Raw genomic sequence first — 68,313 nt, forward strand, 5'->3', positions numbered from 1 at the left:
AATAATAATATATATATATATATTATTTTTTTCACCCAAAAAATCGGAGGCCCCCCCAGTTGGAGGACCGTGGGCTGCAGCCCACCCTAGCCCAACGGTAAGTCCGCCCCTGGTTCCAACGTACTTCCTTCTAGGTTCACTCGAGTGACTCCTCCTTCCTTCATAGCTTTCCTGAAGGACCTGTTGTTGGAAACACAAAACTATTTATAATGTATTCATTTATCAGACACTCTTTATCCAGAGTGACTTACAGTAAACAAGGTAAACACATAATTAACAGTTTAGTGGGATCCACTGGCTCCTTAAGTAAGGGCATTTCTTATTGGTTAGTGTGCGGCATCTCATTCATTAACAGGTGTCCATGTTAAAGCGGTGCCAGCAGTCTAAATGAGATTTGCCCAACAAGGTAAGATGTGTTCCTTAGCAAGAGTCTGTATGTTTACTGTGAATACCGTGATGAATACTGGTTGTTCTAAACATGCTAAATGTACCTACATGAAATAGTGATGCTTTGTACATGTATTCAGTCATTTTGACATAGCAAACGGTATATGGTTTACAACAAGTCAATGACACAATTATCTCTAGCAAAGAAGAGATTACCTATTTGGGTTGTGTTCTTGACAAATACCTGACAGGTGAAAGCATGGCTACAAAGGTGGTCAAAAGAGTAAACCAGAGAACCAAATTTATGGGCAGAGTTTCCTCTTTTGTCAACCCTCAGGCCCTCAGGACCCTCTCAGGGTTAATACACTTTTTGACTATGCTTGCACCTCCTGGTACTCCAACACCTCAGTGTCACTGAAGACTAAGCTTCAAACCTCCCAAAACAAACTGATTCGGCTACTCCTCGGATTGGGGCCCATGACCCACCTTTCTCCCACCCATTTTGCCAGCCTAGGCTGCTCAGGGTGGAAGACAGGGTTAAACAACTAAAAATGGGACTGGCCTTCAAAATTGTAAATGCAAATTTGCCCGATATGCCCCCTATTCCCGCATATCTGAGTAAATACCTCCAAAAGGTTAGCGACACCCACAGTCACAATACCAGAGGGAGCGTTAACAACAATTTGGTACCACCCACCCATAAAACAAACATGGGCAAATTCTCCTTCTACAGCACTGCCACCCAGGATTGGAATAATCTAACTCCATCCCTCAAAAAATGCAGTTCGCTGGGCTCATTTAAAAGAGCCTTAAAAAATCACCTTTCAGGAGGCCAAATGAGGAGGTAGTACCATTTTCCCGTTAGACAGCAGACCCTCCCCCCCCCTGTTCTTGTACATTTGAATACCAAGGCCCTCATTGGAAACAAGTCCGCAAGGACTTTTATGCTGTTTTACATTTTTTGCCTAATAAAATATTCAATCAATATTCAAAAACAACAAACTGCTGCTAATTCTGTTGTAGACGTGCCGAGGCTTGGGTGTGTTACACCAAAATAAGTGTCTGACCAGAGACTTGTGTATTCTTACCAGAATAAACTGTCAACAAAGAGAGAAGTGGTCTGGAACTGCATTAATCCACAACACAACACAGATCAACCGTTACATATACATAGAATGTAGAGAGACAGTGTAGTGTCTCAGTAAACTAGGATCACAGGTAAACAATGAACATAGACTCAGCATAGTATCCAACAAATACATAATAAGTAATCTATACATTAAAACTATATAAACTACAGGATGCCAGGTGAACAAATGAACCTGGCATCTTTCTAAATAACATACTATCTAAATGACCTAATGACCTTTGCATAAGACTTCATGGCAGTGGTGTGTTCTAGGTTTTTTCTGAGGTTTACAATAATCATTCCCTAAACGACATGCTGGTGGTCGTGGAGATTTTTAATGGATGAAATGGTTAGTTAGAGTATCTACGCTTGGGTATGAAGATGTTCTGCAGGTCACACTACGTATACAGTGTAACACGGTAGAACACACTAGTGCTTCATGGTTATCAAGGCTTTAGGGCTTTAAGTGCTACAGGCTAGAAAACTACTTATGAGAGCTGATACCACTTGAAAAGCTGAGATCACAAATATTTAGTTTAGATTATTTATGTTTTTAAATGTTCACCTATAATGCCACGACCCAAAATAGGGACCAGGGTGGAAATAGTTAGAAGGGAACATGATGTTTTGGCTCAAGTCCAGTCAGACATGTTTGGCTAGGGACCCCCCACCCTGAAAAGCACTTGTACTTGTAGGAGTTGAGGCATTACATTTAGTTTGACTCGGTTCCATAGATAAATATAGTGAAAATAGCAGATCTACAAGCACACAACGCCTCGCATTGGGGGGCGTTGTGAACTTGTAGATCGGCTATTTTCAAATGTTTTGCCTCTTTCTGATATTATTTGACAATTTGGCCGATTAATGTTTGACACGTTTTTATAGTATAGTTTGTTGATTACAGCTGTAATGGTAAAAAAGAATACACCACATCAGCCTGAACAGCAATAAAAACATCAAACTGCAGGAGCATCATATTCATATATAGACATTCAGTTCACAGCAGTTAGTAAATAAATAAATCCATGTCTTACCTGGTTCCATGTGTACACTCTCAGAGTTACAGACCTGTAAGGGTCCATTTGGTTCCATGTGTACACTCTCAGAGTTACAGACCTGTAAGGGTCCATTTGGTTCCATGTGTACACTCTCAGAGTTACAGACCTGTAAGGGTCCATTTGGTTATATAAACACTCTTAAAACCATCCACCATGATATAGATTAACATTATTCAAACCAATACCACCATATTGCCAACATTAGTTAAATAGTCCTAGTAAGGTGTAAGTCTGACCATACAGAACCTCTCATTTTTCTCTCACCAAACAAACAAATCAGGCTGTGGTGGTTTTACCATTTTTAAACCTTCCTCTTAAAGGGATTCTAACCCTAACTATTCTTATTTCACTTTATCTACTCAGGCTTTTGTGTTTCACCCAGACAGTTTTAAGTTGCTTGATTCAATATTTAGATATCTGATATTCATTTTATCAACCCCATTGTAACTTTAAACTCAGTTTTAAACACTGAAAACACACATCCTTAGATCTGGTGACTGATATTGTCCTTTTAATGTGTGAGGGTCCATCTTTTTTCGATTACTTTTGATCTTGATGTATTTACAAAAAAATAAAAAAATAATTAAAAAAATTGTCCTTTTATCCCTACATTAGGACAGTATCAGTTATATCCCTACATTAGGACAGTATCAGTTATCCCTACATTAGGACAGTATCAGTTATCCCTACATTAGGACAGTATCAGTTAACCCTACATTAGGACAGTATCAGTTATCCCTACATTAGGACAGTATCAGTTATCCCTACATTAGGACAGTATCAGTTATCCCTACATTAGGACAGTATCAGTTATCCCTACATTAGGACAGTATCAGTTATCCCTACATTAGGACAGTATCAGTTAACCCTACATTAGGACAGTATCAGTTATCCCTACATTAGGACAGTATCAGTTAACCCTACATTAGGACAGTATCGGTTATCCCTACATTAGGAAAGTATCAGTTATCCCTACATTAGGACAGTATCAGTTAACCCTACATTAGGACAGTATCAGTTATCCCTACATTAGGACAGTATCAGTTATCCCTACATTAGGACAGTATCAGTTATCCCTACATTAGGACAGTATCAGTTAACCCTACATTAGGACAGTATCAGTTATCCCTACATTAGGACAGTATCAGTTAACCCTACATTAGGACAGTATCAGTTATCCCTACATTAGGACAGTATCAGTTATCCCTACATTAGGACAGTATCAGTTAACCCTACATTAGGACAGTATCAGTTATCCCTACATTAGGACAGTATCAGTCACCAGAACCAAGCGTGTGTTTTCAATTAGTCTAACATGGTTCATGTTAGATGTTACTCATCTAAGATGATTATTTATTTTTGTATAATTGTTCAACAATGAACTAGTCTTTATATTAAAACTTTTTCAACTGTTTTGGAAGATGAGCCTTGGTGTTTAACTCATGATTAAAATTCAGATTGAAGTTACAATAGGTTTATAAAGGAGGGGTGCTGGCTGATAAAATGAATATAAAATATCTGAATATTGAATCAAACAACATAAACTAAATGTCTGGATTGCAAACAAAAGCCAGAGGAGACATTCAAATGATGAATGGTTTTAACCCATTAAAACCGGTGAAGCATCTGTCATTTTAGATTTTTGCGTCGGCTATTCAAAAATAGCAACAAGCTCAAAGCGCGTCACTTCGTGCTGCACTGCGAGCTTGTATATCTGCTATTTTTTTTAAATGAAAGTGAATTTGAAAGTGAATATTTTTAAAATAAAGTGAATTTGGAGAATCGGCCTCAAGTCTTAATGGGTTTAAGTGAAATACTCCTTTAATATGGGTCTCTATTATCTATATAATATTATTAGATAATATATGTATAATTATAATATGTATATATAAATTACCATCAACAATAAATGCAGTAATATTAATAAGGGTATTCAACAAAAACTCCTCTTACATCACCACAGACTCCTTACATTATTATTATTATTATTATTATTATTATTATTATTATTATTATTATTATTATTAAATCACCACAGACTTACATTATTATAACATTATTTATCCTCATTTTCAGCTCAATGCATAATATATCAGCAGAATCAAGGCTTTTCTGCCCCCTTGTGGTGAAAATGAGCAAACATGTCTATTAAGTCAGCGTTGACAACCATGAGATAACTTCCGGTTTCTCTTCAAAATAAAACTAAATTATGTCAAATTGAACGCTATAAACCATGAGAGAACTTCCGCTTACTGAACCAACTTGATGTTCCATCATAACTCTGTGCATCCGGTCTAGAAAGGATACGGAAACGTGTGAGAGTCTGTGTGTATGAACAAATAACCGGATACAGTAGGCGGGCTGTAGACCGGATGTGAGCCCTGAATAGTAAATAGAAACCAGAATGCCTGTCCGTAACTTACTGTACGGCGACGCACGCCGAAAATAGCCGATCTGTAGAGCTTGTAGATCGGCTATTTTCGACGACAGCGCAGCCGCAGTACCCAGTCACAGAATTCCATAGAGCATCAATTTTCAGTGTAACACACACACTGTTAGATTCTGCTACCTGACTGTGTTTACATCAGCTAGCTAGCTAACAGCTAGCTTCTCAGATGATGTAAAAACTAGTCTGTGTTTGTTGTAAAACTTTCTTTATTTTAATTGACAGTTTGTGTTAAATAACCTTCTATCTTTTAGAACAACAATAAAACACGTAACACGTAATAATAGCATGAAGATAAAATAAAGCTAACAATAGCTACAATAGCTAGTTATCTATACAAGACTTCCGGTTTTATTTTGAAAAGAAAGCGGGAAAGTTTGAGTGACGTCAGAACTGTTAACGTGTAACTTGACACGCAATGATTGGTTTTATTTTGAAAAATGTGTTGTAAAACTGTTCTTTATTTTAATGACTCCAACAGTTAACAACAATAATTTATTATAAGAATAAGTTATTATATAAAGGTAAAATAACGCTTTATAATAAATAAAACCACTTTACTAAATGACATAGAGTTGGTAGATCAACCACCAGAGGGCGCTATTATCCACTTTTTAATGCATTTTGCATCACAATGCATCTCAAAGCACAGAGTGTGGAGGTAATGATGAACCACAGGAGGGCGACACTCAGCCGTTGTCCTTTCTGAGTGAAGAAGAAGAGAAACCAGGAAGTGGGCTTCTGACTAAAACGGTAGCAGATCTATAAGCCCACATGAATGTCTCTGCTCTCAGACACTATAATATTATTTAATACATAATAATATAATATTAATGAATGTCTCTGCTGTCAGACACTATAATATTATTTAATATATAATAATATAATAATATAATATTAATGAATGTCTCTGCTGTCAGACACTATAATATTATTTAATATATAATAATATAATAATATAATATTAATGAATGTCTCTGCTGTCAGACATTATAATATTATTTAATATATAATAATATAATATTAATGAATATCTCTGCTGTCAGACACTATAATATTATTTAATATATAATAATATAATAATATAATATTAATGAATATCTCTGCTGTCAGACACTATAATATTATTTAATATATAATAATATAATAATATAATATTAAAGGTGTAGTAAAATGAAAAATATGTTTTTCACACTTTTAGAGCATATCCGTGGTCATCATATGGGCATACCTAACAATAGATGCCAAAAAAAATGAAAAAAACCCATTTTTGTGTATTTTTATATCTAAAGTCCCTAAAAAGCCAATCTTAATTACTTCCTGTAAACGAAAACGTGCTGCGTGATGACATAACGCAGCCTTCATGAATATAAATGAATCTTGATTACATGCACCTGTTTGATTCCCATAGCTGCACGTTCTTCAAACACAGCTGATTTTAATTACAGAAATACTCCGTTTTGAATCTCATTGAAGATGAGTGTATTACTCATTTTAAACTTCATCTGCACACTAAAATATGTATCTGAAAACATTATAGGTTAGAAATAAGCCAGGTAGTAGCAAACGTGCTTCACTGGCCGTCTCTCTCTCACTTGTAAACAAACACTAGCCGTGTTGCGCACGGCTGAAGTGATTGAGATCCAACGTCCCATAGCCTGAAGGGATGGGACCTTCTGATTGGTTTAGAGTCGGTTGAGCCGACGTTTCAGACTGAACCTTCAAAATAAAATGACCGAAAATGTCACTGCAGTGCGCCTTTAATGAATATCTCTGCTGTCAGACACTATAATATTATTTAATATATAATAATATAATATTAATGAATATCTCTTCACGTCCTAAAACCATGTTCTTCATCACATCAGCCAGCATAGCATGACAAAACACACCATGTCATACATGTGTTTAATAATGTACTTTAGTTGTTCTATCGTTAAATAAAATCATATTTGTCAGTCTGTGATCCTGTGTCCGCATAAAGACACAAACAAGATGGCTGCTACAGCAAAAAACGGAGAGCCCTTTGATTGGCTGGCAGAGTGAGAAACAGCGCCACAGACTCAGTGGCCGAACACGGTATCGCATCCATAGGGAGTAAAGACTAGCACGTGTTGCTGATCCGGTCTGGGTCTCTAGACCGGATACGGAAACAGTGTTTGCATTTAATGTGTGCGGCGCGAACTGCCGGATACGGGAGGCGGGTCTAAGACCGGATCTCACTCACTGGTCAGTTTGGAATGACTGGCAGATGTCCCAGATGTTAATACATGATGAAATCGAAAGTAAATGATAGTTTTCAAAGTGAAAGTAAACTCTGGAGGAACAAGACGACAAGATGGAGGATCTTTGTTCTTCTCAGTAAAGTCATGGATGTGTATTTATTTATACATGTTGATGTGGAGCAGCTGTTACACTGAGACAGGTAGAGTTATATTTATATTTATATTTATATTTATATTTATATAGGTTACAAACAGTCTGAACTAAACTGTAACTTTCAGGAATCCACGCCCTGTTTAAAAAAAAAATATTTATAAGAGGAAAGACCCGGAGAATGAAAGAAAACAGGGTGTGTGGATAATAAGCTGTAGTTTATGTAGTTTATTTTACTTGAGTAAAAGTACAAAGGTATTGGTATAGAAATGTACCAAAAGTAGAAAGTGTGTCGAATTTCCCATTTCACAAGTTTTCAAATGTATAAAAAATATTTTGAAAATAGCAAATCTACAAGCTCACAACGCGACGCATTGTGCTGTAGATCTGCTATTTTCAAATGGCCGAAATGTATATAGGGCTGAAGTGGTTAATGTTTGTTTTCTAATACTAATCAAAATCTTCAAAGTAACTAGTAACTAAAGTTGTCAAATAATTCTAGTGGAGAAAAAGAGTAAAAGTAAAATAATTGCCTCTGAGATGTAGTGCAGTAGAAGTAAAAGCACTGAAAACTGTGAATACTCCAGTAAAGTAAAAAATACCTCAACATTGTACTTAAGTACAGTACTTGAGTAAATGTACTTAGTTACTTTGTGCGTTCACACCGTCGTGTGACGAAGTATGACTCGGGCCATAGATATTAGAAACCTAGATACCTCATTGGCCTCTGCAGTTCATTGGGGCGACTTGTATCGCAATACACACGGCTCTTCCGTCCTGCACGGCTGCACCTGCCACTCAAAGTGACTACTGGCCAATCACAGCGCTCACAGCGCGTTGACTACTGGCCAATCACAGTGCGTCTTTTCCGGGACTTGTCATGCAATGGTTCTCAACCAGTGGTCCGGGAACCACCAGTGGTCCTTGAGGGGGTTCCAGGTGGTACCCAGCTAAATGATGGAGAGTTGATAACCAAATGGACCCTTATATAGATCTTTAAATCTTGAGTATAACATTTCACACTGTCAAGAAGAGTCAAATTGTTAAACATCTACATTACTTACTAAACAAGTACACAATTAGAGAACGTAAATAATTGTTATTTTGACAACATCTAATCGAATGATAACATTCTAAGTTTTGGGTGTGAGAGGCTAAAGCTTATCAAACGGTGGTCCGTGACTCAAATGCTGAATAAATAATGGACCTTGATATGAAAAAGGTTGAAAACCACTGTTCTAATGCATTTACGTCCATTGAAGCAGACGGTCTCTCCACAATTAAAATCATCACAACTCCCTGAATTTTCAACCTATTTTCAAGCGGTAAAGTTTGTCACAAATGCGAGACATGGAGTTATGGATCCAGTAGGCGTAGGCCTATATTTGGTTACATCTAAATTGCATATTTTCATACCAAAATACTTTCAAGTAACAGTAATAGTCACAAAATATTTTTGTCTCCATTCACTGACAGACTACATGAAATATGCTGGCCACATTGCAGAATTGCCTTTATCTAACATCCTTCATGTTAGCTATTCAGGTCAGAACAGAGCTATCAACTTTGAAAGACTGAAATAATTGTTCATTTGAGAATTTTCTCTTCCAAAAACAGCAACTATAAATGAAAAGTCTGTGTTCCATATTTTAATGGCACTGAAAGTATAACATATAACACAAATACTCCAAGACAGCCAAAAGAATATCATTCCAAAGTCACAGAGCAGAATATCATAATGGCAATAAAGATAAAATAATACCAGAAGCATATCATTTTCTAGCCATGGTTCACGTGACGCTTGTATACGGGCTAATCATTTTCCACACGAAGCGACCATGTCTTATTTGAATTTCACAAATAGAGTGTGGAGTTTGCCAAGTTCCAACTAACTAGATGCTGCGCACAGCTGCTGCCTCTTAAAGGGTTAAAAGCTGGGTTACAAAATGACCCGCCCCCACCTGCCTCTGATTGGCCTACCGAACTTCCGCGTGTGTGACGCACACGGCAGCCCTGCAGAAGCAGGAAGCGCGCCCGAGATACAGACGCTTCAGAGCCGAATGAGGCGTCTACCTTTATATGTCTATGACTCGGGCCACCCGTGTTCTCTGCTCTCCTGTGAAACAGCTCCCTCTAGGGTAACAGCTTTCTATGGGTCACAAAGCTTTCAGTAACGTAGGCTCGCTTCATGTGTTTTTGTTCTGTTTTTAGAGTTTTAAAAAATGCTTTGAAGTTGTTGAGCTCCAGAAAACCTTAGAGGACACGTGACACAGACTATAGAAAACCTTAGAGGACACGTGACACAGACTTCAGCACAACTTCTATTCTATGTGCTTAAATGTGCAGCTTTCTTTCTCAGCTGTTCGTTCATTATAGCTGATTATGAGGCTGAACTTCAACCTGGTTTTTGCACTTTCTCCATTACAGTCTGTACATCTACATAAACGTTCATATTTCTGATATTAAGTGCTTACCGTATGGCCACGGATGTTACAATGATTTACGGGTCTTAAAAAGTACCCGTATCTTCCGTATTGTTTAATAAAAAGCATTTTAATCCGATCGGCGGGCATTTTATCCTAGAGTTATAATGTAATCAGAGTGCAATACCCCTCCCAACCGATAGGGTAACGCAGTTGAAAGCATAAGGAACATAGCAGATCCACAAGCTTGCAACGCTGTGTGAAGTGAAGTGACTCACGTTGTGAGCTTGTAGATCTGCTATTTTCTGTCTAATTTGTCTTTTAGGTCTTGAGCTAAAGAGTTTGGTCTAGAGCGTGTCTAATGAGAAATAACTATTGCACCGTCAGTAGTGTAAAGTAACTAACTACATTTACCCAAGTACTGTACAGTTTTGAGGTACTTTTTTACTTTACTGGAGTATTTTCCAATTTCCAGTACTTTTACTTCTACTCCACTACATCTCAGAGGCAAATATTATACTTTTACTCCACTACAATTATTTGAAAACTTTAGTTACTAGTTACTTTGCAGATATAAATGATTATATTATAAAACATACATTAACCACTTCAGCCCTATTTTATACCTAGGCCAGGGGTGATGCAACTTTGATGATGTAGACTAGAGGGCCACTATATTTACACACTCACTCCAGAGGAGCACATTGCATAATATACTGTCGGGCCATTCTATGGCACACAAAAGTAGCAAAAATAGACGATCTACAAGCTCAAAACACGTCGCAGTGCGACACGTTTTGAGCTTGCAGATCTGCTATTTTTTGCTAATTTTGAATTGGAATCCTGAAAATGTAAAATGTTATTTAATTTCAAATGCATTTAGTTATACTTATGTTAACTTTACAAAAGTACACGTGTGTGTGTGTGAGGTACTGAGTGAGAGAAGGAGATATTTATAATTAGCGGGGAGGAACTGGTTAACCATTGATGGGAATGCTTGCCGGGTGGGTCGGTCGGTCGGTCGGACGGACAGACAGACATTTAAAAAATGTGTGGCAGGGGTTCTTCTTTGGCCTACAGGGAGTGTGTGCAAAGTTTCATACTGATTGGTCCAACGTTGCTGGAGATAAGCTGTTTACAGACGGACATACAAACAGGGGCAAAAACATAATCCCCGGCCTTTCGCCGTCCGGCCTGGCTGAGATATTTAATAACTAATATAACTCCAGGTGGAGTTGAGTCATTTTGGGTCATTTTATTTGTATTTACAGTACCTTCTTAGAGTTATTACTAAACTTCTCTTCACTTCACCAACAAACCCCACTATGCCACGCCCATTTCTCTTTACTCCAAGGTTTTTATAAGGTCATGTTTACCTGAATGTATTGACACATCTGACCGCTGTTCTAAACCAATCAAACTCTTGTTTCCTTGTATGGTCAGGTCCTGTATCAAGTCCTGTGAGAGCTATGAAGATCTAGAGCGCCTTCTTAGACTGAACTACAACAACACAGGTAAGACTTACGGAATAAAATCATGACTGGATTCATAGATTCAAGATTTATCTTCTTTCCTGCTCCTTTTCATTCATGGGATATGTAAAAAAAAAAGCGCTGGCTAAGAATGGCTTCCAGAGTTTGCAGTTTTTAGACGACAAACGAGGTCAGGTGACCAGTATGTTTAGAGGAGGGGCTGCCGTGTCAGTGAGGACAAACGAGGTCAGGTCAGGTGACCAGTTTGTTTTGAGGAGGGGCTGCCGTGTCAGTGAGGACAAACGAGGTCAGGTCAGGTGACCAGTATGTTTAGAGGAGGGGCTGCCGTGTCAGTGAGGCCACGTTTAGTTTAGTTGTTGTTTTGTTTTTTAACACAACCCAACGATAGAATGATGTCAGCATTCATGTATTTTCAGATACAATGTTTCATCAAACAAATGCGTAAGCTATCATTGTGAAATCTATGCAAAACAAATATAAAAATAAGGAAAAACCAGAGTCAAATTATATGAGCTTTGATGTGGGTCCATGTTGTGTTGGTATTGTGTGGGGAAAGTTAAAAAGTGTAGGCTATAGTTGAATGAATCTACTATACTCTAATACTAATACGTGTGTGTGTGTGTGTGTGTGTGTGTGTGTGTGTGTGTGCGCGTGTGTGTGTGTGTTCGCCCTAGGAAGGCACATTTCATCCATTTGTCTGCGGACCCCCATCTGAACATATGTTGTACCACATATGTTGTACCAGGGACCCCCATACAAGATTTGTGTTGTTAAAATATTTCAGAAATAATGTTCCTTTGGATTGACATAGTAGACTGAGCCTTTGTTGAACACTTTTTCTTTTCTTACATCTTCTATTTAAATGTGAAGATGAATAAAGCTTGATAAAGGCCAACCATTGTGGTGATCTCAGCGTACGGCCATTTGAAGCTGAATCAGAATCAACGTTTACAGATGTAAAAGGCAGTTGCATTGTGACACATTGTGAGCTTGTAGATCGGCTATTTTCTGCTAAAGTTCTCCCATGAACACAGAGGCTCAAGGGGTTCACGGGGTTAAACTGTTTGTGTCCGAGTCACATCCGAGTACAAGTTAAAATGTCAACACACACCTGTGTTCATATCTGCTCTGTTTGTACGCTGAGTTACAGAAATGTAACACAATCATGATGGAATGTAAGGGTCCATTTGGTTCCATGTGTACACTCTCAGAGTTACAGACCTGTAAGGGTCCATTTGGTTCCATGTGTACACTCTCAGAGTTACAGACCTGTAAGGGTCCATTTGGTTCCATGTGTACACTGTCAGAGTTACAGACCTGTAGACGGATAGACTTAAAAAAAAAACGTTCCTCTTACTCTCGCTTACTCTGTCTGATGGAAGCGTTGTGTATGCATGTGCGTGTGCGTGTGCATGTTGACTAAGGCTGCAACAACGAATCGATTAATCGATTTAACATCGATTAATACATTTGTTGCCAACGAATTAGATCATCGATTATTAATCGGCAACGAATCGCAAGTGTTTTCCGACATTAAATGTAATGTAATATAATTTAAATGCTGCAAATCATAGGGGGAGACGAGTCTGTTCCTCCTTCAGAGTTGCGCATGCGCAGTTGCGCACTAACGACCGCAGCTGACAACAAGCCGGCTAGCATAATGGCGGCGTCCATTAGTGCGGTCGCTGCTTTGGGTCGCTGCAGCAGCGTCTTGCGATCGCACCAAAAAATCTAAAGGCTGGGAGCATTTCACTCTGAACAGAGAAAAGAAAAAAATGACCAGCAAACATTGCAAGGCGGACTTTGCTTGGCACGGGAGCACGAGCTCAATGAATGAGCATCTGAGGAGAAAGCATATAGGAGTTTTGGAGACGGATGAAGACTCGTCTCTGTGTGTTTGCTTGTGGGCTTACCTATAAGACTGAGTTGTCTTGGCTTTTAACATTTAAAATTAACTTTACACTGCGGAAAGCCTGGTTTCTTTTTACCGTTCAGTACTGGTCAGGATTCAGGTCCAGTCAGTCTATTTATTGCTCTATTTGCGCTATTAGAAACATTAATGCTAGGACGTGATAAATTCACTTAGCAGGCAGCTGATCCGGTCTAAGGCAGTTAGTTGTTAGTTAGGTTGGTAGGTAGTTTATTTCGGTCATGATTTAGAAAAACAAACAGTTGAACATACAGAATAATGTCAACAAGATCATTTTGGCCGAAAAGGTTTGGGCTGAAGCCGAAGCTTATTATGCCCACCATATTAATATTTAATAAAATGTATTGACACAAAAGAAAAGGAAACAAAAGAGCAAAAAAAAAACTGAAGAAACCCAAGTGTTAAGGTACAGAGGAGGTCATCAGGACCAACCACTCCCATCTCCTCCAGATGGAGATTGAAGAACAAATGTGCAATAGGAGATTATTCCTACTCTAGGATGAGGCTGGAGCGGCTTTGTCAGTTGTCAGTTCAATAGAACCGAAGGGTCTATTGAACGCATTCACGGGTCTATTGAGAAGGTCGACCCTTCTTAATGGCAAGCTTTTCTTGAAAAGTCCTTCTCGAAAAAGGCTTTGCCAGTAAATCCACCTCCAAATCTGTTTGTTCTCCTTCAGCGATTTTTTTTTTGTGCGTTTGTTTGTGAGTTAATTTAGTGAACTCAATCAACTAAGAGACGACAACAACAAACCATAGAGTAACAAACCCGCAGCAGAAGTTTGAATTAATCAGTTCTCTTGTCTCATTGGTCAACATTTCTTCCCAGCCATGGGATGCAAGCAAGATGTTAACGCAGGGGTCTTCAACAGGGGGTCCGGGACCCCTAGGGGGTCCTCAGAGTTACTACACGGGGTCCGCCAAATTTTTTAGTGATATGATTTATTTTTTCGCATTAACCACTTGAACCCTAGCATCCCTTTTTGGAGGAGAACTTTATCCAAAAATAGCAGATCTACAAGCTCACATTGCAGATCGGCTATTTTTGGCAAAGAGGTATATGTGTAGAGGGAAAAAAGAGCAGACCAAGTAAAAAAAAAAGTTAGTTACAATTAGGCCTGTCCCCGACTAAGGATTTGTTTAGTCGACTCTAATTGGCGACTAATTGCCAATAGTCGACTGGCAGTCGACTAATAAAAAAAAAAAAATATATATATATATATATATATTTTTTTTTTTTGGGCCAAAATACATTTTATTTCAAAGGGCCAAGTCTACACAGTTTGTTTTGTCTCCAGCAGAGTTTCTAGTGTCTCTATCTCTCTCTGGAAGAGGTTGCACATGAACTCTGCAGCCGCACTGAGGCGCTCCAACACAAACAATATCAATACAAAGACGAGGAATAAGAAGAATAAAGTGGAAGTTACGTGTGGTTGCAGGTGTAGACTTGGCCAAAAAACTATTTAAAACATTTTTGGCCCTTAAAAAAAAAAAAAAAAAAAAAAAAAAACTCGACTCGGACCCCCCGCGACTAACCAGTCGACTAGTCGACTTAGTCGAGGTCAGGCCTAGTTACAATATAGAGGGGGTCCCCGCTTCATCTCTCTCTCAGCTAAGGGGTCCTTGGCCTGAAAAGGTTGAAGACCCCTAGTTAACGTCATCAGGTAGACCAGCTAGAAGGCCCTGATACCTGAAAGAATACGCCCAGCAGGGCAAACTCGAAATCTGATTGGTTAAAGAACCTGCCAATCTAAATATCGGCCCCATTTACTTCAACAGCAGGTGGATTCAGTTAAGATTCTGAAGGCCTCACGGTGGAGATCTTTACCCGGAGACAACACAAGAAAAACATCTGATTGGTTAAAAAACTGGCACTATTTATAGACCTGCACAGAATGGAAGCAGCGCGTTGGCGTGTCCAGTCTGACTGAGAGACAGTGCAATGACGGCAGCGAAATAAATACAATATGTTCGTGAAAAATAAATATATATTATGAAATATAGATGTTTTAATCAGTCAAGTGCAGCAGGGCCAGCAGAGAAGGCTTTGCTGGCCCTGACGGCTCGCCTCTGCGTAGAGAGCAGCAGTAACTGACTCTGTGACTGTAGCATTATGACGTTGTGTGACTATTGTATCATCCAATCTATTGTGCTGATGACATCTATCTATCTATCTATCTATCTATCTATCTGTCTATCTATCTATCTATCTATCTATGAATGACTTACTGCACATGAAGTACACAATTAGAATAAATGCCACTGTTGTTGTCGTCACCAGAACCAATAGAAGAAGCAGAAAGGAAGAAGTAAAAATGGGGAAAAATCAATCACGGAAAATCAGAAGGAAACAACAAAAGGTATGTTTATTTACGCACCAAACTAACTGCAGACCAGAGTCCAGGGCGTTTAAATGCAATGTAGACATCCACTATAGACATACTCTAGGTAAAACACATGTGAAAAACTAGAAAAATGTGATCCTCGAGCTCAAATCCCTGCCAGGCTGGGTTGCCTACCCATGCTGTATTGTTTAAGAGTCGCCAGGCTGATTTGATAAAATAGGGTGGAAGTTCTTCCTTGACCTACTTCTACTTGGCATGTGCGTGCAACGTTTCACGCAGTAGGACACTGCATTCAGGATTTGTCATTTTGTGCAAAATGGGCCCCTCGCATATGAAAGCCAATCGGAATAGAATCAGAAAAATAGGACACCCTATCTCTTGACTACAGAGATATGGTGTACCAATGAGTTTTGGACAGAATCTCTAGGAGTGGTAGCACACAGTGTGCTTGTGAAAATCAGAGGTAGCTCTGTAGCCTACTAGCAGCATACAAGGTAGCTCTGTAGCTACTAACAGCATACAGCAGTCAGTCGGTTGCAGCTCGTTCAGAACGCAGCTGCGCGTGTGCTGACAAAGACCAGACGGAGAGCACACATTACACCTATTTTAAAATCCCTCCACTGGCTGCCTGTAAGTTTTAGAATTGATTTTAAAATCCTTTTATTGGTTTTTAAATCATTACATGGAGGTGCTCCGGCCTACCTGTCTGCAAGGATTTCCTGGTATGTTCCCAGCAGAACCCTTAGGTCCTCTGGCACCGGTCTCCTAGATGTTCCGGAGGCTAGCTCAAAAAGGCATGGGGAAGCAGCTTTTTGCTACTATATATATATATATATATATATATATACATATATATTTGTTTTGCTTTGCTTTATTATTATTATTATTGTTTATTATTTTCTTGTTTTCCTAGTCTTATTCTAAATGTTTTCTTTTCCTCTTTTGTTGTTATCCTCCGGGTTTTTTAATCGTTATTTTTAAACCTATTCTGTGAAGCACATTGAACTGCACTTGATGTATGAAATGTGCTACATAAATAACTTTGATTGATTGATTGATTGATACAAGGTAGCTCTGTAGCTACTGGCAGCATACAAGGTAGCTCTGTAGCTACTGGCAGCATACAAGGTAGCTCTGTAGCTACTGGCAGCATACAAGGTAGCTCTGTAGCTACTAGCAGCATACAAGGTAGCTCTGTAGCTACTGGCAGCATACAAGGTAGCTCTGTAGCTACTAGCAGCATACAAGGTAGCTCTGTAGCTACTGGCAGCATACAAGGTAGCTCTGTAGCTACTGGCAGCATACAATGTAGCTCTGTAGCTACTGGCAGCATACATACAAGGTAGCTCTGTAGCTACTAGCAGCATACAATGTAGCTCTGTAGCTACTAGCAGCATACAATGTAGCTCTGTAGCTACTGGCAGCATACATACAAGGTAGCTCTGTAGCCTACTGGCAGCATGCATACAAGGTAGCTCTGTAGCCTACTGCCAGCATGCATACAAGGTAGCACTCTAGCTACTGGCAGAATACATACAAGGTAGCTCTATAGCTACTGGCAGCATACATACAAAGTAGCTCTGTAGCTACTGGCAGCATACATACAAGGTAGCTCTGTATCTACTGGCAGCATACATACAAGGTAGCTCTGTAGCCTACTGGCAGCATACATACAAGGTAGCTCTGTAGCCTACTAGCAGCATGCATACAAGGTAGCTTGTTAGATACTTGCAGCACGAATACATGGTAGCTCTGTAGCCTGCTGGCAGCATACATATAAGGTAGCTCTGTAGCTACTTGCAGCATAAATACAAGGTATCTCTGTAGCCTTCAGGCAGCATACATACAAGGTATCTCTATAGCCTACTGGCAGCATATATACAAGGTAGCTCTGTAGCTACTGGCAGCATACATACAAGGTAGCTCTCTAGCTACTGACAGAATACATACAAGGTAGCTCTATAGCTACTGGAAGCATACATACAAAGTAGCTCTGTAGCTACTAGCAGCATGCATACAAGGTAGCTCTTTAGATACTTGCAGCACACATACATGGTAGCTCTGTAGCCTACTGGCAGCATACATATAAGGTAGCTCTGTAGCTACTTGCAGCATACATACAAGGTAGCTCTGTAGCCTACTAGCAGCATGCATACAAGGTAGCTTGTTAGATACTTGCAGCACGAATACATGGTAGCTCTGTAGCCTACTGGCAGCATACATATAAGGTAGCTCTGTAGCCTTCAGGCAGCATACATACAAGGTATCTCTATAGCCTACTGGCAGCATACATACAAGGTAGCTCTGTAGCTACTGGCAGCATACATACAAGGTAGCTCTCTAGCTACTGGCAGAATACATACAAGGTAGCTCTATAGCTACTGGCAGCATACATACAAAGTAGCGGGTTTTTTAATCGTTATTTTTAAACCTATTCTGTGAAGCACATTGAACTGCACTTGATGTATGAAATGTGCTACATAAATAACTTTGATTGATTGATTGATACAAGGTAGCTCTGTAGCTACTGGCAGCATACAAGGTAGCTCTGTAGCTACTGGCAGCATACAAGGTAGCTCTGTAGCTACTAGCAGCATACAATGTAGCTCTGTAGCTACTGGCAGCATACAAGGTAGCTCTGTAGCTACTAGCAGCATACAATGTAGCTCTGTAGCTACTGGCAGCATACATACAAGGTAGCTCTGTAGCCTACTGGCAGCATGCATACAAGGTAGCTCTGTAGCCTACTGCCAGCATGCATACAAGGTAGCACTCTAGCTACTGGCAGAATACATACAAGGTAGCTCTATAGCTACTGGCAGCATACATACAAAGTAGCTCTGTAGCTACTGGCAGCATACATACAAGGTAGCTCTGTATCTACTGGCAGCATACATACAAGGTAGCTCTGTAGCCTACTGGCAGCATGCATACAAGGTAGCTCTGTAGCCTACTGGCAGCATACATACAAGGTAGCTCTGTAGCCTACTAGCAGCATGCATACAAGGTAGCTTGTTAGATACTTGCAGCACGAATACATGGTAGCTCTGTAGCCTGCTGGCAGCATACATATAAGGTAGCTCTGTAGCTACTTGCAGCATAAATACAAGGTATCTCTGTAGCCTACTGGCAGCATACATACAAGGTATCTCTGTAGCCTTCAGGCAGCATACATACAAGGTATCTCTATAGCCTACTGGCAGCATATATACAAGGTAGCTCTGTAGCTACTGGCAGCATACGTACAAGGTAGCTCTCTAGCTACTGGCAGAATACATACAAGGTAGCTCTATAGCTACTGGCAGCATACATACAAAGTAGCTCTGTAGCTACTAGCAGCATGCATACAAGGTAGCTCTTTAGATACTTGCAGCACACATACATGGTAGCTCTGTAGCCTACTGGCAGCATACATATAAGGTAGCTCTGTAGCTACTTGCAGCATACATACAAGGTAGCTCTGTAGCCTACTAGCAGCATGCATACAAGGTATCTCTGTAGCCTTCAGGCAGCATACATACAAGGTATCTCTATAGCCTACTGGCAGCATACATACAAGGTAGCTCTATAGCCTACTGGCAGCATACATACAAGGTAGCTCTGTAGCTACTGGCAGCATACATACAAGGTAGCTCTCTAGCTACTGGCAGAATACATACAAGGTAGCTCTATAGCTACTGGCAGCATACATACAAAGTAGCTCTGTAGCTACTAGCAGCATGCATACAAGGTAGCTCTTTAGATACTTGCAGCACACATACATGGTAGCTCTGTAGCCTACTGGCAGAATACATATAAGGTATCTCTGTAGCTACTTGCAGCGTACATACAAGGTATCTCTGTAGCCTACTAGCAGCATGCATACAAGGTATCTCTGTAGCCTTCAGGCAGCATACATACAAGGTATCTCTATAGCCTACTGGCAGCATACATACAAGGTAGCTCTATAGCCTACTGGCAGCATACATACAAGGTAGCTCTGTAGCTACTGGCAGCATACATACAAGGTAGCTCTCTAGCTACTGGCAGAATACATACAAGATAGCTCTATAGCTACTGGCAGCATACATACAAAGTAGCTCTGTAGCTACTAGCAGCATGCATACAAGGTAGCTCTTTAGATACTTGCAGCACACATACATGGTAGCTCTGTAGCCTACTGGCAGAATACATATAAGGTATCTCTGTAGCTACTTGCAGCATACATACAAGGTATCTCTGTAGCCTACTGGCAGCATACATACAAGGTATCTCTGTAGCCTTCAGGCAGCATACATACAAGGTATCTCTATAGCCTACTGGCAGCATACATACAAGGTAGCTCTGTAGCTACTGGCAGCATACATACAAGGTAGATCTTTAGCCTACTGGCAGCATTCATACAAGGTAGCTCTGTAGCTACTGGCAGCATGCATACAAGGTAGCTCTGTAGCTACTGGCAGCATGCATACAAGGTAGCTCTGTAGCAACTGGCAGTTGCATACAAGGTGGCTCTGTAGCTACTGGCAGCATGCATACAAGGTAGCTCTGTAGCTACTGGCAGCATGCATACAAGGTAGCTCTGTAGCTACTGGCAGCATGCATACAAGGTAGCTCTGTAGCTACTGGCAGCATGCATACAAGGTAGCTCTGTAGCTACTGGCAGCATGCATACAAGGTAGCTCTGTAGCTACTGGCAGCATACATACAAGGTAGCTCTGTAGCTACTGGCAGCATGCATAAAAGGTATCTCTGTAGCTACTGGCAGCATGAATACAAGGTAGCTCTGTAGCAACTGGCAGTTGAATACAAGGTAGCTCTGTAGCAACTGGCAGTTGCATACAAGGTAGCTCTGTAGCTACTGGGAGCATACATACAAGTTAGCTCTGTAGCTACTGGCAGTAATATATATACAAGGTAGCTCTGTAGCCTACTAGCAGCATACATACAAGATATCTCTGTAGCTACTGGCAGCATACATACAGGGTAGCTCTGTAGCTACTGGCAGAATGCATACAAGGTAGCTCTGTAGCTACTAGCAGCATATATACAAGGTAGCTCTGTAACCTATTGACAGCATACATACAAGGTAGCTCTGTAGCTACTAGCAGAATGCATACAAGGTAGCTCTGTAGCCTACTGGCAGAATGCATACAAGGTAGCTATCTAGCTACTGGCAGAATACATACAAGGTAGCTCTATAGCTACTGGCAGCATACATACAAAGTAGCTCTGTAGCTACTGGCAGCATACATACAAGGTAGCTCTGTATCTAGCCTTCAGGCAGCATACATTCAAGGTAGCTCTGTAGCTACTGGCAGCATACATACAATGTAGCTCTCTAGCTACTGGCAGAATACATACAAGGTAGCTCTATAGCTACTGGCAGCATACATACAAAGTAGCTCTGTAGCTACTGGCAGCATACATACAAGGTAGCTCTGTATCTACTGGCAGCATACATACAAGGTAGCTCTGTAGCCTACTGGCAGCATGCATACAAGGTAGCTCTGTAGCCTACTGGCAGCATACATACAAGGTAGCTCTGTAGCCTACTAGCAGCATGCATACAAGGTAGCTCTTTAGATACTTGTAGCACACATACATGGTAGCTCTGTAGCCTACTGGCAGCATACATATAAGGTAGCTCTGTAGCTACTTGCAGCATACATACAAGGTATCTCTGTAGCCTACTGGCAGCATACATACAAGGTATCTCTGTAGCCTTCAGGCAGCATACATACAAGGTATCTCTATAGCCTACTGGAAGCATTCATACAAGGTAGCTCTGTAGCTACTGGCAGCATGCATACAAGGTAGCTCTGTAGCTACTGGCAGCATGCATACAAGGTAGCTCTGTAGCTACTGGCAGCATGCATACAAGGTAGCTCTGTAGCTACTGGCAGCATGCATACAAGGTAGCTCTGTAGCTACTGGCAGCATGCATACAAGGTAGCTCTGTAGCTACTGGCAGCATACATACAAGGTAGCTCTGTAGCTACTGGCAGCATGCATAAAAGGTATCTCTGTAGCTACTGGCAGCATGAATACAAGGTAGCTCTGTAGCAACTGGCAGTTGAATACAAGGTAGCTCTGTAGCAACTGGCAGTTGCTACAGAGCTACTGGCAGCATACATACAAGGTAGCTCTGTAGCTACTGGCAGCATGCATAAAAGGTATCTCTGTAGCTACTGGGAGCATACATACAAGTTAGCTCTGTAGCTACTGGCAGCATATATACAAGGTAGCTCTGTAGCCTACTAGCAGCATACATACAAGATATCTCTGTAGCTACTGGCAGCATACATACAGGGTAGCTCTGTAGCTACTGGCAGAATGCATACAAGGTACCTCTGTAGCTACTAGCAGCATATATACAAGGTAGCTCTGTAACCTATTGACAGCATACATACAAGGTAGCTCTGTAGCTACTAGCAGCATGCATACAAGGTATCTCTGTAGCCTTCAGGCAGCATACATACAAGGTATCTCTATAGCCTACTGGCAGCATACATACAAGGTAGCTCTATAGCCTACTGGCAGCATACATACAAGGTAGCTCTATAGCTACTGGCAGCATACATACAAGGTAGCTCTCTAGCTACTGGCAGAATACATACAAGGTAGCTCTATAGCTACTGGCAGCATACATACAAAGTAGCTCTGTAGCTACTAGCAGCATGCATACAAGGTAGCTCTTTAGATACTTGCAGCACACATACATGGTAGCTCTGTAGCCTACTGGCAGAATACATATAAGGTATCTCTGTAGCTACTTGCAGCATACATACAAGGTATCTCTGTAGCCTACTGGCAGCATACATACAAGGTATCTCTGTAGCCTTCAGGCAGCATACATACAAGGTATCTCTATAGCCTACTGGCAGCATACATACAAGGTAGCTCTGTAGCTACTGGCAGCATACATACAAGGTAGATCTTTAGCCTACTGGCAGCATTCATACAAGGTAGCTCTGTAGCTACTGGCAGCATGCATACAAGGTAGCTCTGTAGCTACTGGCAGCATGCATACAAGGTAGCTCTGTAGCAACTGGCAGTTGCATACAAGGTGGCTCTGTAGCTACTGGCAGCATGCATACAAGGTAGCTCTGTAGCTACTGGCAGCATGCATACAAGGTAGCTCTGTAGCTACTGGCAGCATGCATACAAGGTAGCTCTGTAGCTACTGGCAGCATGCATACAAGGTAGCTCTGTAGCTACTGGCAGCATGCATACAAGGTAGCTCTGTAGCTACTGGCAGCATACATACAAGGTAGCTCTGTAGCTACTGGCAGCATGCATAAAAGGTATCTCTGTAGCTACTGGCAGCATGAATACAAGGTAGCTCTGTAGCAACTGGCAGTTGAATACAAGGTAGCTCTGTAGCAACTGGCAGTTGCATACAAGGTAGCTCTGTAGCTACTGGGAGCATACATACAAGTTAGCTCTGTAGCTACTGGCAGCATATATACAAGGTAGCTCTGTAGCCTACTAGCAGCATACATACAATATATCTCTGTAGCTACTGGCAGCATACATACAGGGTAGCTCTGTAGCTACTGGCAGAATGCATACAAGGTAGCTCTGTAGCTACTAGCAGCATATATACAAGGTAGCTCTGTAACCTATTGACAGCATACATACAAGGTAGCTCTGTAGCTACTAGCAGAATGCATACAAGGTAGCTCTGTAGCCTACTGGCAGAATGCATACAAGGTAGCTATCTAGCTACTGGCAGAATACATACAAGGTAGCTCTATAGCTACTGGCAGCATACATACAAAGTAGCTCTGTAGCTACTGGCAGCATACATACAAGGTAGCTCTGTATCTAGCCTTCAGGCAGCATACATTCAAGGTATCTCTATAGCCTACTGGCAGCATACATACAAGGTAGCTCTGTAGCTACTGGCAGCATACATACAATGTAGCTCTCTAGCTACTGGCAGAATACATACAAGGTAGCTCTATAGCTACTGGCAGCATACATACAAAGTAGCTCTGTAGCTACTGGCAGCATACATACAAGGTAGCTCTGTATCTACTGGCAGCATACATACAAGGTAGCTCTGTAGCCTACTGGCAGCATGCATACAAGGTAGCTCTGTAGCCTACTGGCAGCATACATACAAGGTAGCTCTGTAGCCTACTAGCAGCATGCATACAAGGTAGCTCTTTAGATACTTGTAGCACACATACATGGTAGCTCTGTAGCTACTTGCAGCATACATACAAGGTATCTCTGTAGCCTACTGGCAGCATACATACAAGGTATCTCTGTAGCCTTCAGGCAGCATACATACAAGGTATCTCTATAGCCTACTGGAAGCATACATACAAGGTAGCTCTGTAGCTACTGGCAGCATACATACAAGGTAGCTCTTTAGCCTACTGGCAGCATTCATACAAGGTAGCTCTGTAGCTACTGGCAGCATGCATACAAGGTAGCTCTGTAGCTACTGGCAGCATGCATACAAGGTAGCTCTGTAGCAACTGGCAGTTGCATACAAGGTGGCTCTGTAGCTACTGGCAGCATGCATACAAGGTAGCTCTGTAGCTACTGGCAGCATGCATACAAGGTAGCTCTGTAGCTACTGGCAGCATGCATACAAGGTGGCTCTGTAGCTACTGGCAGCATGCATACAAGGTAGCTCTGTAGCTACTGGCAGCATGCATACAAGGTAGCTCTGTAGCTACTGGGAGCATACATACAAGTTAGCTCTATAGCTACTGGCAGCATACATACAAAGTAGCTCTGTAGCTACTGGCAGCATACATACAAGGTAGCTCTGTATCTACTGGCAGCATACATACAAGGTAGCTCTGTAGCCTACTGGCAGCATGCATACAAGGTAGCTCTGTAGCCTACTGGCAGCATACATACAAGGTAGCTCTGTAGCCTACTAGCAGCATGCATACAAGGTAGCTCTTTAGATACTTGTAGCACACATACATGGTAGCTCTGTAGCCTACTGGCAGCATACATATAAGGTAGCTCTGTAGCTACTTGCAGCATACATACAAGGTATCTCTGTAGCCTACTGGCAGCATACATACAAGGTATCTCTGTAGCCTTCAGGCAGCATACATACAAGGTATCTCTATAGCCTACTGGAAGCATTCATACAAGGTAGCTCTGTAGCTACTGGCAGCATGCATACAAGGTAGCTCTGTAGCTACTGGCAGCATGCATACAAGGTAGCTCTGTAGCTACTGGCAGCATGCATACAAGGTAGCTCTGTAGCTACTGGCAGCATGCATACAAGGTAGCTCTGTAGCTACTGGCAGCATGCATACAAGGTAGCTCTGTAGCTACTGGCAGCATACATACAAGGTAGCTCTGTAGCTACTGGCAGCATGCATAAAAGGTATCTCTGTAGCTACTGGCAGCATGAATACAAGGTAGCTCTGTAGCAACTGGCAGTTGAATACAAGGTAGCTCTGTAGCAACTGGCAGTTGCATACAAGGTAGCTCTGTATCTACTGGGAGCATACATACAAGTTAGCTCTGTAGCTACTGGCAGCATATATACAAGGTAGCTCTGTAGCCTACTAGCAGCATACATACAAGATATCTCTGTAGCTACTGGCAGCATACATACAGGGTAGCTCTGTAGCTACTGGCAGAATGCATACAAGGTACCTCTGTAGCTACTAGCAGCATATATACAAGGTAGCTCTGTAACCTATTGACAGCATACATACAAGGTAGCTCTGTAGCTACTAGCAGAATGCATACAAGGTAGCTCTGTAGCCTACTGGCAGAATGCATACAAGGTAGCTATCTAGCTACTGGCAGAATACATACAAGGTAGCTCTATAGCTACTGGCAGCATACATACAAAGTAGCTCTGTAGCTACTGGCAGCATACATACAAGGTAGCTCTGTATCTAGCCTTCAGGCAGCATACATACAAGGTATCTCTATAGCCTACTGGCAGCATACATACAAGGTAGCTCTGTAGCTACTGGCAGCATACATACAATGTAGCTCTCTAGCTACTGGCAGAATACATAAAAGGTAGCTCTATAGCTACTGGCAGCATACATACAAAGTAGCTCTGTAGCTACTGGCAGCATACATACAAGGTAGCTCTGTATCTACTGGCAGCATACATACAAGGTAGCTCTGTAGCCTACTGGCAGCATGCATACAAGGTAGCTCTGTAGCCTACTGGCAGCATACATACAAGGTAGCTCTGTAGCCTACTAGCAGCATGCATACAAGGTAGCTCTTTAGATACTTGTAGCACACATACATGGTAGCTCTGTAGCTACTTGCAGCATACATACAAGGTATCTCTGTAGCCTACTGGCAGCATACATACAAGGTATCTCTGTAGCCTTCAGGCAGCATACATACAAGGTATCTCTATAGCCTACTGGAAGCATACATACAAGGTAGCTCTGTAGCTACTGGCAGCATACATACAAGGTAGCTCTTTAGCCTACTGGCAGCATTCATACAAGGTAGCTCTGTAGCTACTGGCAGCATGCATACAAGGTAGCTCTGTAGCTACTGGCAGCATGCATACAAGGTAGCTCTGTAGCAACTGGCAGTTGCATACAAGGTGGCTCTGTAGCTACTGGCAGCATGCATACAAGGTAGCTCTGTAGCTACTGGCAGCATGCATACAAGGTAGCTCTGTAGCTACTGGCAGCATGCATACAAGGTGGCTCTGTAGCTACTGGCAGCATGCATACAAGGTAGCTCTGTAGCTACTGGCAGCATGCATACAAGGTAGCTCTGTAGCTACTGGCAGCATGCATACAAGGTAGCTCTGTAGCTACTGGCAGCATGCATACAAGGTAGCTCTGTAGCTACTGGCAGCATGCATACAAGGTAGCTCTGTAGCTACTGGCAGCATACATACAAGGTAGCTCTGTAACCTACTGGCAGCGTGTATACAAGGTAGCTCTTTAGCCTACTGGCAGCATACATACAAGGTAGCTCTGTAGCTACTGGCAGCATGCATAAAAGGTATCTCTGTAGCTACTGGCAGCATGAATACAAGGTAGCGCTGTAGCAACTGGCAGTTGAATACAAGGTAGCTCTGTAGCAACTGGCAGTTGCATACAAGGTAGCTCTGTAGCTACTGGGAGCATACATACAAGGTAGCTCTGTAGCTACTGGCAGCATATATACAAGGTAGCTCTGTAGCCTACTAGCAGCATACATACAAGATATCTCTGTAGCTACTGGCAGCATACATACAGGGTAGCTCTGTAGCTACTGGCAGCATGCATACAAGGTAGCTCTGTAGAAACTGGAAGTTGCATACAAGGTAGCTCTGTAGCTACTGGCAGAATGCATACAAGGTAGCTCTGTAGCTACTAGCAGCATACATACAAGGTAGCTCTGTAACCTATTGACAGCATACATACAAGGTAGCTCTGTAGCTACTAGCAGAATGCATACAAGGTAGCTCTGTAGCTACTAGCAGAATGCATACAAGGTAGCTCTGTAGCCTACTGGCAGAATGCATACAAGGTAGCTATCTAGCCTACTGGCAGCATGCATACAAGGTAGCTCTTTAGCCTACTGGTAGCATGCATACAAGGTAGCTCTGTAGCTAATGGCAGCAAACATACAAGGTAGCTCTGTAGCTAATGGCAGCATACATACAATGTAGCTCTGTAGCTACTGGCAGCATACATAAAAGGTAGCTCTGTAGCTACTGGCAGCATACATACAAGGTAGCTACAGAGCTACTGGCAGCATACATACAAGGTAGCTCTGTAGCTAATTGCAGCATGCATACAAGGTAGCTCTGTAGCTACTGGCAGCATACATACAAGGTAGCTCTGTAGCCTACTGACAGCATTCATACAAGGTAGCTCTGTAGCTACTGGCAGCATGCATACAAGGTAGCTCTGTAGCTACTGGCAGCATACATACAAGGTAGCTCTGTAGCTACTGGCAGCATACATACAAGGTAGCTCTGTAGCTAATGGCAGCATACATACAATGTAGCTCTGTAGTTACTGGCAGCATACATACAAGGTAGCTCTGTAGCTACTGGCAGCATACATACAAGGTAGCTACAGAGCTACTGGCAGCATACATACAAGGTAGCTCTGTAGCTACCTGCAGCATATATACAAGGTAGCTCTTTAGCCTACTGGCAGCATGCATACAAGGTAGCTCTGTAGCTACTGGCAGCATACATACAAGGTAGCTATGTAGCTATTGGCAGCATACATACAAGGTAGCTCTGTAGCTACTGTCAGCATACATACAAGGTAGCTCTCTAGCCTACTGGCAGCATATATACAATTCACATGGCCCTGTTATAGCGCCACCAGGAGGCCGCTTTTTGCTAAACAATTTTTTTCACAGTACTCCTACAGATTCTTTCCAAACATCACGCAAATCGGTACACAGTATCTCTATAGTCATTAAACGAAACAGGTCTTTCAGATTTTTCATATTCCATCCTGATTGGCTAAAAATGGCTTCCAAAGTTTGCAGGACTGCTCCGTTTTGAACAAAGTGCCTCAAATTATGAACACAGCATGTAATTTCCGTGAAACTTTGCACGCACATCCCCACTATGCCGAGGAAGAAATACCACTTGAAATTTTTCTAATCAGCCTCATGGTGGCGCTATAACAGCCCGATTCGTGTTTTTACCTATAACTGCACCAATCTGCGTAAACCTTTGTATGCGCACTCCCTAGAGATCAAGGAAAACCTTTGCCCTGCATTTTGTACTGTCTGTTTAGAGACAGACTGCTATGTTGTATGGTTTAGAGACATACAGCTATGTTGTATGGTTTAGAGACAGACAGCTATGTTGTATGGTTTACAGACAGACTGCTATGTTGTATGGTTTAGAGACATACAGCTATGTTGTATGGTTTAGAGACATACACTATGTTGTATGGTTTAGAGACAGACTGCTACAGCTATGTTGTATGGTTTAGAGACAGACAGCTATGTTGTATGGTTTAGAGACAGACTGCTATGTTGTATGGTTTAGAGACATACAGCTATGTTGTATGGTTACAGCTATGTTGTATGGTTTAGAGACAGACAGCTATGTTGTATGGTTTACAGACAGACTGCTATGTTGTATGGTTTAGAGACATACAGCTATGTTGTATGGTTTAGAGACAGACAGCTATGTCGTATGGTTTAGAGACAGACAGCTAAGTTGTATGGTTTAGAGACAGACAGCTATGTCGTTTGGTTTAGAGACAGACAGCTATGTCGTATGGTTTAGAGACAGACAGCTATGTTGTATGGTTTAGAGACAGACAGCTATGTTGTATGGTTTAGAGACAGACAGCTATGTCGTATGGTTTAGAGACAGACAGCTAAGTTGTATGGTTTAGAGACAGACAGCTATGTCGTTTGGTTTAGAGACAGACAGCTATGTCGTATGGTTTAGAGACAGACAGCTATGTTATATGGTTTAGAGACATACAACTATGTTGTATGGTTTAGAGACAGACAGCTATGTTGTATGGTTTAGAGACAGACAGCTATGTTGTATGGTTTAGAGACATACAGCTATGTTGTATGGTTTAGAGACATACAGCTATGTTGTATGGTTTAGAGACAGACAGCTATGTTGTATGGTTTAGATACATACAGCTATGTTGTATGGTTTAGAGACAGACAGCTATGTTGTATGGTTTAGAGACAGACAGCTAAGTTGTATGGTTTAGAGACAGACAGCTTTGTTGTATGGTTTAGAGACAGACAGCTATGTTGTATGGTTTAGAGACAGACAGCTAAGTTGTATGGTTTAGAGACAGACAGCTTTGTTGTATGGTTTAGAGACATACAGCTATGTTGTATGGTTTAGAGACAGACAGCTATGTTGTATGGTTTAGAGACAGACAGCTATGTTGTATGGTTTAGAGACAGACAGCTATGTTGTATGGTTTAGAGACAGACAGCTATGTTGTATGGTTTAGAGACAGACAGCTATGTTGTATGGTTTAGTGACATACAGCTATGTTGTATGGTTTAGAGACAGACAGCTAAGTTGTATGGTTTAGAGACAGACAGCTTTGTTGTATGGTTTAGAGACATACAGCTATGTTGTATGGTTTAGAGACAGACAGCTTTGTTGTATGGTTTAGAGACATACAGCTATGTTGTATGGTTTAGAGACAGACAGCTATGTTGTATGGTTTAGAGACAGACAGCTATGTTGTATGGTTTAGAGACAGACAGCTATGTTGTATGGTTTAGAGACATACAGCTATGTTGTATGGTTTAGAGACAGACAGCTATGTTGTATGGTTTAGAGACAGACAGCTATGTTGTATGGTTTAGATACATACAGCTATGTTGTATGGTTTAGAGACAGACAGCTTTGTTGTATGGTTTAGAGACATACAGCTATGTTGTATGGTTTAGAGACATACAGCTATGATAATGTATTTTATTTGTATAGCACCTTTCCAAACAAAGTTCCAAAGTGCTGCACAGAGCAAGGTTAAAAACAACAGACAGCAAACAAAACATGAAATTAGAAAAACAACATTACACTGCATATACAATCATATAAAAACAATTAAAACTCTTAGTGTAGAGGTAGGTTTTCAGACGTGACTTAAACAGAGGTATGGATGGTGCTAACCTTAGCTGCACCGGCAGTGCGTTCCACAGCCTAGGTGCCCGGGCAGCTATGTTGTAGAAGTTTTTGTTTTAGTATAAACACTATAATACAAAGAAGCAACCAGTTTACCTTAATTAAACACTAACATGCGTCACTTAAGGACATGCAGCGACACACACAGGCTGGCTCAGCACACGTGCACGGCTGCACGCGCACGCGCGCACACACACACACACACACACACACACACACACACACACACACACACACACACACACACACACACACACACACACACACACACACACACACACACACACACACACACACACACACACACGCCCCCTCTGTGTTCCTATTGGCTGGTCTTTAAACAGCCATAACTCCAGTTCCCAGCATGCTAAACTTCCCAAACTTAGTAGGTGCTCTTAGACGGCCAATAGGGAAAGGTTGTATTTGCTTAAGCCCCGCCCCCTCTGTGTTCCTGTTGAGCAACATTGAAATGAATGGAGAGGGATTTAACATTGTTCTGGAGGAACAATGTTATGAATGTTATGTTCGTATAGCTTAATGAAATTAACTCATCAAATGCACCACTTACTTCACACTGGGTGTGATTTTTTGCATTATTGTGCATTATTTTGTGCTTTTAAATTTGGATATTAGCACAAATAGCTTCACTGAAACAATTTAAACATGGATTTTCTTCATTCTCTGTGGACAAGGCCCCTAAGACTGCTTTCACTGACCTACATGTGCCTATATGTAAATAATTAATTCTACTATGTTTTAGAAACATTGCATGCATAATTGTACATTAATATGTATTTGCTAATGTATATAAAGCATGGTTAAGCTTGTGTTCAGTCTCTTCATAACCAACACATGAAGAGAATGTAGCTGAGATGTTATCATCCTCTGTTTGTACCAGGACTCAACCATTGAGCCACTTGAGAAACACATCTTGAAAACTCTGGATGAGCTGGAAGACTTGGAGTTCGAGACGTTCAAGTTACATTTGCGGCACCCTGATGTCCTTGAAGGCCTGGCTCCAATCCCAAAGAGACCCCCGAAGGAGGAGGGCAGGAGGACCATCGCTCATCTGATGGTGAGGCGCTACTCCAGTGATGCAGCTCAGAGGATCGTGGTGAAAGTTCTGAAGAACATTCACAGGAATGATCTAGTGGAGAGGTTTCCAGACATATCCCAAGGTAGGTGAAGAGAGGCTGCATACAGTAGGTTTACAAGATAAACCTACTGAAACACTCCTGTATTGTATTGGATATGAACAGCAGGTGCAATTCATTAATACACACACACACACACACACACACACACACACACACACACACACACACACACACACACACACACACACACACACACACACACACACACACACACACACACACACACACACACACACACACACACAGGTCCTGCTGCAGATTAACAGTCAATTACATTACTAAAACACAATCAATGTAATTTAAGATAATCTCTGCCAGGTAATAGCAGGTTTCTTATACAAGTCTGTTGTCTTTTCTGACACAATAGTTGTAACATCAGAGCAGCATGAAGCTACAGACGCTGACCCACCAACAACTTCTACAACGAGGGGAGTCTCTACAACTGAAGGTGAGCTAGATGTGTTCAATAAACTGATTCAACTGTCTGGTCTGTTTACACTATTTACCTGTAGTCTGTAGAAACACACAGCCAGTGTTGGGCAATAACATGTAACTTAGTAATATATTACCGTTAATAGTATTACTTTACCCACCCAGTAAGAAGTGTAACATATTATAGCAGCTAAAACAGTAATATTATTACACATTACTGATCCAAGTAACGCTGCATTACTCATTAAAATGAATGTGATTTGTTTTTGTTTCTGATCGAGATTAAAAAAAAGCGTTCTCTCTTCTCTGTATCATTGTCTCTGAGCCTGTGCTGTGGTGTGTCTGTCTGTGTCTAGCAGTCAGCTGCAGATCTGTGGAGCAGAGCATTTAAACATCAGAGTAGAAGGTTGTCACAAAGAGAAAAAAAGAGAAAGAAACTGATTTTCAAGCTATCAACACTATGCGATGGTACAGGATATTAGCTTGTAGATCTGTTCTTTTTAAGCATGCGCCATCACGCAAAGTTATGACGCATACAGTACATGCAGGTCTGTGTTCCTCCGTATGTGGCTCTTTTATTATTGTGGGCGGCAGTGGCTCAGGAGGTAGAGCGTCCGTCTTGGAATCCGAAGGTTCCAGTTCGATTCCCGGCTCCTCCTGGCTAAGTGTCAAAGTGTCCTTGAGCAAAACACTGAACCCCTAAACTGCTCCCTATGAGCAGGTTGGTGCCTTGCATGGTTTCCTCTGCCATCGGCGTGTGAATGTGTGTGCGTGTGCGTGTGCGTGTGTGTGCATGTGTAAGTGTGTGTGTGTGTGTGTGTGTGTGTGTGTGTGTGTGTGTGTGTGTGTGTGTGTGTGTGTGTGTGTGTGTGTGTGTGTGTGTGTGAATATCTGAATGTGTGTGTGTGTGTGTGAATAAGTGAATTTTAAGTACATCGTATTGTAAAGTGCGAAAGTGAGAAAAGCACTTGAACTTGCTTTGACATGGTGGGGAGGCGGGGCCTTACTTTGACATGAGGGGGAGGCGGGGCCTTGCTTTGACATGATGGGGAGGCGGGGCCTTTGGAGTGTAGGAGTCAGATCATCTGGCTCACAGACGCAAACATTTTACTAACAGTGAATAGTGGTTATTGTGGTGATTTACAAACATAAGTCAGTTTCATTTCATTCATGGTCCTTTTCAATCACTGGAAGGGAAATTGAGGGGTTAATGTGAAAGCTAAATAAACATGTATAGTACATGCATCTGAGACAGAACACCTCCTAGATTTCTTGGAGCGCAGCAGGCAGGTTCTGGAGTCAAGCTCCGGTACAAATGAAGCCCTGAGCATCCAGACGATATTATAGTTTGTCTCAGACTTTTTACTCATTTCAGTGCCTGGTTATCTTTCCTAAAACTGTAAATTGTTAAAACTCAGATAATATCAATCTAATGTCAGGATAATTACTGGGAGGTAATAGCAGGTTTCTTACACAAGTCTGTTGTCTTTTCTGACACAATAGGTATAACATCAGACCAGCATGAAGCTACAGACGCTGACCCACCAAGTTCAAGTTCAACGTCAACAAGTACAAAAGTCTCTCCAGCTGAAGGTGAGATGACACTATGAATAATGTCTTCAATAAACCACTTGAACCCCAGCATCCATATTCTGGGGGGAACATTAGCCAAAAATGGTAGAACTACAAGCTCACAACGCGTTGCAACATGTTGCATTGTGAGCTTGTATATCGGCTCAAGAGAATTGGTGTAGATAAAAAAATCTGTCCTAATAAACAAACTGAGGTCCAGTTTAAAAAGAATAGAAGGTTTAACATATGCATGTCGGAGCAGTCAGCCCCGCCCATTTTGAGATTCTGAAGTCAATAATCTTTGCTCAGGAAGCTCTCAGATTAATTCAATTAAAATGACTAGAAGTTCGAGCCGGTACGTGGCCCTCACATCTAGAGTTCAGGTCACTACGTGGTCCTCACATCTAGTGTTCAGGTCACTACGTGAAACTCATATCTAGAGTTCAGGTCACTACGTGGCCCTCACATCTAGAGTTCAGGTCACTACGTGGCCCTCACATCTAGAGTTCAGGTCACTACGTGGCCCTCACATCTAGAGTTCAGGTCACTATGTGGCCCTCACATCTAGAGTTCAGGTCACTACGTGGCCCTCACATCTAGAGTTCAGGTCACTATGTGGCCCTCACATCTAGAGTTCAGGTCACTACGTGGCCCTCACATCTAGAGTTCAGGTCACTACGTGGCCCTCACATCTAGAGTTCAGGTCACTATGTGGCCCTCACATCTAGAGTTCAGGTCACTATGTGGCCCTCACATCTAGAGTTCAGGTCACTACGTGGCCCTCACATCTAGTGTTCAGGTCACTATGTGGCCCTCACATCTAGAGTAAAGGTCACTACGTGGTCCTCACATCTAGTGTTCAGGTCACTATGTGGCCCTCACATCTAGAGTTCAAGTCACTATGTGGCCCTCACATCTAGAGTTCAGGTCACTACGTGGCCCTCACATCTAGTGTTCAGGTCACTATGTGGCCCTCACATCTAGAGTAAAGGTCACTACGTGGTCCTCACATCTAGTGTTCAGGTCACTATGAGGCCCTCACATCTAGAGTAAAGGTCACTACGTGGCCCTCACATCTAGAGTCCAGGTCACTACGTGGCCCTCACATCTAGAGTTCAGGTCACTATGTGGCCCTCACATCTAGAGTTCAGTCTGCTACAGGGCCCTCACTTCTAGAGTTCAGGTCACTTTCTGGCCCTCACATCTAGAGTTCAGGTCACTATGTGGCCCTCACATATAGAGGCCAGGTCACTACGTGGTCCTCACATCTAGAGATCAGGTCACTACGTGGCCCTCACATCTAGAGTTCAGGTCACTATGTGGCCCTCATATCTAGAGATCAGGTCACTACGTGGCCCTCACATCTAGAGTTCAGGTCACTACGTGGCCCTCACATCTAGAGATCAGGTCACTATGGCCCTCACACCTAGAGTTCAGGTCACTATGGCCCTCAAATCTAGAGATCAGGTCAATACGTGGCCCTCAAATCTAGAGATCAGGTCTTTATGTGGCCCTCACATCTAGAGTTCAGGTCACTATGTGTCCCTCAAATCTAGAGTTCAGTCTGCTACAGGGCCCTCACATCTAGAGATCAGGTCACTACGTGGCCCTCACATCTAGAGTTCAGGTCTCTACATGGCCCTCACATCTAGAGTTCAGGTCACTACGTGGCCCTCACATCTAGAGTTCAGGTCACTACGTGGCCCTCACATCTAGAGTTCAGTCTGCTACAGGGCCCTCACATCTAGAGTTCAGGTCACTATGTGGTCCTCACATCTAGAGTTCAGGTCACTATGTGGCCCTCACATCTAGAGTTCAGGTCACTACGTGGCCCTCATATCTAGAGTTCATGTAACTATGTGGCCCTCACATCTAGAGATCAGGTCACTACGTGGCCCTCACATCTAGAGTTCAGTCTGCTACAGGGCCCTCACATCTAGAGTCCAGGTGACTACGTGGCCCTCACATCTAGAGTTCAGTCTGCTACAGGGCCCTCACATCTAGAGATCAGGTCACTACGTGGCCCTCACATCTAGAGATCAGGTCACTTTCTGGCCCTCAAATCTAGAGTTCAGGTCACTACGTGGTCCTCACATCTAGAGTCCAGGTCACTACGTGGCCCTCAAATCTAGAGTTCAGGTCACTATGTGGCCCTCACATCTAGAGTTCAGGTCACTACGTGGCCCTCACATCTAGAGTTCAGGTCACTACGTGGCCCTCACATCTAGAGTTCAGGTCACTATGTGGCCCTCACATCTAGAGTTCAGGTCACTATGTGGCCCTCACATCTAGAGTTCAGGTCACTACGTGGCCCTCACATCTAGTGTTCAGGTCACTATGTGGCCCTCACATCTAGAGTAAAGGTCACTACGTGGTCCTCACATCTAGAGTTCAGGTCACTACGTGGCCCTCACATCTAGAGTTCAGGTCACTATGTGGCCCTCACATCTAGAGTTCAGGTCACTATGTGACCCTCACATCTAGAGTTCAGGTCACTACGTGGCCCTCACATCTAGTGTTCAGGTCACTATGTGGCCCTCACATCTAGAGTAAAGGTCACTACGTGGTCCTCACATCTAGTGTTCAGGTCACTATGTGGCCCTCACATCTAGAGTTCAGGTCACTATGTGGCCCTCACATCTAGAGTTCAGGTCACTACGTGGCCCTCACATCTAGTGTTCAGGTCACTATGTGGCCCTCACATCTAGAGTAAAGGTCACTACGTGGCCCTCACATCTAGTGTTCAGGTCACTATGAGGCCCTCACATCTAGTGTTCAGGTCACTATGAGGCCCTCACATCTAGAGTAAAGGTCACTACGTGGCCCTCACATCTAGAGTCCAGGTCACTACGTGGCCCTCACATCTAGAGTTCAGGTCACTATGTGGCCCTCACATCTAGAGTTCAGTCTGCTACAGGGCCCTCACTTCTAGAGTTCAGGTCACTTTCTGGCCCTCACATCTAGAGTTCAGGTCACTATGTGGCCCTCACATATAGAGGCCAGGTCACTACGTGGTCCTCACATCTAGAGATCAGGTCACTACGTGGCCCTCACATCTAGAGTTCAGGTCACTATGTGGCCCTCATATCTAGAGATCAGGTCACTACGTGGCCCTCACATCTAGAGTTCAGGTCACTACGTGGCCCTCAAATCTAGAGATCAGGTCTTTATGTGGCCCTCACATCTAGAGTTCAGGTCACTATGTGTCCCTCAAATCTAGAGTTCAGTCTGCTACAGGGCCCTCACATCTAGAGATCAGGTCACTACGTGGCCCTCACATCTAGAGTTCAGGTCTCTACATGGCCCTCACATCTAGAGTTCAGGTCACTACGTGGCCCTCACATCTAGAGTTCAGGTCACTACGTGGCCCTCACATCTAGAGTTCAGTCTGCTACAGGGCCCTCACATCTAGAGTTCAGGTCACTATGTGGTCCTCACATCTAGAGTTCAGGTCACTATGTGGCCCTCACATCTAGAGTTCAGGTCACTACGTGGCCCTCATATCTAGAGTTCATGTCACTATGTGGCCCTCACATCTAGAGATCAGGTCACTACGTGGCCCTCACATCTAGAGTTCAGTCTGCTACAGGGCCCTCACATCTAGAGTCCAGGTGACTACGTGGCCCTCACATCTAGAGTTCAGTCTGCTACAGGGCCCTCACATCTAGAGATCAGGTCACTACGTGGCCCTCACATCTAGAGATCAGGTCACTTTCTGGCCCTCAAATCTAGAGTTCAGGTCACTATGTGGTCCTCACATCTAGAGTCCAGGTCACTACGTGGCCCTCAAATCTAGAGTTCAGGTCACTACGTGGCCCTCACATCTAGAGTTCAGGTCACTACGTGGCCCTCAAATCTAGAGATCAGGTCACTACGTGGCCCTCACATCTAGAGATCAGGTCACTTTCTGGCCCTCAAATCTAGAGTTCAGGTCACTATGTGGTCCTCACATCTAGAGTCCAGGTCACTACGTGGCCCTCAAATCTAGAGTTCAGGTCACTACGTGGCCCTCACATCTAGAGTTCAGGTCACTACGTGGCCCTCAAATCTAGAGATCAGGTCACTACGTGGCCCTCACATCTAGAGATCAGGTCACTTTCTGGCCCTCAAATCTAGAGTTCAGGTCACTACGTGGTCCTCACATCTAGAGTCCAGTTCACTACGTGGCCCTCATATCTAGAGATCAGGTCACTTTCTGGCCCTCACATCTAGAGTCCAGGTCACTACGTGGCCCTCACATCTAGAGTCCAGGTGACTACGTGGCCCTCACATCTAGAGTTCAGGTCACTACGTGGCCCTCACATCTAGAGTCCAGGTCACTACGTCACCCTCACATCTAGAGTTCAGGTCACTACGTGGCCCTCACATCTAGAGTTCAGGTCACTACGTGGCCCTCACATCTAGAGTCCAGGTCACTACGTCACCCTCACATCTAGAGTTCAGGTCACTACGTGGCCCTCATATCTAGAGTTCAGGTCACTATGTGGCCCTCACATCTAGAGTCTAGGTCACTACGTGGCCCTCACATCTAGAGTTTAGTGTGCTACAGGGCCCTCACATCTAGAGTTCAGTCTGCTACAGGGCCCTCACATCTAGAGTCCAGGTCACTACGTGGCCCTCACATCTAGAGTTCAGGTCACTACGTGGCCCTCACATCTAGAGTCCAGGTCACTACGTGGCCCTCATATCTAGAGTTCAAGTCACTACATGGCCCTCACATCTAGAGTTCAGGTCACTATGTGGTCCTCACATCTAGAGTTCAAGTCACTACATGGCCCTCACATCTAGAGTCCAGGTCACTATGTGGCCCTCACATCTAGAGTCCAGGTCACTACGTGGCCCTCACATCTAGAGTTCAGGTCACTATGTGGCCCTCACATCTAGAGTTCAGGTCACTACGTGGTCCTCACATCTAGTGTTCAGGTCACTACGTGGCCCTCACATCTAGTGTCCAGGTCACTACGTGGCCCTCACATCTAGAGTTCAGGTCACTACGTGAGGTGAGAAAACACCTTCTAGATTTCCCGGAGCGCAGCAGGCAGGTTCTGTAGTTGAGCTCCGGCACAAATGAAGCCCTGATCACCCAGAAGTTATTATAGTTTGTCTCAGACTGTTTACTCATTTCAGTGCCTGGTTATCTTTCCTGCTACTGTTAATTGCTAAAACTCAAATAATATCAATCTAATGTCAGGATAATTACTGGGAGGTAATAGCAGGTTTCTTATGTCTGTTGTCTTTTCTGACACAATAGTTGTAACATCAGACCAGCATGAAGCTACAGACGCTGACCCACCAAGTTCAAGTTCAACAAGTACAAAAGTCTCTCCAGCTGAAGGTGAGATGACACTATGAATAGATGTATTCAATAAACCACTTGAACCCCAGAATCCATATTCTGGGGGAGGGGGGGAACATTAGCCAAACATAGCAGATCTACAAGCTCACAACGCGTTGCAACCTGTCACATTGTTTTAGTTTAGTTTAACTTAGAAGAAGAAGAACATCCACAGGAACGATCTAGTGGACAGTTTTCTAGACATATCCCAAGGTAGGTGAAGAGAGGGTGCATACGGCTACTGAAATACTCCTATATAGAGCACCGAAGTCTGACGTAATTTACACATCCTACCTGGGTCGCGGTTCCCCCCCCCCCCCCATTCTGAATTCCGATAGACGTGTTTAATATCGCGTCAAATAAGAACTTTGTTCCAAAAATAAACAAATGACCCCGGTGGTTTGACTCTTATGGATATGAAGCATGAGCTGACAGTGAGAAAACGCTAATGTTACTTCCGCCAAATTAGTTACATTTTCGCCAGAAACAGACTGTAACTAGAAAAGGTGCTCCTCGGAGCACAGGTCTCCGCCAGGTCAGGTAGGTTATTGTGGGCCAACAATGTTCGGAATTTGCCAATCAGGATGGAATATGAAAAATCGGACAGAACCATCTTGAGCACTTGACTATAGAGATAATGGGTACCGATTTGCATGATGATTGGACAACATTTGTAGGAGTAATACAACAAAGAAAAGTTTTTAAAAAATCGGCCTCCTGGTGGCGCTATAATAGGGCAATTTTAAAGGGTGGCATTTGTTCTTCAACTTAGTGCGAATGTGCTTGTAAAGTGTCACCTCAATCGGACACTGCGTTCATGATTTGTGGCATTTTGTTCAAAACAGGCCACTTCTGCAAACTTTAGATGTCATTGTTAGCCAATCAGGATGAAATATGAAAAATCAAACAGTTCCATCTTGATCACATGACTATAGAGATCATGTGTACCGATTTGTGTGAAATTTGGATAAAATGTGAAGGCTTAACTCTTTCAGTGCCAAGAGTATTTTCATAAAGTACTCCCCCAGTGCCAGCAATTTGCGTTTTTTTTAATTTTTTAATTTTGTAATTTTTCATTCAAATAAATGATCTGATTGGGGTTTTAAACCCATAATACAGTTCTACCAGTAGAGAGCAACAAATCGACACATTGATGATCTCGCTGGCTCACTCGCCCCCTCCCAAACAGGCTCACGTCATATCCGGTCATAACCGGATGTTGACATTTTTGACAATCGTTGATCGGGCTAAATTACCATGTGATACACGACTACGATGACTGATCGTCACCCAGACCAAAGAGAGTAGAGGTGGACCTCTCTGTTTGTTTTTTATACCGTGTGAAAAACCGTGACTTTCCCTATTCTGGCCAAAAATGATCGCGGGAAAGAAATTAGAACCGGAAACGGAATCTGCGTCAACAGTATAGCGCGACCAAAGTCAAAAGTAAAAACTCGGGATTTCTCGTGCTGGCACTGAGGGTACTCGGGAAAAACTCGGGATATCTCGGGGCGTGGCACTGAGAGAGTTAATATCCAAAAATTTGTTTTACATAAGTCGGCCTCTTGGTGGCGCTATAAAAGGCAAATGTGAAAAATGCAGGGCGGATGTTTTTCCTTGGCCTCTAGGGAGTGTACAATGTTTCAGATCGGTGCAGTTATAGTTAAAAACACAAATCAGCCTTTTATAGCGCCACCATGAGGCTGATGTGAAAAATGTCAGGTGGCATTTCTTCCTCGGCCCAGTGGGAATGTGTTTGTGAAATTTCACAGAAATCACAAGCTGCGTTCATGATTTGAGGCATTTTGTTCTAAACGGACCAATCCTGCAAATTTTGGAAGGCAACCTTAGCCAATGAGGATGGAATATGAGAGATCGGACAGATCCGTGTTGATCACATGACTATAGAGATACTGTGTACCGATTTGCATGACGTTTGGATAAAATCTGTAGGAGTAATATAAAAAAATGGGTTTTGCACAAATCGGCCTCCAGGTGGCGCTATAACAGGCCCATGTGAAAAATGAGACACACGGACGGACAGGGGGTAAAACATACTCTCTCGCCATGCCGAAAACATACTCTCTCGCCATGCCTTTCGGCATGGCGGAGACAAATATGAGTGACTGACAATCATAAACGATACAGAGCCTCCTCCCTGATAATATCGCAGAGACAGTTTGTTTATTTGAACCAGGGGATGAAGAGTTCTCAAATTCTGTCCAAACCCGACCCGACGTTTTCGGGCCGAGCCCAAAATCAATGCTAATAAGTCGGGCTGGGCCGAGCCTCGGGTTTCGTGAAGAAAAAATCTATTACCCCCAAAAAATACATTTCAACTGCACCTAGCGGCCTAACGGTAAGGCTGACGGAAATGGAGAAGTCACTGTCAGGAGACACAAAGCGGATCCAACTATTCGTTCATGGAATCAAAGTGCACACCGTGCGTGTCATCAAGGAATTTTCAGACCCATCAGAATCAGAATCATCTTTATTGTCACATCACAGGTTCACAGGTGTAACAATGGGCGAGGTTTGTGTAAGCTTCATTCGTGTATTGTTATTTCCATAAAAAAAGAAAGGGAAGAAGAAGAAGGGGGCAAGGGGGAAGAGAGATCAATTAATACAAAAACAAAACAATTTTCTACATATTTACACAGTACCAAAGGTAAGACATAAGGTGTGGTAAGTACCTGAGGTAAAACATAAAGGTGCGTGAGCATAGCACGCTGATCTATACTGTACATGATATGCTATGGACGTTAGCTAAGGTGCGGAGAAAAAAACAGTGTACATTAAGGTTCAAAGTGTCAGCGCGTGTCGACCGCATAAACATAAGGTAACAGACACTGGTATAATCCACAGGAAGAGCAAAAGTCTAAGTCCAGCCTGACGACAGGCGGTGATCATGCCTTGCTCAGCAGTCTGACGGTAGCCGGGTAGAAGCTGTTCAGGAACCTAGTGGTGTTGCCCTTGATACTGCGGTAGGCCTCCATGCCGGGCCGTGGGCGTTGTAGGGGTTTGAACAGTTTGAGGCTAGGGTGGTGCTTTTCCTTGACAATACGCTGGGCTTTGACTACACACCGCTTCTTGTACCGTTCCTGGATCCAGGGAGCTCGCCTTCCATTATGCGCTCTGCCGATCGCATCAATTGCTGTAGGTTTTTCTTTTCTCGGGCCGTAGAGTTTCCCGTACAGCCTGAGGATGCAGTGTCCTACTCCAAACTTCTTCAGGCGACGGAGCCAGTACAGTCACTGCTCAGCCTTTTTCCTCACATGTGTGGTGTGTGTCTCCCATTTGAGCTATGTGTACTCCGGTGAACTTGAACTCGCTGACCCTTTCCACTGCAGCACCATCGATGAGGATGGGCACATGATCTCTCCGCGGCCTCCTGAAGACCATCATCAGCTTCTTGGTCTTGTCGACGTTAAGGGCGAAGTTGTTCTCCCGGCACCAGAGTGCCAGTGAGTTGATCTCCTCTCTATAGTCAGACTCGTCATTGTTGACAATCCAACCTATCACTTGTGTCGTCCAAGAACTTTATGATGATGTTGGAGTCATGTGTAGCTGTCAAGTCCGTTTCCAGTTTCGCTCCAAAGGACATACAAGGACGCAACTCATATGATTTCAGACTCAATCAACTCTTTTATTTTCCAACTTGTTTCTTTTCATTAGTTTAATTTGTTGGCTTTAGTTGATCGGTCTGGTCGTCCATCAATTAGTAGTAGTAGGTTATTAGTAGGTTGTAAACCTTTAACACAGAGAAAAAAACAATTAACAACATTGCCATTTTACAACAAATCATAGATACTAATACTAATTTTTTTACTAAGTTTTAAAAACAAAGTTTTAAAAAAATAAATGCTTTAAACAATAAATGTCTCAAACCAATAAACGCTTTAACCCTGTAAGACCCGGATATATTTGTACTTGCAAAAAGAAAATGTAAACCTTTCAGATGGTTTTGTAGGAGTACTTTGAAGAGGAAAATATTAATGTTTTTAAAAAAAATGTTTTGGTACGTTTTTATGCAAATGTTGACATATAGCAACGTTGGGTCTATCAGATAGTAAAATTTCCTATAGGCCATTTTTATGGATACCATGGCAAATGTGTAATTACTTCACTAAAACAACTTAATGATTCATTTATATGGTTTATTATTTGGCCTCATATCAATTATGAATAATATTTGGCCTCAGAACAGTATACATTATGAATAACACCAATAAGCCATATTTTTAAATCAGAACATTAGGCCTACCCTTGTATTTTTAGCAACCAAGAGGGCCCAACGTTGACCAAAAGCAACAAGTATGAATCATGCTATAATTTAAATTTGGGACATATATTTCACAATAATAACATATGTACATGTTCTAGACATTGTAATGTTCACCAAAACAAATATTACAGGCATATTACTTACGTTTTTGTGAGGAATATCTTCCAGAGAAAAAAGAGATCTGTTCCAACAGAGATCTTTCAAGTTGTGATGATTCCTGGCTCTGTGGGGGGTATTTATATGCAAATATCCTGGCCAATGGCATTGTAAGACTAAACAATAGGACCCAATGAGGATTTAGAGGTGAAAAAATAACAGAAAAAAAAATGCATTGTCTGTGATCGCGCTGTTTTATTTTTCATCATCAGTTTCGTTTACCACTTACTTCACACTCACCGGGATCCGGTTTCATGACGCAGGTTCCGTTTCCGGTTCTCTTTTTTTTCCAGTTTTTTTCCCGGTCATTTTAGGCCAGAATAGGGAAAAACATTTTTTTTCACACGGTATAAAAAAACCGAACGGACAGCTCCACTTCTATTTTCTTAAGTCTGGGTGACGAACAGTCATCGTCGTCGTGTATCACATCGTACTTAAGCCCGATCAGCGATTGTCAAAAACGTCACATCCGGTTATGACGTATTGACTGTTTGAGCCTGTTTGGGGGGGGGGGGGGGTCGAGCGAGTCAGCCAGTGATCAAGGTGTCTATTTGCTGCTCTCTGCTGGTAGATCTGTCGTATGTGTTTAAAACCGCAGCCAGACAATTTATTTGAATGAAAAATTACAAAATTAAAAAACACGCAAATCGCTGGCACAGGGGTGAGTATATTATGAATAAACTCTGGCAGTCAATGTGTTAAATGGTATGAAAATGTAGTGAACTCCTCCTTTAACTCCACTTGAAGCATGCTGTTTGCTCCTCTTATAATTAAGTTGGCTTGTCTGGAGAAGCTGCAGTTTTTGCAGTGGTCTTCTCCTTCTTGAGCTGCTTGACCGTCTTCCCTAGGACATCTTCCGCCATCTTGATTCCTCCATGTCAACAGCTTATGTCAGGATCTGAAGCCGTTTATCTTCAGGTCCAGGCTGCTCGCAGTGGTTTACAACTGTCAAGTCCCTTTGTTTCCAGTTTCGCTCCAAAGGACCTACAAGGACGCAACTCATATGATTTCAGACTCAATCAACTCTTTTATTTTCCAACTTGTTTCTTTTCATTAGTTTCATTTGTTGGCTTTAGTTGATCGGTCTGGTTGTCAATCAATTAGTAGTAGTAAGTTAGTAGGTTGTAAACCTTTAACACAGAGAAAATAAAGATTAGCAACATTGCCATTTTACAACAAATCATAGCATTTTTTAAACAACTCATTTTTAAACAACTTTGTGTTTTAAAACAATAAATGCTTTAAACAATAAATGTCTCAAACCAATAAACGCTTTAAACAATAAATGCTCCAAAACAATTAAATGTTTTAAAACAATAAATGGTTTAAAACAATAAATGCTCCAAAACAAGTAAATGGTTTAAAATAATTAAGCCCTTAGACCAAAAATAAGTGTCTTTACACAAATGATTAAAATCAATATATATATAACCAGAATTTTAGCTTTTTAACTTCGTATTCTTTTGCATTTTATACATTTGACTTTTCAAACACAAAAGAGGTCAATGCCGCAATGTGTTCCTCAACCATTTCTGCAATTTGTGCCTTAATTTAAACTTTAGCAGTTAAACATGACACATTAAGCCACATTGCAAACACAAAGCAGCAAATTCAAAACAAAGTAAATAAAATATTTCTCCGACCATTGGCGTCTTTGGGCTTAACTCTTCACTGGAACTTGGAGTTTCTCTCCTTCTCTTTGTAGAATGTTTGTCTGAATGAGCTCCTCTGGTCCTTTTCAGGTGCTCCTAATCTGATAACTAGCATCCATTTTGTGATTTTGTGAAACTTTGCACGCACACTACCAGAAGCCCAAGGAAGAACTTCTGTCTCAAATAATTCAAATCGGCCTCATGGTGGCGCTATAATGTTCCGTTTCAAGTTTTGGCCTATAACCCTTGAACCATTGTTCGTACAAACTAAATATTTCCACCCCAGAGTCCTTGGATCATGACGCAACTCCCCATGCAGGCCCTGCATTTCCAAAACTCAAACATTACACATTATCTCTGAAGTCATGTTATCAAGATGAATGAGTCAGATTTTTCATATACAATTCTAATTGTCTATAACTGCCTTTCAAAGTTTGCGGGTCCTGGGTAGGCAACACAGCCTTTCTAGTTCATTATGTAGCCGCTCAACAGAATCTACAGTATTCTTCTGTTCATCTTCATTCCCATACTTACCAGATTACCAAACATTATTATATTTGGTGCTGAGATGTTTTATTCATTTGAGTGCCTGGTTTCCCTGCTGCAGATAAACTGTGTTTAATATCAGAATAATTATCATCATCAGGTCTCTTGCTCGACGACGGGGGTGTCGTCATGCGTAGAGCCAATCAGCTTCACCAGTCTTCTCCATTTGGGTCGGTCCTGTGCTAGGGGCTCGGCTTCAGCTAGCGACATGCCCATTTGTTGTAAGTCCCTGGTGATGGCATCAATCCAGCGTGTGCGGGGTGCACCGCGGGGGCGTTTCCAGCCGGCGGGTTTTGGATCGAAGTGGAGGATAGCGGATGTAGGGTGTTCAGGAGGGAGTCTTTTGACGTGGCCGTACCAGCGCATCCGGCGCTGTGCTGCCAGGCGGGATGCGGGGGGCTGTTTGGTACGTTCCCGCAGCCTGATGTTGGAGACTCGATCTTGCCATTTTATCCCCTCTATTGTGCGCAGCGCTCTGGTGTCAAAGCCGTCAATTCTGTCCGCCAGGGTCTTGTTGAGAGGCCAAGTTTCTGCTCCATAAAGAAGAATGGAGAGAACTGAGGTGTTATAGATCCGTAATTTGGTCTCTCTCGTTATGGAATGGTGTCTCCACAGCGGCCTCCAGAGAGTTTTCATGGCACTGGCTGCCAGGGCACGTCTCCGATTTATCTCGGTTGCTATGTTGCCGTTGTTAGTGACAATGGACCCGAGGTAATTAAAGGAGGTCACAAACTCTACTTCTTCCCCACTGATGTGCAGCGGGGGGGGGGAGCTTCGCCTCCGATGTGCATGAGTTTGGTTTTAGCCCAACTGACCTTTAGACCCAGTTTATTGGCTTCCTCTTCGTAGATCTCCAAGGCTTCTCTTAGCTGATCTAGTGTGGAGCAGAATAGTGAGGTGTCATCTGCATATTCCAGATCTGTGAGTGGGTAACTGCCTAGTTGAACCCCGGAAATACGAGCACAGATCCGTTCCATCAGATGGTCGATGATGCAGTTAAACAGGTCTGGTGCCGCTACGCATCCCTGTCTCACTCCGCTGTTGATTGAGAACCAGGTGGAGTTCTTGCTGTTGACCCGCACACAACTTTCGGCATCGCTGTAAAGCTTTTGAAAGAGATGGATGATCTTTCTTGGGGCTCCAAGGATGGTTAGGATCTTCCAAAGAGATGCGTGGTCAACAGTGTCAAAAGCAGCCTTGAGATCGAGAAAGGCAATATAGAGGTGTCTGTCTCGGCGGAACTCATGTGCCTTCTCAATGATGAGGCGGAGGGCAGATATCTGGTCCGTTGTGGATCGATTTGGCATGAAGCCAGCCTGTTGGGGGCGTCTTTTACTTCTAATGGCCGGAAGGGCCCGGGTGAGAAGTATACGGGTAAAAATCTTTCCTGGGATGGAAAGGAGTGTGATTCCTCTGTGGTTATTGCAGACCAATTTGTCACCCTTTTGTTTCCAGAAGGGGAGGATGATACCCCGGGTCCAGTCTTCGGGGGGGCACTCAGTTATCCAGACCTGGTTAATAATGTGGGTTAGCCACTCGATGGTATTGTCACCGCCCAATTTCATCATTTCTGCTGTGATGTTACAGATACCAGGGGCCCTGTCATTTCGCAGTTTAGACAGGGGTTTCGTAACAAAGGGTTTCTCTGGAGTGGGTTGTTAGCCCACAGCCAGATAGCCAGCTGGGGGGGCTGCCCCCTTAGGGCCTGCTGACCTGCCCTGAACCATTCTTCGTCTGGCCCCTCAATAATTATGGTCAGGTAGTATTATTGGTTTCTTATAAAAGTCTGTTGTCTTTTCAGACTCAATAGTTGCAGCATCAGACCAGCATGAAGCTACCGATGCTGAAACGCCAATGTCGAGTTCAACTTCAACTTCAACAACGAGAGGAGTCTCTAAAAATGAAGGTCAGCTGACTGTATGAATAGATGTCTAAAATAAACTGATTAAACTCTCTGTTCACAAATAATATGTAGTATTCCATTAAGGGATTCACATATGGTGTTAAAACAAGGTCATGTACATATCCCACATCATATTAAAACAGATCTAATTCCAATTATAAGATAACTTTACAACTGCCATCCATATATATATTATAATGGAAGTCTTGTTGTCTACTCTATTCCAATGATTATGAAACTTGTATGAAAACACATCAACTACTAGGCTACTATAATCGTATAGCAAATATACATTTCCAAAAACTGAGATAGACGTATACAAACACACATTTAAATATGTTTTGCCCACATAGTCTCACCCACAACCCAATCTTCATTCCACTTAGATTCAGTGAAACACTTCACTGATCAACACCGGCGTGTCCTGATTGAGAAAGTGACCAATGTCAAATCCATCCTGGATGTGCTCCTTGAGGAGGGTGTCATCACCAAAGAGGGCTACGATAATGTGCGGTCTAAGGCCACCAATCAGGAGATGATGAGGGAACTCTATACAGTCATGAACTCCAGAAAAGCCAAAGACACGTTCTACAAAGGTCTAGAGGAATATGAGAAGTCTCTTCTAGATGATCTGTAAGTATTTCTAATTTAAATTCATTGTTAGGCCAAACATTGTATTAGTACAAGAGAATGTATCTTTTCAACCATGTTGTTTTCAGTATTATATATCATTACATTGTTTCCTCTTTCTATTTCTGATTCTTACAAATTTGAATTAGTTACCTAGCATTGCCATAATCTGCCATTATTATGACGGAGATGTTATTTTTACATTTGTTTGTTCTTATTGTGGCTAACTTTGCGTGAGGTACATGTGAGGTGATTGTCAAGAGATTAAAAAAGAGAAATTGTCTTCTTTAAAAAGAAAAAAGTTAGTTCATAATCTATGTTGAATACGTTAATTGAGTTAGTGACAAATGTTTGGTCCTATAGAGCCTTTACAGTTAGTATAACATGTTTGCATTTCACAGCGTTCAGGCTTCTGCTCCATCACTCAGTGCAACACCACTCAAAGGAGCAGCTGCAGCTGTCTCAGGTCAGTGCTGTTTAAAGTTGATTGTCTCTAAATGGAGACATTTCATTTAGTCATAGATCTACTACTAGCATTACTTCCTATTATTTTATGGTTTCTCGTTGCAGTCACTTAATTCAACTTTCCAATAACGATAAAGTCAACTTGGATAACATGGGTCATCAGGTTCTTCACAAACCAGTGGAGTCGATACCGCCTGTTCATTCAAACTTTTAAGCTGATAAAATAAATCATGTGGATCTTTGGATCCACATGGGATCAGTGTGGCTCCAAGTGGATCTCAGGTTTCATGTGACCAACCTGTGACGTCATCTATGACATTTAAAATGATTAAAATTAGCATAAAAAGATGGCTTGTTGGTGGATGGTGGCCGGCCGTCACAAACATAACATCTGGATTTGATTGGCCAAATCTGGTCCCAAACGTAATATCTGCATGATTTAGTGCTCTAATTCTTTGCTCTACATTATTTTTTTCTAAAACATTATAAACAATAAATGAAAAAGTAATTGAAAAATCACAGCTCCCTCACACATTGGAAGGACAATATCAGTCACCAGAAGCAGAGATGTGTGTTTTCAATTAATCTAACATTCATTACGACAACAGATAGTTGTTTATTTTCTGTACATTGTTATTGAAAGTCCAGACTTTTTCAGGAGGACCATGGTTTGGTAGTTTCATCCGGGGTCATACCTATGTTCCCCGGGTTCTATGTTCCCCACTAAGGTTATGGTTAGGGTTAGGTTTAGGTTAGGTCCTATATTCCCCGCTCTCCCTAGGAAACGGGGAACATAGGACCCGGGGAACATAGGTACGGTCCCGTTTCATCCACACCATAGTAGGAATGCATTGTTCACACCTCAGCAAACAAACTGGACCAATTAAGTAAACTGACCATGGTTTGATTAAAACTCACCCGTCTCTGGTAGATATTATTTCTGTCTGCAAAATTGTTAAATAATGCCTTTGTTAATTACAGAGTCGTTGGTGAAATCACGTTATACCATTACTGAATATGAAGATGAACTTCAAGGCAAGATCTACAAGACATATCTGCCTGTAAAGTTGTACAATGAGCCAAAGATGAAGTTTGAAGACGTCTATGTCCCTATCTACAATGTAAACATCAGTTTCACAGAAATCCACAAACATCATGAGGTCAGACAGATGGAGATGAATAAGGCTGGGGAGGACAACCCAATCCAACTCAGTGAAATCTTCAAAGACCCTTCCGGAATAAACGCAAAAACTGTGCTCACCGTTGGTGTCGCAGGAATTGGCAAAACCTTCCTCGTACACAAGTTTGTCTCTGACTGGGCCAAGAAATGTTTCCCCCAAGATCCACACCTTTTGTTCCCATTCAAGTTCCGGGAGTTAAATCTGCTCAATGGAAAAAACTTTACTTTGGCAGAGTTAATTCATGAATGCATCAAAGAAACCCGATTTATTGAGGATGAAGATCTGAATGTCATTTTCAACACATTGCAGAAGTCAGACGACTACAACAGCAGTCCCTTCAAAGCTATGTTTGTCTTTGATGGACTCGATGAAAACCAGCTTGAATTAGATTTCAACAAAAAAATGGACCGCCTGGTGGACCGCCTGGACCCGAGCCGATCCTTTCCAGTGGAAGTTCTGCTTGTGAACCTCATCAAGGGGGAACTGCTTCCCTCTGCTCACATCTGGATAACCTCACGACCTGCAGCAGCCGTTCAGATCCCAGAGGACTTTGTTGACAGGATGACAGAAGTACGAGGGTTCACTGATAAACAGAAGGTGAAGTACTTCAAGAAGAGGTTCAAGAAAAAGTTCAGAGATGAGAACGAGGCCAACTCAATGACCAGCCTAATCATCTCACACATCAACAAATCAAAGACCCTCTCCTCCATGTGTGAAATTCCGGTCTTCTGTTGGATCACTGCTAAGGTTGTGCAACACATAGGTACGACAGGCAAGCTGCCCGAGACCCTGGCTGAGATGTACTGTCAATTTGTGATGGTTCAGACAAAGAGGAAGAAGGAGAAATATGATGCATCAGATGCATCGGAAGAGAAAAATAAACAGAAGCTCATAGAGGCTGAAGGAGAAGTTCTTCTGAAGCTGGGTAAGCTGGCATTTGAACAACTGCTCAAAGGTAACATCATGTTCTACGAGAAAGACCTGAAAGCGTCTGGTCTTGACATGAACAAAGACTTGATGAACTCAGGCATGTGCACAGCGTTCTTCAAAGTCGACGGTGCTTGCTTCCAAGAAACAGTCTACTGCTTTGTTCACCTGAGTATCCAGGAGTTTCTGGCTGCAGTCTACCTGTACCACTGTTTCACACAGAGGAACATGGAGGTACTGGGGACATTCCTGGATGATGATGAATACAACCGTGACAGTTCCCTCTCCGACTTCCTGCAGGCTGCTATGAAAATAGCTCTGAAGAGTGAAAATGGCCACCTGGACCTCTTTGCCCGCTTCCTCCATGGTCTCTCATTGGAGTCCAACCAGAGTCTGTTAGGAGGCCTGCTGGGTCAGACAGAGAACAGCCCAAAGGAGATCCAGAGAGCCATCGAGAACCTGAAGGAGATGAATGATGATGATGATGATGGATTGATGATGGATGATGATTTCTCTCCTGACAGATGTATCAACATCTTCCACTGTTTGATGGAGATGAAGGACCCCTCAGTAAGTCAGGGGATCCAACAGTACCTGGAGTCAGAGAGCCGATCAGGGAAGAAACTCTCTGAGATCCAGTGTTCAGCTCTGGCCTCCATGCTGCAGATGTCAGAGAAGGTTCTGGATGAGTTGGACCTGGACAAATACAACACAGACCAGCGGGGGCGACAAAGACTGGTCCCAGCTGTGAGGAACTGCAAAACAGCCAGGTTAGTAGTCATGTGAATGTCAACATGTTTGAGCAGCTTTCATTCATGCATTCAAAGTAAAATTGATAATCTCACACACACACACACACACACACACACACACACACAGAGAGAGGGAGAGAGAGTCATTGTGAGATAGTAGATCAGCTATTTTCAATCTACAAGCTCGCAGCATGATCTACAAGCTCACAATGATCTTGCAGATTGGCTGCGTGCGTGCGTGCGTGCGTGCGTGCGTGCGTGCGTGCGTGCGTGCGTGCGTGCGTGCGTGCGTGCGTGCGTGCGTGCGTGCGTGCGTGCGTGCGTGCGTGTATTAGCTCCATTGAACAGTGGTTCCTAAACCTTTTAGCTCGTGACCCAAAAGGAAAATGTCTCCCATGGACCCAAACTAGTGAAAAGATCTACAAAAAGTTGTGAGCTTGTAGATCGGCTATTATCACTACACAGGCAATGAGAGCCTGGTGGACCAGCTTATAAATATCCACGACTGAGACCTTTATAAAACACTCTGTGCAGGAAAATAAAAGAAGACATAATATCACACATTGTTTTCTGCTGTGTTGCTTTTAGATGTGTAAACTGTATATGTTTATAGAGGCATATGGGTTGTCCCATGGCCAGCATCAAGTGAAACAAACAGTGACTCTTTCAAGTCTTTCAAGGTGTGTGTGTGTGTGTGTGTGTGTGTGTGTGTGTGCGTGCGTGCGTGCGTGCGTGCGTGCGTGCGTGCGTGCGTGCGTGCGTGCGTGCGTGCGTGCGTGCGTGCGTGCGTGCGTGCGTGCGAGAACGAGTTGAACAAAACCTTTTCAGAACAGTGTTAAATGTTCTCCCACTCTGTTTGATGACATCACTGTAGATTTGACCAAATCCTGTAAAACCACAAGGGTTGAACTGGGATTTCAGAAAAAAACATGACAAATGTATTGAATGTCATATGAGTCGACATTCTGACAGAAGAACTTAGTATATACGTTTGGAGGATAAGAATAAGTGTGCACTTGTTAGGCAGAAACCTTGCAGAAACCTTGCATTTCCTTATTTAAAATAAATGAATAGTAATAAAGTAATGCTATTGGTCATTCTTTAACCACTAGTGAAAATAGCCGATCTACAAGCTCACAAAGCGTCACATCACCTACAGTATTTCAAATTGTATAATGACATGCTTAAAGTAGGTGAAGTTGAAAGTGTTTACATGTGTTTGTGGGTTGTATAAATATGTGACCAATGCAAAGTATTAAGAGCCATGTGTCTGTGTGTGTGTGTGTGTGTGTGTGTGTGTGTGTGTGTGTGTGTGTGTGTGTGTGTGTGTGTGTGTGTGTGTGCGCGTGTGCGTGCGTGTGCGTGTGTGTGTGTGTGTGTAAATAGAACATGGTACCACACAGAGCAAGAAGTCAAGTCCTCTCTGTACTATTTACAAGTGTCCTCATTATCAAATGAGGAATGGACCATACCATTAGTGAAGGGGTGTACAGAATATCACACATTGTTTTCTGCTGTGTTGCTTTTAGATGTGTAAACTGTATACGTTTATAAAGGCATCTGGGTTGTCCATTGGCCAGCATCAAGTGAAACAAACATTGACTGTGTGGAGTCTTTCAGTTCCATGCTGTAGTTTAGAGACAACTTTCCATCTGTTCTTACTGACAGTGTGTTAATGTCTGAAGAACCAGATAGAAGATCGTTTAGGTGCCTTTCACACCTAAGGTTTGCTTAAAAGGTTCTGATCAAGAACCAAATGTTTACATGGTTGCATTTTGCATTTGGTCTGGTTAGCGTTCAGTCATAACTTTGTTAAGAGAACCAAAGTATGTAAACAAATGACATGCGATTGTACAGACTGTTCATCTATTGACAGAACATGTATTCACTTCACTGCCATAGAGTGGAGCAACAGCAGCGTGTTCTGATCGTTTTTATTATTTAATGTTTGTATTCTAATCAAATGAGAACAGAGGAAAGTTATGAGCACATTTCAATTAAATATGTGTTAATCACGGCCGCTTATTTACTTGGCCAGAAAAGTAGCCAAACTTATGTACATTTCAGGCAGCACCACGGGTAACCTCCTTGACACGCCTGATCTGTTTTGTTCATCTCTGATTTTACATTTAATCTGTAATTACAGACTTGTTGACTGTGACCTCAGAAAGGAACACGTTGAGGTTGTGGCTTCAGCTCTCAGCTCTAATCCTTCCCATTTGAGAGAACTGGACCTGAGCGGAAACGCCTTGGAGGTTTCCGGACTGGAACTCATCTGTGCTGGACTGAGGAGTCCACATTGTTGTCTGGACATTCTCAGGTCAGACAAATGTACAATGTTTATTTTGATTTGTATCAGTTCTGTTATAGTAAGTAATTATAATGTAGTTATGATGGTGGTACTTTATTTAAAGAGTGTGGTTAAGGTTGAAATCATGCTCATCCACACTGACCATAATATTGATAAGATACAGTGACTAATATATGTAGTCTTTATGCTGAGATACCACATTTAAAACACCTCTGGTTACACTATGAGTGGTTGAATGTGTTTTGTCAGACTGTCATCCCCTAGTTTTGAATGGTATTTATATTAATGTTAATTCTTAATTGGTGTGAGTATTCATTGCAGTAATACAGTTTTCACATAGATGGCCATCCTTGAAAGGTTGTTCAGGTAGAAAGTAAGTAAGTAAGTAGTACGTTTTCCTCCCTAGTGTGTCCATTATGAGTGAGTGTGTTTATCTCCTTCCTACATGAACTATCTTTCTGAATCAGTGGTGGAAGAAGTACTCATGTTACTATTTGTATTATTATTATTATGAAGTGAAAGTAGCAATACCACCATATGAAAAAGGCCTGTATTCAAAATGTTTTAGTTAAATGGTGCATTTATATAGCGTCTTTATTCAAGGCACTTTACAATGATTGTGCAGTACATTCACCCATTCATTCATACACTGATGGTGAAGGAAACCATGCAAGGCACCAACCTGCTCATCGGGAGAAATTAGGGGTTCAGTGTCTTGCTCAAGGACACTTCGACACTAACTCTGGGGGAACCCGGGATCGAACTGGGAACCTTCCAGTTGCCAAGCGGCCGCTCTACCCCTGAACCACTGCCGCCCTAAAGTACAAAAGTATTGGCAGCATATAGTTAAAGTACAAAAGTATTGGCAGCATATAGTTAAAGTATAAAAGTATTGGCAGATATAGTTAAATTACAAAAGTATTGGCATCAAAATATACTTCAAGTACCAAAGTAAAATAACTCACACATTTTAAAGTTTCATAATTTGACAAAATGTGTGTAGTCTGTCTATAATGCACACTCTGTGGTACAGCAAGCTTTGGATTTGGAAAAAGTGTTAAATACTGAGATTAAGTCTTATTTTGGCAACATTAACTCTGCGTCCTTACAGCGTGTGTCTATAGGGAAGAAATGGCTGCAGGGTCCTATTGCCCAACGATATTTTGGAACCAGGGGTCGTGCTAGGATTTTAATCTGGCGGTCCCAATGTCCGGAAGGATTCAAATTTATCGGACATCTGACAAAAATAAAGGTCATAATTATTGTTATGCTTTAATGACAAGCAGGTGCGTAAATACAGCCTAACACTTAGGCCTACAGCATTATATTTTGGATTGAGCTATTTGAACTGTCATGAACCATCATAATATACACATTTTATATAGCAGGGTCATCTTACACAAATACATTAATTACCTACATTACCATTTGCGCATGCTGCGTGCGTAATGGTTTCTCAATAATCAATTGCGTTTGAATGCATTTTCTAATCAAAGGGCACTGCACAAAATTGGACATTTCAGATTAATCCTTCATAACGTGGCTCAGCTGACCTGTTAGGGTAATAAATTATAGACCACTACTCACTCACAGGAGGTTATACTGTATAGTTAGGCAGTGGATGCCGTCCGTGCGTCTAGTTGGGACAGCCGTGGGAAAGTTGATGAGTTGTGAGAATCTTGTCGTCTCCTCATAGAGCTATTCAGTTCAAAGTGGTAACGTTTTAATGAGTCCACCTCATAGAGTTAAAAATAGGTCCACGATTATGATTAACGTCGTGTTTCACCTGGATGCCATAGTTGCAGTAAGCCTATAGCTGTTGTGGAGAATATTTACGCATCTGTGTTGGATATTTCATCTTCAACCTGCACTGTTGTTAAACTGGAGGGCAACTGCCAACTTTACTCACAAGTGCGGCGTGCCCTTGTAGTAGCCTAGTATCTGTGACATATTCTAACTCGTAATGATACAACTTGTGTGTGACTGACTGTTAAATACACAACTTTATATAATGTAACTTGTAACCGGACCGCGGTCTCTGTCTGACTGTAGCCTCGGTCCCAGCCTCACTCATCTGCGAAGAGAAGAGGTCTGACTGCCGAGACCACAGTCTCTACGCAGCAGCAGCAACAATTACGCAGCAGCAGCAACAACTCTCTTCTTCCTGTTGTACCTTCACAATAAAGTGTCTCCCATTACCGCCCAATGCAGCACATTTTACACTGGTTATTATTAACAGAAATAGGTGTAATATAACTTAACAGTGTGTGACACACTCTTTCTTTCTCTCTCTCTCTCTCTCTCTCTCTCTCTCTCTCCTCTCTCTCTCTCTCTCTCTCTCTCTCTCTCTCTCTCTCTCTCTCTCTCTCTCTCTCTCTCTCTCTCTTCTCTCTCTCTCTCTCTCTCTCTCTCTCTCTCTCTCTCAGAAACACACGCACGCTGTTAAGAGAGAGAGAGAGAAAGAAAGAGCGAGCGCGTGAGAGAGAGAGAGCGAGCGCGTGAAGAGAGAGAGAGAGCATGAGAGAGAGAGAGAGAGAGCGTGAGAGAGAGAGAGAGAGCGTGAGAGAGAGAGAGAGAGAGCGAGAGAGAGAGGGAGAGAGAGCGAGAGAGAGCTTACAAAGCAGAGGATTTGAAATGTGCCTAATTTGCGGTGATAATTAATTAACTGCCGTGTCATTATCAACCGGTCAGGATGTCCGGTGAGATTTATTTTTTCCGGTCTTTGTCATAAAAAATTGGTCAAAACCGGCAATTATCTGACTAACGCGACCTCTGGTTGGAACGCAAGGAACAAGTGTCGGAGGCAGAGACCCGCGATTAAAATAGTACTTAATAGTGTTTAGCGAAGTTGTCAAAATCACATTTCTGTGAAAGTTAATTGTGAAAAATATAGCAGTGAAATATTATATAATATTGTACATATATTTGGTTCAATTGAAAAAGTTACACAATATGACTGTAGATCTTCGTGCCTCACAGGTCATTGCTTAAAGGGCCAGACCACTTTGGTAGAGGTTGTGCAGTTACCTTGCCATGATGTAACTCCAAAAAGGAGGAAAATAAATCTAAAATAATTGCTCCATTGATTAGAAATTGATATTGAAAAAATGCCCCTCATTGATTTACATGGTACTGTAATTCATGTTAGAGTTTAGGACCATGTGTTGACAGTTTTATTTTTCTGAGTCATGCTAGCTGTGTGAGTGTGAGTGTGTGTGTGCGCGCGCGCACGTGTGCGTTGCGTGCGTTGTGCTCAGTGAGAGTGGTGCAGATTGTGACTCATTCAATTAGGGATTTCATTAGAATGATTTATGTTTTAAGTTCAACTAAATGTATTGAGTCTGACCCCAACCCAGCACAGAAGACAGAAACAGTTCAGTTCTAAAGCTCAATTTATTAAAGGAAAAATGAACAATGTTCAGGGAGGGGGGTGCATGCATATCTAAACAAACTAGGTTCTTCCCACGTGCAGGCTTCATGAACGCTCGTACGTTGCCTACGAATAAAAGAAACACAACATGAGCTTTGTACACTAACACAACATTAACAGTGAGAAATGTGAGTGAGTGTATCACTTACCGCCGGACGGGGTGTTTCCCCCAGAGAGAGTCAGCAGTGAGTGAGCCAGAGTGAGCACCTTAAGTAAACTCAGCCCAGCTGCCTTCTGATTGCCCAGCACGCAGGTGTCATCACTTCCAACTGATTGAGGATGCAGACTGGCACATACCACCCCTCAACCAGTTGCCCTAGGCAACAGGGCTGTCTGAGGTGCTGGACTCTAGGCTACTCACTCTGGCTCCAACTGTATTAAAACTCACCTGACGCTGGGACTGGAGCGAGACTCCACAGTATCATGTAATGAACCATAGTTATTCATCTTAAAGCAGTTTATTTTAATGGACACTAAAAGGAGTATCTCACCTCAGAATAGAAAGGATGCTTTCTGTGTGGAGTTTGTATGTTCTCCCCATGTCTCCTAGGGTAGGTACCCTCACAAAAAACATGTAGTAATCCTGGTCTCTATACTGCCTCCCCCTGGCCAGCCAGGGCGCCTGATGGAGGGGAAAGGAACTGGTTGGAATAACGTGTTCCTTCACGCGCTACGTCTAACCAGGGAAACTCTCCCCTGTCAGGTGACAAGAAGGTCAGTGGCTCTCATGCATTGAAGGAGGCATGAGCTCGGCCCTGGCCTCCCTAGGTTGGCAGAGGGAAGGTAGTGCCCAGGATTACACACTTAGGCATTGGCACTAGTGTGTCTTTCTGAAATGAAACTGAAAGTAACTTCTCCAAAAGGAAGGAATGGCAGGCCTAATATTATTGATGCATTTTGGCTGTGTGCAATAATGCAACTGCAGACATTATATTGCCTTTTGTTAGGCTATTCAATATTAGCCTAACAAAAATTGACACTAATTAGCCAACAGAAACTGCAAATGTAAATGTAGGCTTTGACAAGGTAATATGTGTAAATGGGGCTACTTAAAATATCCATTGTTTGAGTCCATATTAAAGTACCTATTTATATGTGTGTGTGTGTGTTGTGTGTGTGTGTGTGTGTGTGTGTGTGTGTGTGTGTGTGTGTGTGTGTGTGTGTGTACACACACACAATAAAATAACAGGTGGTATGTGTGTGCCCGTGGTGGCTGCCTACCTCAAGCCACCGTTCGACCAGTGTGGCCCTCAACCCAAAATGAGCCTGACACCCCTGACTAAACATTATGTACATTATTATTTTCCAACTTGGGTCACTAGTCCAAAACTTTGAGAGTCGATCAAGACCAGCTCCTTTAAAAGATGCTGCAAGCACGTCCTCTATCCAGGAATATGTATTGTATTTGTTTTTAATCATTCTCTCTCTCTCTCTCTCTCTCTCTCTCTCTCTCTCTCTCTCTCTCTCTCTCTCTCTCTCTCTCTCTCTCTCTCTCTCTCTCTCTCTCATCTCTCTCTCTCTCTCTCTCTCTCTCTCTCTCTCTCTCTCTCTCTCTCTCTCTCTCTCTCTCTCTCTCTCTCTCTCTCAGACTGAAGAACTGCAGGTTGTCAGAGAGATGCTGTGAAGTTCTGGCCTCAGCTCTAACTTCTAATCCCTCCCTCCATCTGAGAGAATTGGACGTGAGTCTAAACATGGTGACTGAGTCAGGAATGAAGATGCTGCTCTCTCTCTCTGGGCTGATGGATCTCACGTGAGTAGACATGGGGCCCTACTTTCTGGTGAGAACAATTTTCTGTCATGTGCAACACGCAACGCTGCCCCTAAACACCTGCGCTACGCGCTAGATTATTCACAGGAGTGGTTTGGGCGTTACATTAATCAACCACTATGCACAGAAATGCTGCGCACACCAAAGTCCTTGTAGTGGTGCCGGCCACGGCAGAAGAATCAACTATCAACTAGTCTTCAAGAGACATAAAGGTGGCCGCACACACTTCATGTCTTATGAAGACTAGAGATTGCTGCAATCCGATTAACAGATCGGATATCGGCTCCATATCAACCCAACATTTTTTATCGGATCAGACTGCAGCGAAAATGACCGATCAAAGCACTCCAAAAAGAGTGAAAAACTCCCAAGAGAGAGCAAGAAGGCAAAAGAAATAACAGAGCACATTTCCCAGTTTATAGTGCTGGATGACCAGCCACTGTCGGTGGTGAATAATGTCAGATTTAAATGCTTAATCGCATGGACTGACACAAAGAAGTGCACAGCACACGTCCCGAATCAAGATTTAATTCAAATTTCTCCGTAATCCACAGAAGTATATTTATAAATACCTTGTGTCAGTTAAGTTATATCACCAGCCGATCACAGAAAACAATTTGAAACGCAAGTGACAGATTTTGGTTGAATGAACCACACTCGCTTTGGGACTCGAGCCCCGCTCTCTGGAACAGTGGTGGAAAGTAACTAAGTACATTTACTTAAGTAAAATTTTGAGGTATTTGCACTTTACTTGAGTATATCTAATTTCCAATACTTTTACTTTTTTTTTTTTTTTTACTTAATTTTTTTATCCCGCGATTTTTGTAACCCATATTTTTCACCCGGTGCCAATTTCCTAAGTGATCCTGGGCGCTACACCAGCACTACACCAGTCCCCCACAGTAGGGAGGCCAGGGCCGAGCTCATGCTTCCTTCAGGCATGAGAGCCAACTGACCTTCTTATCACCTGACAGGGGGGAGTTTCCCTGGTTGGACGTAGCGCGTGGAAGGAACACGTTATTCCAACCAGTTCCCTTCCCCTCCATCAGGCGCCCCGGCTGTCATGGGGGAGGCGGTATAGCGACCAGGATTACTACATGTTTTTGTGAGGGTATTAACTACCCTAGGAGACACGGGGAGAACATGCAAACTCCACACAGAGTAGGCCCTTTCGCCAACCCCACCTAGGGTATGGGCGCTGATGACGCGGAGGAGAAGACACGCCAATACTTTTACTTCTACTCCACTACGTCTCGTATCTGAATATTGTAGCCTACTTTTACTCCACTACATTTATTTGAAAGTTACTAGTTACTTTGTAGATTTTGATTATTATTACAAAACAACCACTTCAGCCCATACATTTCGGCCATTTGAAAATAGCAGATCTACAAGAAAGGAGAAACACTGTAGTGTCAGGTAGTGGACACGTTGTGTTAGACAGACATTGATGCATTGTTGTTGTTCTACTTCCTACAGAGTGACACATGGTGGAGAAGATCGGTTCAATCCTCATCTCATTAAAGGATGTGAGTATCTGTCAATATTGACATTTTATACATAGTTTTTTAGGGCAGATTCAAACCTACTGTATAGCTTGGTAGACTCTGTGTGATTCAGGGGTGTAGTTGCAACATTGTTGCATTTTTCATTTGGTTTGGTTTGCTTTCACATTGTACTTTGTCAAGCACACCAAACATTGGTAACAAATGTCACATAGTTGAAACGGGCACTTGTTTATTGGACATCAAGAAACTCATCGTCATGTTCTTGTCTTCCATTGGACAATGTTGCATGTTGCAAGTTGGATTTAGGGGTTAATAAGGTAACTTCAGGTGAAGCCCTGTTTCAGCGTTACAAGTTAGTCGTTCACTTCTTACCGGGTACATCACCATGGCAACATGCTGCATGCATCAGATCAACACTACCGTCTACTGACTAGAGCTGGGGCAGTATGGATTTGTATTTTCCGTGGTATTTAATCCCCGCTTACCGCCGGTACGGCGGTATTTACTGAATACTGTGCAGGCGTGTGCGAAAAAAAAAAAAAAAAACACAGCCGGTTTTATAAAGACAAAAACAGACCAGTGACCAATTTTTTTTGTGAGCAGTGCAGGCAAAACAAGCCTTCAGTCTGTAGAAAAAACTTAGAGTAATTTCAGCTTCTTACTCAAGGCATCAATATGGAATTTAAAATGTAGATGTTTTTCCAACCAGAACCCAAGGTATTTATAGCGATCGACCCACTCAATTGGAGTGCCATCTAAAGTGGGAATGCTTAAGAGGGTTGGACAAACTCGTGGAGTGAACATCATTGCCTTAGTTTTGTTACCATTTAACATCAATTTGCTTTTTTTCAATTCCTGCTGCAATGAAATGAAATCAAAAGACAAATTTGTTACAGCCATGTCTAGCGTGGGCGCGCAGGAGTAGAGAACCGTGTCATCCGCGTACACATGGTACCTAGAGTACTTTGACTGACTGCAGATGTTATTCACATATAAAAGAAAAAGTAAAGGACCTAATATAGAACCCTGGGGGACTCCCTTCTCCATGACTACTTGATCGGACACTATGTCACCCAATTTCACACATTGTGTGTGGCCGATCAAATAGCTGGTGAACCAGCTAATCACATTTGGGCCCATGCCTATATTGGAAAGAATCTTTAACAGTATCGGGAGATCAACAGTGTCAAAAGCCTTGGATAAATCAATAAACAGGGCAGCACATACATGTGACAGTCAACGTGCACGTCGGCCTGACGGTGAATGTCGACTGCACGGAAGGAAATCCTGGAGCCGTAAGTGACGGAGGGGGAGACAAAAACGACAACGTAAGGAGCGCCGGCGCTCGTTACGTATCCTTACGTCCGACTATGAATGATACTTAACTCCGTTTGTTGTCTGTTGTATTGAAGTGACACACTATGCTTTCACAGTCACACCGCTTCATTTGATGTAGCAGGCGGGGCACGCAGTCTCACGGGCACCCATGTGCATGCCAGTGCATCTGCGGGCGCGTTGATCTTCTTGCTCTCTATCTGGCGACCGGAGAAGATGATGAAGTTTACAATATTCTCAAATGGGAGCTTCTTTCTGAGCAACAGTTGTTCTCCTCCTGGGGGTAAAATTGTTACGTAGGAGGAATCTAGTAAGCCACCCGGTAGTCGCCCGGGTTGCTAAAAATCGTTATTTGTGGACCTGCCTTGTATTGCTTTAAAGATGAACAGCCGCAGCAGACAGTCTATCTAGAGAAACGGACGTGTTTTGGCACGTCGGCCTTCCTCAGCGTTTTCAAACTAGTCCGGAGTTTGAAACGTTGAGGACGGCTGACGTGCCGAAACGCGTTACCGTTGCTTTGATCAGCGCAATATATCCGTTAATTTAAAAATAGCCAATCTACAAGTTCACAACTTGTCAAAATGTGTGAGGTCAGCCTGATCTCCAAGAATTTAGTATACATTGCATAGTAGCCTAGAAACCCTGAAAATCTGTGCATAGGCCTATGTACGGCGAGTCCCACGGTGGGCGTAACCAGTTGCAACCCGGAAAAACCCGGAAGCAGAGCAGTCCCCACAACAAAATGTACGATTCTGTGCCTATCGGTACATAACTCAAACGGCGCTGAAATCTGTCTGGAGCCGCAAAACCTATTTTAGCCCACTAATACGGTGCCGCGCCAATAAATGTGTTGCAGGCTTTGACGCAAATTTGACAGAAATGTTGAAACTTTTATTTATACTTTTATATTTATTTATTCTACACATCTTTACAGCATTGGAGCACGTACAAATCTATGTCTCATATTACAGCAACGATAAATACAATTTCAAATGTGAAAAAAAAACATTGTTAATTTCCATATAATGTTTTCTATAGCTACAGGGAGCCACAAGGGAAGGGCTAAAGAGCACTATGTGGCTCCAAGGCCGCAGGTTGCAGACCCCTGGTTCAAGGGAACGTCGCAACGAGGCTCCAGCTCCCTTGAAACTGCGCGCCTCCGAAATGGTTTAGTCACAATGGGGGAGATGCGAGGCGGCTATGCACGGATTTTCAGGTTTTCCAGTTGTCTATGCACTGAATGACCACTCCATGTAATGTATACTACATTCTTGGAGATCGGGTTGGTGAGGTTGTAAGCTTGTAGTTGGGCTATTTAAAAAAAAAAAAAGCTGATCTGCAAGCTCACAACGCCTGACATTGTGACGCATTCTGAGTTGGTAGATTGGCTCGTAGATTGCCTAAACTTTAAACAAAATGCTAAAATAGTAGATATACAAGCTCATGATGTCTCACGTTGTGACACATTGTAAGCTTGTAGATTGGTTGTATTAAAAAAATATTTAACTGATCATTTTTTTGAAGAGATGGTTTTAGAGCATTCCACTCTTTGGTGTCAGAGTAGTAGAATGATAATGTTCTATAAGTGTGTCAGAGTAGTAGAATGATAATGTTCTATAAGTGGGTGTCAGAGTAGTAGAATGATAATGTTCTATAAGTGGGTGTCAGAGTAGTAGAATGATAATGTTCTATAAGTGGGTGTCAGAGTAGTAGAATGATAATGTTCTATAAGTGGGTGTCAGAGTAGTAGAATGATAATGTTCTATAAGTGTGTCAGAGTAGTAGAATGATTATGTTCTATAAGTGGGTGTCAGAGTAGTAGAATGATAATGTTCTATAAGTGTGTCAGAGTAGTAGAATGATAATGTTCTATAAGTGTGTCAGAGTAGTAGAATGATAATGTTCTATAAGTGGGTGTCAGAGTAGTAGAATGATTATGTTCTATAAGTGGGTGTCAGAGTAGTAGAATGATTATGTTCTATAAGTGGGTGTCAGAGTAGTAGAATGATAATGTTCTATAAGTGTGTCAGAGTAGTAGAATGATAATGTTCTATAAGTGGGTGTCAGAGTAGTAGAATGATTATGTTCTATAAGTGGGTGTCAGAGTAGTAGAATGATAATGTTCTATAAGTGGGTGTCAGAGTAGTAGAATGATAATGTTCTATAAGTGTGTCAGAGTAGTAGAATGATAATGTTCTATAAGTGGGTGTCAGAGTAGTAGAATGATAATGTTCTATAAGTGGGTGTCAGAGTAGTAGAATGATAATGTTCTATAAGTGGGTGTCAGAGTAGTAGAATGATAATGTTCTATAAGTGGGTGTCAGAGTAGTAGAATGATTATGTTCTATAAGTGGGTGTCAGAGTAGTAGAATGATAATGTTCTATAAGTGTGTCAGAGTAGTAGAATGATAATGTTCTATAAGTGGGTGTCAGAGTAGTAGAATGATAATGTTCTATAAGTGGGTGTCAGAGTAGTAGAATGATAATGTTCTATAAGTGGGTGTCAGAGTAGTAGAATGATAATGTTCTATAAGTGGGTGTCAGAGTAGTAGAATGATAATGTTCTATAAGTGTGTCAGAGTAGTAGAATGATAATGTTCTATAAGTGGGTGTCAGAGTAGTAGAATGATAATGTTCTATAAGTGGGTGTCAGAGTAGTAGAATGATAATGTTCTATAAGTGGGTGTCAGAGTAGTAGAATGATAATGTTCTATAAGTGTGTCAGAGTAGTAGAATGATAATGTTCTATAAGTGGGTGTCAGAGTAGTAGAATGATTATGTTCTATAAGTGGGTGTCAGAGTAGTAGAATGATAATGTTCTATAAGTGTGTCAGAGTAGTAGAATGATAATGTTCTATAAGTGGGTGTCAGAGTAGTAGAATGATAATGTTCTATAAGTGTGTCAGAGTAGTAGAATGATAATGTTCTATAAGTGGGTGTCAGAGTAGTAGAATGATAATGTTCTATAAGTGGGTGTCAGAGTAGTAGAATGATAATGTTCTATAAGTGGGTGTCAGAGTAGTAGAATGATAATGTTCTATAAGTGGGTTGGTGTCAGAGTAGTAGAATGATAATGTTCTATAAGTGTGTCAGAGTAGTAGAATGATAATGTTCTATAAGTGGGTGTCAGAGTAGTAGAATGATAATGTTCTATAAGTGGGTGTCAGAGTAGTAGAATGATAATGTTCTATAAGTGTGTCAGAGTAGTAGAATGATTATGTTCTATAAGTGGGTGTCAGAGTAGTAGAATGATAATGTTCTATAAGTGTGTCAGAGTAGTAGAATGATTATGTTCTATAAGTGGGTGTCAGAGTAGTAGAATGATTATGTTCTATAAGTGGGTTTTACCAGATCGTTGTCGCTTCCTCTACTGTTAGGGTTTGGGTGTCACTCACTTTGGGAGGTAGTTAGTCAGGTAAGAGGGTATGGAGGGTATGGAGGGCATTGAGGCCTCTTTAATTATTTATTAATTTAGACAATAAATCAGATCTTATGAAATAACTTCATAGTATTTTCATTAGTTAATATTGGTACTTTTACTTCTGTTTTTGATTACTATACTCTGTCTGTCTGACCGGGTCCCTCAGGGCTCCTTTTCCCTCTACACCAAATCTGTTTGCCGAAAATAGCCGTTCTACAAGCTCACAATGTGTTGCATTGCAACATGCTGTGAGCTTGAAGATCTGCTATTTTAGTATTATTATTACAGAATAGGTCACTAGGGTTCAAGTGGTTAATTAAAGCTGTCATCTGGAACTGATTTTAATTCATAAAACATTTTTTTATTTTTTGTTAAACACTTAACACCAAGTATGTTCCCTGAATATATCAGATCTACAAGCTCACAACCACAAATAATTCCTCAAAGAACCTTCTTTGAACCATTAACCACTTAAACCCCTGCATCCCAATGTTGACATGTCTTAATACGTGAGGATTCATCAAAAATAGCAGATCTACAAGCTCACACATTGCGTTGCGACACGGCTGTGAGCTAGTAGATCTGCTGTTTTCAGTGGTATAAATTAACTAAGTACATTTACTCAAGTACTGTTCTCAAGTACAATTTAAAGGTATTTTTATTTTACTGGAGTATTTCCAGTTTTCAGTACTTTTACTTCTACTCCACTACATCTCAGAGGCAAATATTATACTTTTACTACAATTATTTAAAAACTTTAGTTTAATACTAGTTACTTTGTAGATTTTTATTATTACAAAACATACATTAACCACTTCAGCCCATATAAAAAATAGCAGATCTACAAGCTCACAATGTGTCGTGATGCGACACATTGTGAGCTTATAGATCTGCTGTTTTCAAAAGTTTTGTATTGATTGATTGATTGATTGATTGAAATTTGTATTAGGCAAAAGAATGTAAAACAACACAGTTACATTAATAATGCTTTTGTCTAAAAGGTCCGGCCAAAAAAGTCCTTGCGGACTTGTTTCCGTTGGGGTCCTTGAGTTAATTTCATAGACATATATAGTAGCAACCAAACAGTTCAAAAATCAACATGAAAATACAGATAATACAGAAAAAATACCACTATGTACAAAAAAAAGCATTTAAAAAGTATACAATTTATACATTTGAAAACTTGTGAAATGGGACATTCTGCATAATGAGTACTTTTACTTTTGGTACTTTAAGTACATTTTGATACCAATACTTTTGTAATTTTACTCAAGTACATTTCGAATTCCGGACTTTTACTTATAACAGAGTATTTTTATATTGCATTATTAATATTTTTACTTAAGTAAAACATTTTTGTACTTTTTCCACCACTGGTATTTTCGACAGAGATTTGGTGTAGAGGGAAAACTGAGCAGATCAAGTACAGAGCCCTGGGAGACACCGGTTGATGAAGGGTTAAAGTGGTTAATGGTTCTTTATAGCATTGGTTCTCAAAGTGGGGTCCAGGGACCCCCAGGGGTCCTTTGGGGGGTTCCAGGGGGTCCTCAGCAAAATGTTTAATACAGCATCACAATCATTTTAACTCCTTTACACATATTTCATATGTTGGCTGTTTAAATATAGCAGATCTACAAGCTCACAGCGCATCACTTCGTGCCGCGCTGCGAGCTTAAAGATCTGCTATTCTAGATATGTTTTGAAAAATATTGAAATGTTTGGAAACAAGTTGAATAATTGTGATAGTTTTTAACATAAATCTTGCTGGGGGTCCCTGGCACAAAATATTTTCAGATGGGGGTCCACAGACCAATACATATAAATGTGGGGGTCCCTGGCACAACACATTTTCAGATGGGGGTCCACAGACAGATACATATAAATGTGGGGGTCCTTCACACTAAAAGCTAGAATTACTGCTTTATAGAAGCATTTAAATAGTTAAATAATGATTCTTTAAAGAACGTTTCTTCTACGGCCTCAACAACCGTGTGTGTGTGTGTGTGTGTGTGTGTGTGTGTGTGTGTGTGTGTGTGTGTGTGTGTGTGTGTGTGTGTGTGTGTGTGTGTGTGTGTGTGTGTGTGTGTGTGTGTGTGTGTGTGTGCGTGCGAGCCAGTGGTGGAAAGTATTTCCAATTTTCAATACTTTTACTACTACTCCATTACATCTCATAGTCAAATATTGTACTTTTACTCCACTACAATTTTATGAAAACTTTAGTTACTAGTTAGTTTAATATAGTTAGTACTAGTTACTTTGTAGATTATTATTACAAAACATACATTAACCACTTCAGCCCTAAATACATTTCAGCCATTTGAAAAAAGCAGATCTACAAGCTCACAATGCGACGCATTGTGAGCTTGTAGATCTGCTATTTTCAAAAGCTTTAAATACTTTTTATACATTTGAAAACTTGTGAAATGGGACATTCTGCATAATGAGTACTTTCTGCTTTTGTAATTTAAGTATATTTATTTATAATACTTTCGTACTTTTACTCAAGTACATTTTGAATTACTTAATACTCTTACTTAATACTTTTACTTAAGTAAAACATTTGAGTACTTTTTCCACCACTGGTGTGTTTGTGTGCATGTGCATGTGTGTGTGTGTGTGTGTGTGTGTGTGTCTGTCTGTGTGTGTGTGTCTGGTGTGTTTGTGTGCATGTGTGTGTCTGTCTGTCTGTCTGTCTGTGTGCATGTCTGTCTGTCTGTCTGTGTGCATGTGTGTGTCTGTCTGTCTGTCTGTGTGCATGTCTGTCTTTCTGTCTGTGTGCATGTGTGTGTCTGTCTGTCTGTCTGTGTGCATGTCTGTCTGTCTGTCTGTCTGTCTGTCTGTGTGCATGTCTGTCTGTCTGTCTGTCTGTCTGTCTGTGTGCATGTCTGTCTGTCTGTCTGTCTGTCTGTCTGTCTGTGTGCATGTGTGTCTGTCTGTCTGTCTGTCTGTGTGCATGTCTGTCTGTCTGTCTGTCTGTCTGTCTGTCTGTGTGCATGTGTGTGTCTGTCTGTCTGTCTGTCTGTCTGTGTGCATGTGTGTGTCTGTCTGTCTGTGTGCATGTGTCTGTCTGTCTGTGTGCATGTGTGTGCATGTGTGTGCATGTGTCTGTCTGTCTGCATGTGTGTGCATGTGTGTGCATGTGTCTGTCTGTCTGTCTGTCTGTCTGTCTGTCTGTCTGTCTGTCTGTGTCTGTCTGTCTGTGTGCATGTGTCTGTCTGTCTGTGTGCATGTGTCTGTCTGTGTGCGTGTGTGCGTGTGTGCGTGTCTGTCTGTCTGTCTGTCTGTCTGTGTCTGTCTGTGTCTGTCTGTGTCTGTCTGTGTCTGTCTGTCTGCCTGCCTGCCTGTCTGCCTGCCTGCCTGTCTGTCTGTGTGTGTC

The 68,313-nt window shown here is 42.1% G+C and overlaps 1 protein-coding gene across 1 annotated transcript; it reads left to right on the forward strand.

Annotated features, from left to right (window-relative positions):
- Positions 1-7,330: 7,330 nt before the first annotated feature.
- LOC308081295 (NLR family CARD domain-containing protein 3-like) lies at positions 7,331-60,312 on the forward strand. The gene is made up of 14 exons (XM_080457678.1): positions 7,331-7,445; positions 11,263-11,333; positions 15,521-15,599; positions 31,070-31,349; positions 31,696-31,776; positions 33,264-33,353; positions 38,584-38,667; positions 47,108-47,212; positions 47,596-47,842; positions 48,241-48,305; positions 49,286-51,182; positions 53,311-53,484; positions 58,494-58,655; positions 60,153-60,312. The coding sequence occupies exons 3-14, from the start codon at positions 15,555-15,557 to the stop codon at positions 60,235-60,237; spliced, it is 3,315 nt and encodes a 1,104-aa protein (XP_080313804.1). The 5' UTR covers positions 7,331-7,445; positions 11,263-11,333; positions 15,521-15,554; the 3' UTR covers positions 60,238-60,312.
- Positions 60,313-68,313: the final 8,001 nt, after the last annotated feature.

The sequence above is a fragment of the Gymnoscopelus braueri genome (genome assembly GCF_963280865.1).
Source record: "Gymnoscopelus braueri genome assembly, contig: SCAFFOLD_160, whole genome shotgun sequence".
In the NCBI taxonomy this organism is placed as follows: domain Eukaryota; kingdom Metazoa; phylum Chordata; class Actinopteri; order Myctophiformes; family Myctophidae; genus Gymnoscopelus; species Gymnoscopelus braueri.

What these genes read in the sequence shown, in the direction of transcription:
- LOC308081295 (XM_080457678.1), top strand. Translation starts at nt 15,555, where the DNA reads ATGGGGAAAAATCAATCACGGAAAATCAGAAGGAAACAACAAAAG. An exon ending in AGGAGTCTCTAAAAATGAAG is followed by an intron (nt 47,213 to 47,595) that starts GTCAGCTGACTG and finishes CATTCCACTTAG; the next exon opens with ATTCAGTGAAACACTTCACT. An exon ending in TGTTGTCTGGACATTCTCAG is followed by an intron (nt 53,485 to 58,493) that starts GTCAGACAAATG and finishes TCTCTCTCTCAG; the next exon opens with ACTGAAGAACTGCAGGTTGT.